General features: G+C 45.4%; 1 protein-coding gene across 2 annotated transcripts; it reads right to left on the reverse strand.

The window, feature by feature from the left end:
* Positions 1-604: 604 nt before the first annotated feature.
* On the reverse strand, positions 605-60,366 carry SEH1L (SEH1 like nucleoporin). Of its 2 annotated transcripts, none has more exons than XM_077270152.1 (9): positions 60,117-60,335; positions 51,423-51,473; positions 42,509-42,655; positions 39,974-40,185; positions 38,890-38,988; positions 22,909-23,049; positions 21,467-21,624; positions 16,401-16,545; positions 605-918 (listed from the first exon to the last, which is right to left on the reverse strand). In XM_077270152.1, the coding sequence occupies exons 1-9, from the start codon at positions 60,225-60,227 to the stop codon at positions 741-743; spliced, it is 1,242 nt and encodes a 413-aa protein (XP_077126267.1). In that variant the 5' UTR covers positions 60,228-60,335; the 3' UTR covers positions 605-740. The 2 variants fall into 2 exon arrangements, with proteins under 2 accessions (XP_077126267.1, XP_077126269.1); XM_077270154.1 differs by lacking the exon at positions 605-918 and adding an exon at positions 14,873-15,055 and having other exon boundaries at positions 60,117-60,366.
* Between the last annotated feature and the right edge of the window lie 11,723 nt (positions 60,367-72,089).

Raw genomic sequence — 72,089 nt, forward strand, 5'->3', positions numbered from 1 at the left:
TCCCCACCCGCAGAACCACTCCTTTATTGAGGGTGTCTTGATAATTGCCAATAATTTCCATCTGTTTATTCCATTTGCACAACAGCATGTGAAATTGATTGTCAAACAGTGTTGCTTCCTAAGTGGACAGTTTGATTTCACAGAAGTTTGATTTACTTGGAGTTATATTGTTTTAGTGTTCCCTTTATTGTTTTGAGCAGTGTGTATAGGTTTAATTGAAAAGATTCAATATAACTTGTAATTTATTATTTGAAATCTCTGGTGTTTGCATGAGTCCAGAGGGCAGTCCTACTAGTGGTTGACTATATTTGCACAGTCATACAGGGAAGACTGACTGTCAGTCACTGAATAGGACCGCCCACTGGACTCAGATGCAATAGATCCCTTCTGTAATAGGTTTGTTTATTTGCGCACACAAACTTTAATAATGTTGCCCTCCGTCACAAACTGTGACTGAAATGTGATTAATTTTAAACATTTTTCTCCAAATATGAAACATACAGATTTCCATATTTATTATCAGGTCCTGCCGTAGACTGTGAGTAGGTCTGGTACTAGAGTATGTCAGTCTATATACAACAACACAGGCAAGTTTGTTTGCTCACTTTATTTTTTAGCCAAAAATCTAACAAAGTGTAAAGAGATTACTTTTAAAAACTAGATACATATTGTATGTAAATTCATGTTTTATAGCCATCATCCCACTACCCAGTAGTATCTATGATCTGCATTTACAATCCTTATTGTTCAGGTAAAGGCTTGAGAGGTGGATTGTATCGCCTGCGAGGGTGAGAACGGGTAGGGCTTGATGGATCAGTCTCACATGGGTTCACTACCAGAGAAGGTGAAGGCATAAAATGAGCATAACTGGACCATCTTGAGCCAACCGTTGCATTGTCCAGATTGGGAAAGAAATGCCTGAAAAAAGGAAAGAATAAAGCACCACGAAAATAAGAAAACATGATTCAAAGAACATAGGTATACAGTAAGGTAAAATATTAAGGAGGATCAGTCATCAGATTTCACAATTTAAACTAAATACATTATTAAATAAATCTTTTTACACCTGGCAAGACTGGGGTACCTACTTGGAATTGCTAAATAATCCTGATAGTAAAAGAAACATTTTACAAGTCCAGCCATAGAGTAATAGCTCATGAGTCTCCACTCTCCCAGCGTGACTGACAGCTGCAGCTTGTACTGAGCAGTGTCAGATCAGCAGGGAGGAAGGACACTAAGGAGCTGTCAGTCAGGCTAAAAGTGTGGAAATGTAGTTTAAACTTTCAAAATGTACAGCCATTCTGGCATAGATTGTTCACTCATTGGGTTTAAAAGCTCCATTTAAAGGGGTTGTCCGGCTTTAGGGTACAAGCCTCCAGTCATTATATGTGCTCTGTGAGGATTTTCCAGTTCTGATGATGGCAAGTATGTGACTTGCGATCACGTACCATCCAGATGTACGTGGCCTTGCTCAACACAACTGTATTGAGTGAGGCTGGACAAATCTAATCGGAATGTGATGGGAAGTATATAAATGGCATACTTACAGTCATATATGATGACCCTGGTTCGACGAATCCTCACAGCGCACAGTGTGTGTATTGTGAGGATTCACAAACCTGCAGTCAGAGTGACTGCAGACTTGTACAATAAGGCGGACAACCCCTTTAATGATGTATGCAGTTTGCAACCTGGTGACTGATCTGCTTTAATTACAACAATGATCGGAAAAACAGAAATCATGACTACTACAACATGCAACAGTATACTTCTATAAAAAAAAAAAACAAACTAAATCTTTACATGTCAGAGTTTACCTTGTTGGCAAGCTAACAACCCACTGATCACTAAAAAGGAGCTCATTCACCCTTTCCATATTTCATGACCCTTCTGAAATGAGATCTCAGAAAGCAAATGGCAAGTAAAATGCAAAAGGGCTTCAGCAGCCTGTGGAGGGTCCAGATCCCTCTCCTTTGCTCCAAGAAATACACAGTCACCCCTCCAGGAAAGCTGCTGATTGACACCTGACAGTGAGATCATTGACTTGATTTCAAATGGACATCTTTATTAGAAAAAAGCACTAAAAGGTTGGAAGCACACATGCAGTTTTCATTACATTCTGTGCCAACACCAGAAGGAATAAAAAAGAATGAGAAATAGAAAGAAAGCCCTTATGCTTTTAGATGCTGCCTCCATTTCTGCATGTTTAATTCCAACCTTACATACAATTGTAACAGTATAAATATCTAAGAAGTATTGTTTCTCCTTGGGGAGATTGACATGCTAAGCATGCCGAGATGAGGAGACTTAAAGCCGCTATGCTCCTCTGGGAAATATGCTAATTATGCAAATTGTCTCTTCAGAAATGAAGAGAACTAGAACTCTAGTGCCACCTATTGGAAGGTAGCAATCCTACAAGTCAATGTCAACCCTTTAACGAGCCTTGTCACATGACTTAGAATAATAGTCAAACCAGAATCTCAATTTGCAGACACTGTTTCGGGGTGCTGCTCCTCGTCGGTGCAAAGTGGAGATCTGGCTTGGCTGTGGCTATTATTCTAAGTCATATGACAAGGCTCGTTAAAGGGTTGACATTGAGTTGTAGGATTGGTACCTTCCAATAGGTGGCACTAGAGTTCTAGTTCTCTTCATCTCTGAAGAGACAATTTGCATAATTAACAGTTTAAATAAAAGAAAAATAGGGATTTTTGTGTACTCACCGTAAAATCCTTTTCTCCAAGCCACTCATTGGGGGACACAGGACCGTGGGTGTATGCTGCTGCCACTAGGAGGCTGACACTAAGTAAATACAAAAAGGGTTAGCTCCTCCTCTGCAGTATACACCGCCCACTGGCTCCGGATAATACCAGTTCATAGCAAAGCAGTAGGAGATTAACAAGATTTAACCGTAGGAACAACATGTCAGACTAAAACACTCATCATAGGCAACAAGCCAAAACAGGGGTGGGTGCTGTGTCCCCCAATGAGTGGCTCGGAGAAACGGATTTTATGGCGAGTGCACAAAAATCCCTATTTCTCCATCCTCCTCTAGAGGCACTTTGTATGGAGGCACCACGTGAGAGACTCCCTGAAAGAACGTTCTGACCTGAGGTTTGGAAGCAATTTTTCGTTGAAAAAGGACTGACAAGGCCAAGACCTGCCCTTTAAGGGAACTCGGCAAAAGCCCCAAGTCCAGACCGGATTGGAGGAAATCCAGGACAGTAGAGATGTTGAAAACCATCAGAGGATGACCTGTGCTTCTGCACCATTCAAAGAAGATCCTCCAGGTCCGGTGCTAGATGCTCTATGACGCCGGCTTTCGGGCATTGATCAAAGTGGAAAATACCTCACGGGAAAAACCTGCTTGAGTCAGAACCCAGGATTCAATGGACAAGCCGTCACACACAGGGCCCCTGAGTTCTGGTGGTAGATCGGGCCCCGAAAAAGTAGATCTGGATGATCTGGTAGGCGCCAAGTAATGTCTGCGATGAGTTGGACCAGCTCTGCATACCACGCCCGGCGAGGCCAATCCAGGGCGATGAGAATTACCGGGACACCCTCTGCCCTGATCTTCCTGATGACTCTGGGAAGCAGGGGCAGGGAAGGAAACAGGTAAGGAAGGCAAAACTGACTCCAAGGGAGGACTAGCGCGTCTGCCCCGATTGCTCTCGGGTCCCGAGACCGGGCCACAAACTGAGGTACCTTGGCATTGAACCAGGAAGCCATCAAGTCTACGTCCGGAGCACCCCAACGAAGGCAGATTTGTTGGAATATGTCCTGATGGAGAGACCACTTTCCTGAGGCAAGACCATGCCGGCTGAGGAAATCCGCGGCCCAATTCTCCACTCCTGGAATGTGAACGGCCGATATGACCGAGCGGTTGTTTTCGACCCAGCGAAGGGGTGTGCTCTACCTCGCACATTGCAGCTCTGCTGCGGGTGCCCCCCTGATGATTTATATAAGCCACAGCCGTGGCATTGTCCGAATGGATACGGATGGGGCTGTCTGCTAAGAGATGATGGAACCGCTTTAGGGACAGCTGAATCGCACGTATCTCCAGGATATTGATTGGAAGGCGAGACTCGTAATGAGTCCAGGTTCCCTGCGCAGTGTGATGGCGAAAGACCGCTCCCCAGCCAAGGAGGCTGGCATCGGTAGTGACTACCAGCCAATAGACTGGGAGGAAGGACCTCCCTTGGAGAAGAGAGGTTCGGAACATCCACCATTGGAGTGTCTGCTTGACCCGGAGAGAGAGGACACAGTTGGTCGAGGGAAAACAGACTCCCATCCCATGCGTCCAGCAGAGCGTGCTGGAGGGGAAGGAGGTGTAGTTGCGCAAATGGAGTCGCCTCCATTGCGGCCATCATCTTCCTGAGAATCCTCATGCCGAAACGGATGGAACAGGGGGACGGCTGGAGAAGCTTCCAGACCCCCTGTTGAAGAGCCAGGACCTTGTCCCGAGGAAGAAGCACCAACCCTAGGGAGGTGTCCAGGGTCATGCCCAGAAAGGAGATCCGTTGAGCCGGAACAGGAGATGACTTTTAAATTGATCAACCAGCCCAGCCGAGAAAGAGTATCTAAGGAAATGCGGACGCACACCTCGCTCGCAGGCTTGGAAAGATGGGCCTTTGACGAGTAAGTCATCTAGGTAGGGAAACACGACTAGACCCCGAGAATGCAGAATGGCCATGACCGCCGCCATGACCTTTGTGAAAACTCTGGGGGCGGTGGCGAGGCCAAAAGGCAAGGCCGTGAACTGAAAATGTTCCTCTCCGACGGCAAAGCGAAGAAACCTTTCGTGAGGTGGAAAGACTGGGATGAGGAGGTACGCATCCCGGATGTCGATGGATGCTAAGAATTTGCCTTGTTCCATCGAGGCAATGATGGAACGAAGGGATTCCATCCTGAAATTATGGACTTTGACAAATCTGTTCAGGAGCTTTAGCTCCAGGATGGACCTAACTGTTCCATCCTTTTTGGTTTGAATAAAAACCGCGGAACCTTTCGTCCTCTGGGACAGGGACAATAATTCCGTCTTGGCGGAGCGACTCGATGGCCTGGGAAAAAGCCGAAGCACGCGTTACCGCTTTGGGAGGGCGAGAAGCGAAAAACCGGTTTGGAGGAGGGAAGGAAAAATTGACGAAAACAAAGGCATGACGAAACAAAAGAAGGCGTCCGTCTACTTTGCTTGTGTCATCCGGACGAGGTTGTGAGTCATTTAGAAGATGGTTGGGGTCTGGATCCCCTGGACCTAGACCACGTGTTGCAGCCCCTCAAGGAACGGTTGGGCCTGTAAGAAGCCTGTGGGCTTTTGTCTCTGCCGGCGCGGCACCCCGAACCAGGGGAACTGGCCGAGGAATGCTATGCGTAAGTTCCACAAAAGGGCCGAAAACGAGCCTGCGGCTATCAGAATGATTGTCTGAATCTCTGCTGGGGGAGGGGAGTACTTTTTCCCCCTGTAGCATCTGAAATCAGCTTGTCCAGCTTTTCACCAAATAGTCGGCCACTGAGATATGGCGAGACGTGAGGGACTTTTTAGATGCGGAGTCCGCTCGCCAGTTCCTCAATCATAGCGCTCTCCTAATCGCCACAGCGTTTTAAGCTGTAAGTGCACAGCAGTTCGCCGCGTCCAGGGAAGCGTTTACTAAGTAATCGCCAGCCAAGGAAATTTGATTTGCTAGCTTCGCTATGTCAGAGAGATCACTGTTCTGTAAGGCCTTATGCAGAGAGTCTGCCCAACAAGTCACAGCTTTGGCTACCCAGGTAGCAGTGAAGGAGGGAAAGAGGGCCGAGCCTGAAGCCTCAAAGGCTGAATGAGCGAGACTGTCAACTAGGCGATCTATGGGATCTTTGATAGAAGAGCCGTCCGGCACGGATAGAAGGGTTTTAGAGGACAAACGTGAAACAGGAGGATCCACAGGAGGGGATTCTGTCCATTGTTTGTGGGAGATCAGGAGAAAAAGGATATTTGGACTCCAGAGATCTCTGGCCTGTAAAGCGTTTGTCCGGACGCTCCCTATGTCGCTGGACTATGTCCTGGAACTCTGGGTGATTGGCAATCACCCTATGAGTACGTTTGGTCCTTTTGAAGGACACCGAATTATCCATACTGGAGGTCGCCGGTACCTCATCAACCTTAAGGGACTGGTTGACGGCCTCAATGAGACTATCTACAGAGCTCTGATAACCTGGCGACTCCAGATCTAGAGGCTCATCAGACTCAGGTTCAGAGTCCTGGTCCGAAGAGGTGCCTGGGGAGCGAGAGCGGGAAGCGGAGCTAACGGACGCCGAGGCACCAGAGAGCCTGGGGGACGAGCTACGGACGTGCTTCCTATATGGCTGCTTGTGCTTAGAATGAGAGCAGCCCCTGCAGGCTGATGATTCCGCAGCCGTAGGGGAAGTTTCCTGAATAGGCTATAAAAGTAAATCAAATCCTTTTTCCATTAGGGTTAGGGCTAAAGTTAGGTTTGGGGCTACAGTTCGGGTTAGGGTTGGGGCTAAAGTTAGGTTAGGTTTATGATTGGGATTAGGGGTGTGTTGGAGTTAGGGGTGTGGTTAGGGTTGGGATTAGGGGTGTGTTGGGGTTAGGGGTGTGGTTGGGATTAGGGCTAGGGGCATGTTCGGGTTAGAGGTGTGGTTAAGGTTATGGTTGGGATTAGGGGTGTGTTTGGGTTAGGGTTTCAGTTAGAATTGGGGGTTTCCACTGTTTAGGCACATCAGGGGTCTCCAAATGCGACTTGGCATCCGATCTCAATTCCAGCCAATTCTGCGTTGGAAAAGTAAAACAGTGCTCCTTCTCTTCTGAGCTCTCCCATGAGCCCAAACAGGGGTTTACCCCAGCATATGCGGTATCAGCGTACTCAGGACAAATTGGACAACTTTTGGGGTCCAATTTCTCCTGTTACCCTTGGTAAAATAAAACAAATTGGAGCTGAAGTAAATTTTTCCTGTTACCCTTGGGAAAATACCACACCGGGGGCTAAAAAATAATTTTTGTGGAAAAAAGGATTTTTTATTTTCACGGCTCTGCGTTATAAACTGTAGTGAAACACTTGGGTGTTCACAGTTCTCACAACACATCTAGATAAGTTCCTTAGGGGGACTACTTTCCAAAATGGTGTCACTTGTGGGGGGTTTCAATGTTTAGGCAGATCAGGGGCTCCCCAACGCAACATGGCATCCCATCTCAATTCCAGTCAATTTTGCATTGAAAAGTCACGGCGCTCCTTCCCTTCCGAGCTCTGCCATGCGCCCAAACAGTGGTTTACCCCCACATACTTGGGAAAATAAAAAATTGGGGGCGAAAAGTTCATGAAGTGAAGCACTTGGTGGGTCAAAGTGCTCACCACACATCTAGATAAGTTCCTTAGGGGGTCTACTTTGCAAAAATGGTGTCACTTGTGGGGGGTTTCAATGTTTAGGCACATTAGAGGCTCTCCAAACGCGACATGGCATCAATTTTGCATTGAAAAGTCAAACGGCGCTTTTTCCCTTCTGAGCTCTGCCATGCGCCCAAACAGTGGTTTACCCCCACATATGGGGTATCGGCGTACTCAGGACAAATTGTACAATAAACCTTTGGGGTCCAATTTCTCCTGTTACCCTTGGTAAAATAAAACAAATAGGAGCTGAAGTAAATTTTATGTGAAAAAATGTTAAATGTTCAATTTTTTTTTAACATTCCAAAAATTCCTGTGAAACACCTGAAGGGTTAATAAACTTCTTGAATGTGGTTTTGAGCACCTTGAGGGGTGCAGTTTTTAGAATGGTGTCACACTTGGTTATTTTCTATCATATAGACCCCTCAAAGTGACTTCAAATGTGATGTGGTCCCTAAAAAAAAAATGGTGTTGTAAAGGATTCGTTGAAGCGTTCCAGAGTTATAACCTCAGTGGTCAGAATTGTAAAAATTGGCCCGGTGATTAATGTGCAAACCACCCTTGGGGGTTAAGGGGTTAAAGTGAACCTGTCAGCAGGATACCTTGGTTGATGAAATCCGTCTTGTGGTTGTTGTTTAATCTGTATTTTCAGTTTTCAGTTAATGAGATTCTCGTGATCCGGAAAACTACAAATAAAGATTAAACAACAACCACAAGATGGATTTCATCAACCCATGTATCATTTTAATCAGTATAACTGTGCCAACCTGACAGTGTCTGTAGATTACTTAACAAAATCCTGCTGACAGGTTCGCTTTAATTCAATTTAATTTAATCTCAAAGGAGCATTGCATGTCCTATGAGCCTTCTTACCCTAGCATGTCACTCTCCACAAGGAGAAACATTACCCCTTTGACCTCAGAGGCTTCTCAAGCAGCCAAATCAGATCTCATGCCTTGCTCTGATGAGGGGCAGCACCGCAAAACATGCAAACTGAGTTTTTGGTTTGGCTTTTATCTTAAGTCCTATGGCAAGACTTCTTAAAGGGTCCATAATGACTTGTAGGATTGCTACTTTCAATAGGTGGCACTAAAGTTCATATCCTCATCCTCTATGATGAGGTAATTTATATAGTTTAGCTTAAAGTAGTGCCTGCCCCCTGAATTACAGGAAGGTAATCATGTCCACTAAAGCAGAAACGTATAACAAAGGTGAATTTGTCAGCTATATATATATATATATCATAGAGAGCTTTCAGCAACACGGATGCTAGCGGTTTGAAGGTGCTGTCTTCATGTCCCTTTCAAAGCCAGTGTCCCACATTGGAACAAATCACTGGCAATAGTGGTGATCTGCTTCAGCCAATGAATGAGGTTTTTAAAGGGGTTATCTAAAATCTACAATGTAATTTATAAAGCGCTATCTTCAAGACCTAACCTCTTGTGATTTGCTTTATTATACAATTGCCTACCATTCTCCCTATGCAGCTATTCCCTATGTCGGCATTTCCTAACCTCCTGTGATATTTTGAGAGAAGTCTCAAATAGAATGTCACGGGAGTATGGCCCTGCAGTCACTAATTCCTTCTATCACCACTCCCTGAAACAGGCCATCAAGGGGTCAGCGTTGCAGTCTCTTACCACAGCTTCTGTCACCACCATCCCCTAATGAAGTCCTGTTTTAGGGGGACGATAGAGAAGTGACCGCAGCTTCAGTGGTCACCTCCACATTTCTTCTATGCCCACGCTTGTTTGCTGCCATCCCGTTCCCAGAAATGAAATGTTGTCAGAGTGTGGTAATAAAAGCAGGGTGAGTGACCGCAGCACTGCCACAGATACTATCACCACCCTCAAAACTATCACCAAGCAGCGGTGCCTGTGTCATTCACTCTGCATTTATCTCCTTTCCCTGATGAAATCTCGTTTGAGGGCGCGGATAGATGCACCGATGCAGTCACTTATCCTGCTTTTATCATTGCCCCCTAACAACATCTCATTTCAGGAAAAGAGGCAGTAGTCAAAAGCAGGAATTGTGGCAACTGAAGCTGTGGTCAATTTTCCATCAGCCCCCCCTCCCCCAGAAACTGTACTTCATCAGGCTAAGGCGGTGACAAAGCTGTTGGAGTGATTGTAAGGCTACTTTCACACTAGCGTCGTACGACGCACGTCTCAATGCGACGTGCCGACGCATACTGTGAAAAAAACAAAAAAAAACGGGGGCAGCGGATGCAGTTTTACAACGCATCTGCTGCCTCATTGTGATGTCTGGGGAGGCGGGGGCGGAGTTCGGACACGACGCACAAAAAAACATTACATGTAACTTTTTTTGTGCCGACGGTCCACCACAACACGACGCATCCGTCGTACGACGGATGCAACGTGTGGCAATCTGTCGCTAATGCAAGTGTATGGAGAAAAACGCATCCTGCAGGCAATTTTGCAGGATGCATTTTTTCTCCAAAAAACGACGCATTACGACGCTAGTGTGAAAGTACCCTTAGCTGCTGAGAAGTGTCTGTAGGGCCAACCTCTGGGACGTCCCATTGGAGACTCCTCTCAAATGAAACGTCATAAGCAGTAAAGAAAAAAGGGAAAGCTGTATAGGGAGAATGGTTGGTAATTTTATAATAGAGCAATAATTACAATAGTGTTTAGGGCTTAAAGAGATATATTTATATAAGATATTGTAGGTAGAAACATTCAGGTGTCAGCAGGAGCAACTAGGGCTCTTAAGAGTTTTTTTTCTTTTTCTAAATATTCTGAGCTTTTAAAATAAAATAAAAAAACAGCACATTAATGCATTTTGTATTATTTTAGTTTGGCTTCTTGTCACAATTCCACCCCTCAGTGTGTCTCGGATAGTTACTGACGGCTCAGTTGGCCAATCTGGTACAGTGGTGTGCTGAAGCTGTCAGTACTTTGACAGCTTGGCCGTCCAATCAGAGAGTGGGGGTGCTTGCTGTCTTCAGGTGTTTACTGTCCCAGGTGATTACCCAGCTACTTAGCAGGGCTGTTAGTCCCAGACCTCTGCCAGACATACATTTCGGCTTTTGTGTGGTTTGTCTATCTGTGCCTTGTATGGTTTGTTAATCATTAGTTGCCTGACCTAGGATCTTGTCCATTATTTGACTATGCCTTGGTCTCTTCTTTCTGTTTATGATGCATCCTCCTGGCTTTTGACCTCTGCCTCCTTGACTATCACGACTTATCCGTGAGACGTGGCTCATTGTCACACTTCTATATTGTATCAACTAGGATAGGCTCTGTTCACTTTAGGTGTAAAAGTAGATGTATAGTACCTAAAAGTACCCTCTCCCCATTTTTGTTTCCCTATGAGTTTCTTGGAATATAAGTAGGAAGCATTTGCCATTGTGAATAGAGCCTTTGCTATAGAAGGGGGAAAATAAAAGGGCAAAAATGTAGTACATTGGGGACAATTCATTAAAAGCGAACCTGCCAGCAGGATTTTGCTAAGTAAACTACAGGCATTGTCAGGTGGCCAGTGTTAAGCTGATTAAAATGATACCTGGGGTAAAGAAATCTGTCTTGTCTAATCAACATTGGAAGTTTTCAGTTAATCATATGCCTGTACTCCAGAGCGGGGCTGTAGGCAGAGCTATCTTCCTGCTGTAAGGCCAGAGAAACCAAGAGAGACCTGCCCACAGGCCGCCCCGAAGCACATTCTCATGTTCTCAGATGGAAGTGACCACTGGGCTAAGAGTGTCATCAGCAGGTTGCAAAGATACAGATAGACTTTAAGGCCATGTGCACACGTTCAGTATTTTTCGCGTTTTTTCGCTATAAAAATGCGAAAAAAACGCTTACATATGCCTCTCATTATTTTAAGTGTATTCCGCATTTCTTGTGCAAATGTTGCATTTTTTTCCGTGAAAAAAAAAAAATCGCATCTCGGAAAAAAAAGCAACATGTTCATTAAATTTGTGGAATTGTGGGGATTCCGCACACCTACGAATGCATTGATCTGCTTACTTCCCGCACGGGGCTGTGCACACCATGCGGGAAGTAAGCAGATCATGTGCGGTTGGTACCCAGGGTGGAGGAGAGGAGACTCTCCTCCACGGACAGGGCACCATATAATTGGTAAAAAAAAACAACCAAGAATTAAAATAAAAAATAGTCATATACTCACCTTCGATGGCCCCAGGAGTCTTCCCGCCTCTCAGCGGTGCATGCTGCCGCTTCCGTTCCTATAGATGGAGATTGTGCAGGACCTGCGATGACATCGCGGTCACGTGACCGCGACGTCATCGAAGGTCCTGCACACACCATCTATAGGAACGGAAGCCGCTGAGGAGATCGGCTGTCTGCAGAGGGTGAGTATAACCATTTTATTATTTTTAACATGATATCTTTTTACTATTAATGCTGCATAAGCAGCATCTATAGTAAAAAGTTGGTCACACTTGTCAAACAGTATGTTTGACAAGTGTGACTAACCTGTCAGTCAGTTTCCCAAGCGATGCTACAGATCGCTTAGAAAACTTTAGCATTCTGCAAGCTAATTTCGCTTGCAAAATGCTAAAAAAAAAAAAAAAAAAGCGAAAAAAAACGCAAAAAAAAAATAAATGCGGATTTCTTGCAGAAAATTTCCGGTTTTCTTCAGGAAATTTCTGCAAGAAATCCTGACGTGTGCACATACCCTAAGAGTCAAAGACAGGCAGAGCAGTGGACGTCCTTTGGCCACATCCCACACTGATGACCGCATAGGCCTCTTTAACACTTCCGTTTTTACAATCTGCATGGGATCCGTTAAAATGTTGAAATGATGGATCCTGTGCAGATTCTAAAAAAATGGGTGCACTGGGCCCGTTTTTCTAACGGACCCGTCAAGGCTATGTGCACCTGTTGTGTATGCGTCTTCACATCGGGTCATTTCACAATGCATTACTGGGGACGCTAGCTGCCGGGAGCATCGGTAGCGCTGCGTGGGACGCCGGAAGGTGAGAATATTGCGATTTTATTTTTATATATTATTTTTAACATTATATCTTATTACTATTGATGCTGCATAGGCAGCATCAATAGTAAAAAGAGAGCGAGCGAGAATTTCCCCGACTGGAAATTCTTCCACGCATGCTCAGATTCAAAAGATGGAACCAGTCGCTGGTTTTGACAGTCAGCGACGGATCCTGCGTCCATAGGCTTCTATTATAGCCAACGACGGGCAGCGCAGGATCAGTCGCTGAGCGATTTTCCGACGTGCAGAAAAAACGTTCCTCTGTGCTTTGTCCCCGCCTGACGGATCCAGTGCACGACGGGAAACGACAAACATTTGCTGGATCCTGTTTTTTTCAAAAGTCGACGGATTTCGACGGGAGCTCAAAGACGGAAGTGTGAAAGAGGCCTTAATTGTGAACAACGCCCTTCCGAATCAGATGATGAATGCCACACAACTCCAGGCACTTTTAAGGGATGCGAGAGGCAACCGAGTGTCAAGTCAGAACATTCAAAAACGTTTACATCAGTGTGGTCGGCGTGCTAGGCACAGGTATCATCTTCTTGTATGGGCAAGGAAGCGTCGTCGCTGTACCTGGGACTAATGGGCCTCAGTGCTGTTCACGGATAAAAATAGAGTCATGCAGAGCAGAAATAACCAACAACTATGTAGGCGACATCAAGGAGAGCACTATGCATCAGCCACTGCTGTCACCAGATTCGCCTTTGGTGGTGGTGTTAATGTGGGCAGGTGTGTCTAGTCAATGGAAGATGAGGAAAAGGTGTGTACCCCAGCTCCTAAAATCTTGAAATTCTTTATTGATTCATATAAATATAGCGTGATTAAAATCCTTGCTCAAAGGTGGATGCAGTGATGAGGATATCACGCTATATTTATATGCACCAATAAAGAATATCAAGATTTTAGGAGCTGGAGTATACACCTTTTCCTCATCTTCCATTGCTGCACGTCTTGGTCAGGACGATATCTCCGTGCTCCTTCGGTCTGTAGGTGAGCTGGCTGTGGCTTTTAGCCTTATTTTTCTATATATATATATATATATATATATATATATATATATATATATGTGTCTAGTCAATACAGAACTGCCCTACACTTTGTGAATTGTACAGTGACAATCTCCTACTTCTTGAATATCATCATTAATCTAGTCATTGAGCCTCTGCCTGAACAACACAGGCCTAATTTCATCTTCATGGATGACAATGCACCAGTTCCTCGAGGTCGCATCATTAGGGAACAGCTGCTGGAGACTGGGGTACCTCAAATGGAATGGCCAGCACTTTGTCCTGAAGTGAATCCCATAGAAAACCTATACGCATGGGGTATCGGCGTACGCAAGAGAAAATGCACAACAAATTGTATGGTGCAATTTCTCTTGTTAGCCTTATGAAAATGCAATATTTGGAGCTAAAAACATTTTTGTGAGGAAAATGTGATTTCATTATTTTCACGGCTCAACATTATAAACTTCTGTGACGCACCTGGGTGTTCAAAGTGCTCACCATGCATCTAAATACATTCATTGGGGGGGGGGTCTAGTTTCCAAAATGGGGTCACTTGTGGGCGGTTTCCACTGTTTAGGTACATCAGTGGCTCTGCAAACATGACATGGCGCCCGCTACTTATGCCAGCAAATTCTGCATTCAGAAAGTCAAATGGCGCTCTCTCTTCACAGCCCTGCCATGCGCCCAAAGAGTGCCCCCCCCCCCCCCATGGGTTATTGGCATGTTTAGGAGAAACTGCACACAAATTTTTTTCCTGTTACCATTGTAATAATGAAAAAAATTGGGGTCTAAAGTAAACTTTTTGTGAAAAAGTTAAACGTTCATTTTTTCCTTCCACCTCCTAAAATTTCCTGTGATGCACCTGAATTATTAATAAACTTCCTGAATGTGGTTTTCAGCACTATAAAGAGTGCAGTTTTTAGAATGGTGTCACTCTTGGGTACTGTCATATAGGTCCCTCAAAGTCACTTGAAATGTGAGGTAGTACCTAAAAAAAACAGTTTTTTAAGTTTTGTCAAAAAAGAAAAAAGAAAAAAAAGAAATCACTGGTGAACTTTTAACCCTTCTAACTTCCTAACGAAGAAAAAATCATGTTTCAAAAATTGTGCTGATGTAGAGTAGACATGTGGGAAATGCTAATTATTAACTATTTTGTATGACATAGCCCTCTGGTTTAAGGGCATAAAAGTTAAAAGTATTAAAAAATGCGCCAAATTTTCATCTATAAAAAAAGGAAGTCATATCAAAGAAACTTTACCACTATCATGAAGTACAATATGTCACGAAAAACAGCCTCAGAATCAGTGGGATTTCTTGAAGCGTTCCAGAGTTACTACCTCAAAGGGACACTAGTCATTGTAAAATTTGGCCTGGTCATGAAAGCGCAAACAGCCCTGGGGGGTGAAGGGGTTAAAGACAAGAACACAAAGGGTAAGAGATCTTTTTTTTCCCTTAGTGATTTATTTGTACATATCGTCAACATGTTTTTATTAAAAAGTACAAACTTCCTTTTAGTTAGTAACAAAGATAATTTTAATAAATTTGAAACGACAAAATATCAGACAAACACTTAGGATTAAGTGGGCTTCCCGTGTGTCGTGGAGAGGAAAATCTCGGGATCCATTCCTGCGGGCATGCAACAAGCAGCAAACAGCAAAGTTACTCCGGTTAGCTCGGCATCAAATGTGCACTCTGTTAAGGACACAACACAAACAGGGAGGGAGAAAAAGGGCATCACTCAGGTAAAACGGGTTATGGTGAGGCGCTCAATATTGTAAAATGGTAAAAAATAGAACTATCACATCAATAAAGCAAACATGGGATCAAACGTGTGCTTATCTATGTACTGGCCATGTTCTAGCCTGGTCCAGAATAAAGACAGATAGTGCATACTGCAGGTCCTATTTTATACATCTCAACACATTGACCATTGTCCGTATGAAAAATAATAAAATAAATCACTAGTGCGCACTACTACACAGGTTATTACTGACTCAAAGCTCTGGATGTTGAGCACATGGACAGCAAACTGATCGCCAACGAGCAGCTAGATTCATACTGGTTTTCATGTTTGTTTGTTTCTATATGTCAGCTTCAGTTTTGTATGGCATTTCCTTAAATTTTTCAAATTGGCTTCTCTTGAAAAATGCTGGGACCAATAATTTGGTAGTGACTGTGCTTTGCACTGCAGCTGTGTCCTATTCACTTACATAGGTCCGAGTTGCACAACTGCTACAAAGACATACGGTGCTGTGCGTGGTGGACACTAAGGCTAGGGTTGCACGGAAACTATGGCCACGAGAGTCATCTCGAGACCGAAGTTTTCTTGGTACCGCTGCTACATCGTGGCGCTATACAAGGGATTAGATTGCATTGCAACTCCTACACTAGGTCAAATCCAACAGTATTTATGTGACTTTGGGGTAGAGGTAGTTTAGGGGTCACAGTGCCATGATGTAACAGCGGCACCGAGAGAATGTCAGTCGCACAACAACTGTCACAGCCTAAGTCGCCCTGTAGGCCTAGCCTAAATGGACATGATCGTTGCATAAAACTCTACATTGTGCTGTTCCTCTAGCATTTCCACTACAAATGTGAGAATAAATTGGTCAATAGGTATTCGTATTTGTCTGCCACAGTCCATGTAGTGCAGTGTCAGACAATTTACCCCCTTTTACAAAAGGGAATAGCAATGACTACATTGGATATTTATTAATATATATTCAGGAGTATCAGAGAAACAGACCGATAATCAGGATTCAGAACTATTATTTAACAGGGAATACAGCAATTTACTAAAACACAATCTTCAAGTAAGTGCACTTTTATGGCTTGTAGATATATCAGCGATGAATTCAATCAGAACTGTTGGAGGGATTCATGTAAGGACCACAGCACTATGGTAAGTGGTAAAATTCACACTCTTAATAGAAACAGGAGGAAACTACACTTTATACAGTAAATCACTGCTTTATTTCTGTAAGATCTGACTCCATGCAATTCCTAACTCTTCAAGTAATGGTCGAGCACTGCCTACCTGGATGAAGATGACCCATTAACGGAGTTTGGTAAACTTTGATTGCCGGACCCAACAGAGGACACGGAGAATCCTTGGTTGGAATTCACAGGGTTCCCATCTCCCTTTAGGACACCAGAGCATTTCCAATTGTCCATGTAGTTTGCTGAAGAGAACCCCATAGTAAAAACAAATAAGACAATGATACCATTGGCTAGAGATATAAGAACACTAGCACACTCGTGATCAGGGAGACCATCAGAGAAAACTTAGGCTATGTTTAAATTTACAGACAGAAGATGGTGAGCAGTAATGGTGCGGTTGAGAACTCTAATGCCGGGAGACAATATTGTTTTTGTTCTAGTGGTAGTTATGGCCACGCTGGGTCCTTGGAGTGAGAAATGCTCCCCTCTCCAACAGCCCAACATTACTATAGGTCAGTACCACAAGGCTAAAGAAAATCAGGGGATAGAAAAACAAACATTCCTGCTAAAAATGGGTCAAGACGGTTCAAGTGTACAGAGCCAGCAAAAAGATTTTTTAATTTAAGAACACAAGCACCTCCCCATGAGAAAGCAAAACGCGCGTTGGGGCAGCGAGGTGAATTCTATCCTCATACATCATGGGAAAGTCGTGGTCCCATTATTGATCTGTGACCAGTTGTGACTTGGGCTACATATGTGGGAACGGGTGCAGTATAACTGGTTGTAGTATCCTTAGTGACACGCTTCAAAATTTGCATAAGCTGCACTTTGTAGAATACTGACATATCTAAGGACAGTTTATCTACCTTTCTTCCATACTGTGTCCCTACATGCACTGCATATATTTTTTTAAAACTATAAAGGATCTTGAGCCAATCCACACTTGTTACTACCCAGACATATCACGGCATTATTTGGTATTTTTAGTCCCATTGAGGATACCTGTGATGGATAGAAATACCGCCTTGTACTTGTTTCTCCTTTGCTACAAGACCTCTTGTTTTTGCTATGTCATTTGAGGTTTTATATATTGTAATAAATAAACGTTTTTCTCCTGTATTCCCTGTTGTGGTTTAGGATTACTCCATTGTTTTCCCATTTGTACCCAATTCAAGGACACAGTAGCCGAGTCCCTCTCATGACATAGCAGTGCTCTTCCCAAGATTCTCCGTTTTGTACGAACTTAAGGGTCAAGACATCGGTGCAGGTATATATCCAGGGTGTTCTTGTTTCCTTTGATCAATGCCAACAGCTCTATCAAGCCCCAAGACACTTTCTTTAGGTATCTGTAACTAAGGCATGCCCTAAATACCCAGTCCCAAGACATTGGATATTCTCTCATATCCTCATACCCCTGATTGGGACTCTAAAGGAGCCAGAATCCAAGGAGTTGAATTTTTTTTTGTTTTGTTTTATACACCCGGTTACTAAGCAGGAGAAGGTCCTCACAGCCATTGTTGGTATAGGCCAAATGAAGGCCAGTAATACCCTCCCTATCAGAGGACTGGAACGAGGCCTTGACCTCTCTGCAATATGCTTCACCGGCAATTAACCCCTTCATGACCTTGGGATTTTCCGTGTTCGTTTTTCGCTCCCCTCCTTCCCAGAGCCATAACTTTTTTATTTTTCCGTCAATATGGCCATGTGAGGGCTTATTTTTTGCAGGAAGAGTTGTACTTTTGAACGACATCATTGGTTTTACCTTGACGTGTACTAGAAAATGGGAAAAAAAAATTTAAGTGCGGTGAAATTGCAAAAAAAGTGCAATCCCATGCGTGTTTTTTGTTTGGCTTTTTTGCAAGGTTCACTAAATGCTAAAACTGACCTGCCATTATGATTCTCCAGGTCATTACAAGTTCATAGACACCAAACATGTCTAGGATATTTTTTATTTAAGTGGTGAACAGAAATTCCAAACTTTGCTTAAAAAAAATAAAATAAATAAAAAATTTAAAAAAATGGTGCCATTTTCCCATACCCGTAGCGTCTCCATTTTTCGTGATCTGGGGTCGGGTGAGGGCTTATTTTTTGCGTGCCGAGCTGGCGTTTTTAATGATACCATTTTGGTGCAGATACGTTCTTTTTATCGCCCGTTACTGCATTTTAATGCAATGTCGCGGCGACCCAAAAAACGTAATTTTGGCGTTTCGAATTTCTCGCTATGCCGTTTAGCGATCAGGTTAATCCTTTTTTTTTTATTGATAGATCGGGCAATTATGAACGCGACGATACTAAATAGGTGTATATTTGATTTTATTTTTATTGCTTTATTTTGAATGGGGCGAAAGGGGGGGGGGGATTTAAATTTTTTTTTTTTCTATTTATTTCATATTTTCTTTAAACATTTTTTTTTTTTTAAACTTTTGCCGTGCTTCAATAGCCTCCATGGGAGGCTAGATGCTGGCATAGTCTGATTGGTTCTGCTACATAGCAGCGATCATCAGATCGCTCCTATGTAGCTTAATTACAGTCTTGCTATGAACGCCGACCACAGGGTGGGGCTCACAGCAAGCCAGCATAAGTAACCATAGAGGTCTCAAAGAGACCTCTGGTTACTGTGCCTACACATCGGCAATGAGCGCATTTCTGGCCGCACGGCCGGAAGCGGTAGTTAAATGCCGCTGTCAGCGTTTGACTCGTTAATAACGGCGGGTGGATCGCAATTCCACTTGCCGTTATTGTGCGCACATGTCAGCTGTTCAAAACAGCTGACATGTCGCGGCTTTGATGTGGGCTCACCACCTACATCAAAGCAGGGGATCCGACCTCAGACGTACTATCCCGTCCGAGGTCAGAAAGGAGTTAAAGGGAACCTGTCACCCCCAAAATGGAAGTTGAGCTAAGCCCACCGGCATCAGGGGCTTATCTACAGCATTCTGGAATGCTGTAGATAAGCCCCCCGATGTATCCTGAAAGATGAGGAAAAGAGGTTAGATTATACTCACCTGGGGGGTGGTCCGATCCGATGGGCGTTGCGGTCTGGGGCCTCCCATGTTCATACGATGACGTCCTCTTCTTGTCTTCCTGCCGCGGCTCCTGCACAGGCGTACTTTTATCTGCACTGTTGAGGGAAGAGCAAAGTACTGCAGTGTGCAGGCGCCGGGCCTCTCTGACCTTTCCCGACGCCTGCGCACTGCAGTACTTTGTCTGCCCTGTTGAGGGCAGAGCAAAGTACGCCTGCGCCGGAGCCTGAAGACAAGAAGAGGACGTCATCGTAAGAAGATGGGAGGCCCCAGACTGCGACCTGGGTGAGTATAATCTAACCTCTTTTTCTCATCTTTCAGGATACATTGGGGGCTTACCTACAGCATTACAGAATGTTGTAGATAAGCCCCTGATGCCGGTGGGCTTAGCTCAACTTCCATTTTGGGGGTGACAGGTTCCCTTTAATGACAAGGTAATCCAAATGTATATAGTCCATCAATGCTACCTGACACCTAGCAGGTTATATAAAATGGGTGGCTCTACCACTGCAGATTGCCGTAGACGTGAAGAAGAGGTAGCAGGTTTTATACACCTGATGTGGCATTGCCTTCCTATTGCAGACTATGGAAGGAGCTCATAGCTATCCTCATCAAGATCATAAAACCCTCTATACCAGTCTGCTCTAAGGTGTGTTTATTACGAATACTTGATGAGGAGACCTGGCCTCAACCCTCGCACTCTTCTCATGGAAACATTGTTTTTAGCTCACAGTGCTATCACCATGAGATGGATGCACAGAAGAACCCTGCGTCATTTCACACAGGGCGATGATGGTAAATACTGCAGCTTCCTATAAAAATAGACATTGTACTAAAACATTTGATAGGTTATGGAAGCCTTTGTTTGATTCCCACCTCGCTTATAATTAAGTATGTGATATTTGGTGCCTGAGATGGACGTCTTATGGTTTTGGTTAACATATTAGACCCATGGTACATTGGCATGTTAAGGACAGGTATAAAACTTTGCCAACAGTACTAATGAGCAATGAGAAATGCAGTTTGTTCTTTTGTTCTATGCTGAAACCTTGTTATACTGAAACTAGTATAACCCCTGGAAGTATTTTCGTTTTTGCGTTTTCGTTTTTTGCACCCCTTCTTCCCAGAGCCATAAAAAAAAATAATAATTTTTTGGTCAATACGGCCAATGCTTTTTTTTTTTTTGAACGACACTATTGGTTTTAACATATCGTGTACTGGAAAACGGGGAAAAAATTCCAAGTGCAGTGAAATTGCAAAAAAAAGTGCAATCCCAGTGTTTGTTTTTTACAATGTTCACTAAATGCTAAAACTGAACCTCCATTATGATTATCCGGGTCATTACAAGTTCATAGACCCCAAATATGTATCGGGTCTTTTTTTTTTTTTTAATCTAAGTGGTGAAATTTTTTTCCAAAGTTTGTTTAAAAAAAAAATAAAAAAAAATATATGATCTATATGAAATATAGATCATATATATATATATATCATATATGATACATACATCATCATTTTTCGTGATTTCGGGTTGGGCGAGGGCTTATTTTTTTTGCATGTCAAGTTGATGTTTTCAATGATACCATTTTGGTGCGGATACGTTCTTTTGATTGCCCGTTATTGCATTTTAATGCAATGTTGTGGCAACCAAAAAAGTAATTCTGGCGTTTTGATTTTTTTCTCGTTACTCCGTTTAGCGATCAATAGATGATCAGATAGCCTGTATGTAGTAGAATTGCTCATTTGCTATGAGCGCCTGCCACCAGTGACAACCATAGAGGTCTGCTGGAGGCCTCTGGTTGTCATGTCGACCCATTGGCGACCCGCAGTCATGTGACACGGGCACCGATGCACAGGATTTTTGGCGCGCTTGCCGGAAGCGCGTGTTAAATGCCGCTGTCAGAGTTTGACAGCGACATTTAACTAGTTAACAATCGCGGGTGGATAGCGATTCCACCCGCAGCTGTTAGAGGCACATGTCAGCTGTTCAAAACAGCTAACATGTGCTGGAAAAAATGTGGGCTAAGCGCTGGAGACGACATCTAAGGGAGGGAGTTTGACATCGGCGTACTATTACGTCCGGTCGGAAAGGGGTTTTAAAAAAACAAACAAAAAAAAAAAACAGCCCAAAATAACCATTCACCTTTCCACAGACGAACGCTACCATCATCGCCAGAAGATGCCAAAACCGTGCCAGTTATGTTCCAGCTTACGCGCCATACTTGTGAGTTGTGATTATCAAACTGTGCCACTGTGTGGATTTCAAACTTTGTGACTCCCCCCGACGAGGTCAACTCCTTCCTGGAAAACATATAGGAATAGTCAGAAATGAAGGCTCTGTCCGTATCTTCAGAATAACCAGATTTACCTTTTCAGATCGGTTTCAATTGACATTTTAGTATAAGGGTATGTGCACCCATTGCGGATTATGCTGCGGATCCGCAGCAGTTTTCCATGCGTTGCACAGTACACCATGTACAATTCTGAAAAACAATATCCGCAGTGCATATGGTGCTGAAAATTCTGCACGGAAACGCCGCGGTTTGTTTGCGGCAGCATGTAAATTCTTTGTGGAGATTCGGCAACGTTTTAGACCTATTCCATAATAGGAATCCGCAGGTGTAAAAACGCAGGTGAAATACGCACAAAAACTGCACTAAATCAGCTGGGAATCCGCAGGTGAAACGCAGGGAGTTTTACCTGCAGATTCTGCAGAATCCGCTCAGAACATTCCGCAATGGAATCCGCAACGTGTGCACATACCCTTAGGATATATGGACGTCAGAGCGGTGCCTTCTTCCATGTGACAGAGCTGACAACCATTTATTAACAGTAGCACCAGAGCATTCAGTTAATTATTTAGGAGGGCAGCATATAATGTTATATTTGTTGGCCATTGAAATATACATTGCTAAAAAAAAATAAAGGGAACACTTCAACACAATTTAACTCCAAGTAATTCACACTTCTGTGAAATCAATAGTCCAGTTATGAAGCAACACTGATTGTGAATCAATTTCTCCTGCTGTTGTGCAAATGGAACAGACAACAGGTAGAAATGATAGGCAATTAGCAAGACAACCACTATAAAAGGAATGGTTCTGCAGGTGGTGACCACAGACCATTTCTCTGTTCTCATCCTTTTGGTTTAGTCACTTTTGCATTTTGCAATTCCTCTCACCCCTAGAGGTTCAGTAGCATGAGGTGGTGTCTATAACCCACACAAGTTTCTCAAGAAGTGCAGCTCATCCAGGTTCGCACATCAATGCGAGCTGTGGCAAGAAGGCCATCTACATCTGTCAGCAGTGTGTCTAGACTAGAGAATGGAGCAGATACCAGGAGACAGACCAGTACACCAGGAGACGTGGAGTGGGCCATAGGAGGGCAACAACTTAGCTGAGTTTAAGAAAAGCCATACAGAGTATTTACATGTTGACTGGGTCATTGGATGTGCATGTTGATCCGATGTGAAAAAACCTCACCATCTCATCATAGTTGATGGATTTCTTAATATTATGCAATGCCGTAATTGGTAATGAAGAACAATTAATTGACTTTTTTTTTTTTATGAACAGCAAAACTCACCTTAAAGGTTTCATGGTAAAAATTCTCACATCTTTACTTGCAACAGCCAAGATGTGGTAGGATCTGCCCAAGTTTGGAGCAAAAGCAATGTCATGAACAGGATCTGTGACTGTCATAAAGGTTTCAGACTTGACGTATTTCCTGCAAACAATAAGATTCTTATATTAAACAGGAATAAAGATTCCACATATCATAATCCAGACCTAGGATTATTACATCACAACAGATATGGGTTTTCTACCATGGGTAATCTCGATCTTTTCAGTGGAATATGCATCTTTAAGGATCGATCCACTACTGTTACACTGATGCTCTCTCCTTACCCCCTTCACATGAGCCGTATATGTAGAGCGCATGTCATGTCTCTCCCTTTGATGTGGACTCTGTTGTCGAGCCCACATCTTTCCAGGCACATGTCAGCTGTTTTGAACAGTTGACATGTGCCCCTAAAAACCGCGGATGGAATCGCATTCCATCCGCGGCTGTTAACCTGTTAAATGCCGCTCTCAATCTCGGACAGTGGCATTTAAAGTGATCGTGCTAAAAGTTGGTCACTAATCCCGCCCATCAGTGCCCGTGTCTGCAGCAAACGCGGTCGGCGCTCACAGCAAGTGAACATTTCTGCTACACACAGGCGATCTGATCATTGCCTGTGTGTAGCAGAGATGATCAGATGATCGCAGCTTCTAGTCTCACGTGGAGACTATTAAAACAAGTGCAAAGTTAAAAAAAAACACACATAACTATTAAAAAAATAATAATATAAAAGATCAAATCACCCCCCTTTCACCCCATTCAAAATAAAAAAAACACCACATTTGGTATCGTCGCATTTAGAATCGCCAGATCTATCAAGATATAAAAAGAATTAATCCAAATCGGCAAACGAAGTAGCGAAAAAAAAAAAAGTCAAAACGCTAGAATTATGTTTTTTGGTGCCCGCAACATTGCATATGTTGGGCGATTAAAAGATCGTATCTACATGAAAATGGTATCATTAAAGACGTCAGCTTGGCATGCAAAAAACGAGCCCCAACCAGGCCCGGATCACGAAAAATGGAGACACTACGGGTATCGGAAAATTATGCAATTTTTTTTTTACTACTTAAATAAATAGGAACCTAGACATGTTTGGTATGTACGAACCGGCAAAAAGTTACGTTCACGTGCGGTCGGCGAGCACGTCAAAACGCCGCATACGGACGCATCTGCATACAACGCATGTGTATACAAAGGAAAAAAGGGAAGGGGAAAAAATTCAGCTCACCAGTTTGAAGCAGAAGTCCTTGTGTGCAAATTTGCTCAGGAACAAAAGTCTTGATTGACTCAGAATGAAATTCACGCAAGGAGGTTCCTGGATCAGAGGCGTTGTCCACAACAGAAAAAAAAAAAAAGGAGGAAGTAAATCTCTAGCGTGAAACTTGGATAAAAGTTCAATTTATTTACGGTAGATCAAATCCATTAAAATCCTTGTTTCATAGTGGTACAGCAAATGATGGGGTACATGATACGACCAACGCGTTTCGGCCTGTTAAGGTCTTAATCATGGTACAATACCATGATTAAGACTTTAACAGGTCGAAACGCGTTGGTCGTATCATGTTTCATAGTGGTACAGCAAATGATGGGGTACAAGGATTTTAATGGATTTGTCTAAATAAATTGAACTTTTATCCAAGTTTCACGCTGGAGATTTACTTCCTCCCTTTTTTTTTTTCTGCCTACAAACACGTCACTGCGTGCCCAATGTTGAAGATAGGTACGCAGGACGCATATGGAAGTAACCAAGTGTGAACTTAGCCTAACCTACAGACTGTCAGGTCAGCGCCGTTATACTGATTACAATGATACCTTGGGTTGATGAAGTCCGTCTTGTGGTTGTTTAATCTGTATTTTCAGTTACGAGTTAATGATATGCCCGTGCTCGGTGGCCTGTGATGTTCTGATTAGATACTCATAATACCTCACTGACTGGCCCCAATTTTACATAATGAACATATGTACATACTGCAAAAAAAAAACCCAAAAAAAAAACAAAACACCCTTCTGCAGGCAGGTGCCGGCTGTGGCACCTGCACTGCAGCTTCATCGCAAGTTTTATGTGCTCTTCATGTTATTCAGCTAAAAAAAAAGTCAATTTGAAAAATGGTGCCCGCTGCGCCTATGCAGTGGCTGCTATCTGTGTATATAGTTGTGATCTGATAGCTGCTAGTTGTAGCGGGTGTATGAACTGTAGTCCTGGCAATGATATTCTCCTGATAATAAAATAGTCATTGTAAATAAACAACTGCACATACCAATAAAGTGACACATCCCTGAGCTCTTTCAGCCTTTATCTGCTGCTGTCCTCAAATTACATAGCAAAATCCTGCTGACAGATTTCCTTCAAGTCTGACAGAGTTTCATAGTACAACATAGTTGTAACACGGACCCTGTCTGAGCAGATGGGTCGCTTTGAAGGCAAATTTGCATTGGCAAAGACGGGCCACACACCATTCTGTGACATTACACTGCACTGGGTAATATCACAGCTCAAACTCAGTCACTAAGGGGCAGCCTTACATCTGTGCATGACGTCTGAGAGGAAAGCTTTCCTTAAATTGTGACTGGTAAAGTTGGTAAAACATCTTATTCTCAAACCACCAATACTAGCAGTGGCTGTATACATTGGAGAGCTTTTGGCTGCTACATCTCCCAACCCCGTACATACACGGCTGGACATGCGTATGTGCTGTATGGGGGAGGGGAGTAAGCAACTCTGACGTCAAGGGAGAACAAAACGACAGGCCATGTTGGAATAGAACATGCCTTAACTCTTTTTTCCTCTAGAATCTGCCATTTTGGAAATACTCTGGACACTCCCGCAGACAACACATAGTGAGCTGGTCCCACCAAACCAGTCTGGACAATCATTAAGGTTAAGTTCCCACAATGATTATTTGGGGAGTTTTTGACACTGTTTATTTTCACTTCATACAAAAAATGCAGCATCTCACAGTTCTTTATAGAAATCTCATGTCCATTGAGCTTTTTTCCCTGTTTAACCTGCGACATGCAACATGACAATTTCTCAGATTTCTCTTTGCAGATTTTCCCCATAGAATGATATTAAATGTGGAAAATCCACAGGTAAAGAAAAAAAATATATGTTTTTAATGTGTTTGCCTTGTGGAAACGCACTATAACGTCCACATACGACTGCATCTAAGTCTTGTCAAAGCAAAATACCAAAATAGGGATTTTTGTGTACTCACCTTAAAATCCTTTTCTCTGAGGTAATCATTGGGGGGACACAGGACCATGGGACGTCCTAAAGCAGTCCCTGGGTGGGAAAACAATCCACTGCAATTGCTCCTTGTACCCAAAAGTTACAGATGCGGCACTGCCGCCTGCAAAATTCTTCTGCCGACGGACGCATCTGCCGAGGCCGGAGAATGGACATGGTAATGTTTCGTAAACGTATGCAGGCTGGACCAAGTCGCAGCTCTGCAGACTTGTGCTGCCGACGCCTGGTGCCGGAAGGCCCAAGAAGCACCCACTGACCGAGTATAATGAGCCTTGATCCCTGCTGGGAAGGAATGACCTCTGACTCGGTAGGACTCCTGGATAGCTGAACAAATGCACTTGGCTACCGTAGCTTTGGAAGCGGCTAGACCCTTCCTTGGCCCTTCCGGGAGCACAAACAGGGCATCTGACCTGCGGAAAGACGCCGTCCGAGACATATCTCCTAAGAGCTCTCACCAAGTCCAGTGTGTGGAGAGCCTTCTCGGTGCGATGTACTGGTGGTCAGATGGAAGTGACCGCAACCAATAAAGCAACTTTCTATGACAGAAGAGACAGGGAAACGTCCTGCAGAGGTTCAAAAGGAGCCTCCTGCAAGACTCAGAGGACCAAATTAAGGTCCCATGGTTCCAACGGCATCTTATAGGGCGACACCACATGGGAGACTCCCTGAATGAACGTCTTAACCTGTAATCTGTTGGCAATTTTTACGTTGGAACAGGACTGACAAGGCTGAAATCTGCCCTTTGAGAGAACTAAGGGCGAGACCTAAGTCCAAACCCGACTGAAGGAATTCGAGGATGGCAGGAACGGAAAATTCAAGAGGAGAGCGTCCACGGTCCTGGCACCATGAGAAGAAGGTCTTCCAAATGCGATGATATATACGCATAGAAGTAGGCTTTTTAGCACTGATCATGGTAGAAATGAGTTTGAGAGAAGCCTGCTTGTGTCAGCACCCAGGACTCAACGGCCATGCCGTCAAACACAGGGCCTCGGAGTTCTGGTGGTAAATGGGGCCCTGGGATAACAGGTCTGTGCGATTCGGTAATCGCCAGGGGACATCGGCGACTAGTTGAACTAGTTTGGCGTACCAGGCCCTGCGTGGCCAATCCGATGCAATGAGGATTACTGGTATCCCCTCTGCTCTGATCTTCTTGATGACTCTCGCAGCAAGGGAAGTGGGGGAAATATGTACGGAAGCTGGAACTGATGCCACAAGTGAACGAGTGCATCTGCCCCGATGGCTGCCGGATCATGGGACCGAGCTATGAAATTGGGAACCTTGGAATTTAGCCGTGAGGCCATCAGATCCACGTCCGGGGTTCCCCAACGACAGCAGATCTGGTGGAATATCTCCGGATGGAGAAACCACTCTCCGGAGTCGAGACCTTGGAGGCTGAGGAAATCTGCCTCCCAATTTTCCACTCCCGGGATGTGAACCGCTGATATCACAGAGCGGTTTTCCTCGGCCCAACGAAGGATGTGGCCTACCTCGGTCATGGCTGCCTTGCTGCGTGTTCCCCCCTGCCGGTTGATGTATGCCACTGCCGTGGCATTGTCGGACTGAATCCTGGTGGGACGACCCATCAGGAAGGGATGGAATTGAAGAAGAGTGAACCGGATTACCCGTATTTCCAGGATGTTGATGGGCAGGCGAGCTTCCTGAAGAGACCAGCGGCACTGCGCAGTGTGATGGTTGGAAATTTGCTCCCCAGCCCAGAAGACTGGATTGTCACAACCAGCCAATGTACTGGGTGAAAGGACTTTCCTTGATTCAGGGAAGACTTCAAGGTCCACCACCTGAGAGACTGACTCGCTGGGGAAGAAGGAAACGACGATCGAGAGATAACGGGTTCCTCTCCCACACAGCCAGGAGAGCATGTTTTAAGGGGCGGAGGTGTAGTGGAGCGAATGGGAGCGCCTCCATAGCTGCTACCATCCTGCCGAGGACTCTCATACTGAAATGTAGAGAGTGAGTATGAGGTGGGTATCCAGCACCACTGCAGACAAGACCTCAGCCCAGTGGGTCATAGCATTAGCCACCGACGTAGCAGCAAAAGATGGGAAGAGTGCGGCTGCTGAGGCTTCAAAGGCTGAACGCGCCATATTGTTGATCTGATGATCGGATATTTTGATTCCATGGGCTTCTGCCCTGTGAATCGTTTATCGGGACGGATCCTGTGAGATTCAACAATTTCCTTAAATTTAGGATGAGTAGCGAATACCTTGTGAGCTTGTTTGGTCCTCTTAAAGGACACGGCATGATCCGTTTTAGATAAAGGTTCCTCCTCAAGTTTCAAAGCCTTATTCACTGACTCAGAGTCGAGAGTCTCCTGATCGTGCTAAAATTCCTGATCTAGGGACGTGTCAGAATCGTCCTCAAACAGGTGCTTGGCTAACCCCAATGGAAAGGGAGCGAGAAACAGAGCTCTCAGAACCCGAATCCCGGTGATGGTCTGGGGATATTGGCACGAGTCCTTTTTCTGGAAGGGCGAGAGCCCCTTGGCAAGGTACGACCCCTAGAGTACGAGGGGTTTTGAGAATCAGAAGCGTCGTCCGTAAGAGTGCCTCGGAACGATTCTAACGCTTTTGCCAGGGATGCCATAGACCGGGTAAGGGAGGTAGCCCACTCAGGGGGACCAGGCTCACTAGGTTCGGTATCAGTAACAGGTGGTTCCTGAACAGTCGCCGGTTCACAAGCTGTGCACAATGCAGTATTGTGACCCCGGGGTAATGAGACCTTACAAGAGGTACATGCAGCGAATAACAGTGTGGGTTTTCCCAGACTTTTTGAGGCGCCTTGATTGAGACATAGTAACCTTGAGGAGAGTGCTTACTAGCAGGGGAAGGGTTAAGCTATATATCTGCAGCTTACCCAGGTCCTGTGTCTTGAGTCCCCAAGGGAGGTCAGCAATGTACACTGTGTTCCAAGTTATTATGCAGATATTATTTCCTCATATTTTCTCTAAATTAACTATCTGAATTGTAGTCAGTGTTATTTTCCAGTCATCTACTATTCTAGTATAATTGCAATGTAATATAATTGCAAACTGCCTATGAAAACAGTATTTTTTTTTAAATAAACACTCAAAATGCATGTTCCAAATTATTATGCACAGCAGAGTTTTCAACCTTTTTTTTTTTATTATTTTGAACAAAAAAAAATGGTCAATTGTGAAGTTATAAGCATTATCAGCTTAATACAAAATGAAAGCAAAACAGTTTTCAAGTGAAAACTTTATTCTAGGTGATGTTACATTTGCACATAGGACCCCTTGTTCGAAAGAAGCTTCTGACCACTCATCTATTGAATGTCAGTTTTTTGGATAGTTTCTGCTTCAATTGTTTTGCATGCGGACAGAATACCCTCCCAGAGCTGTTGCTTACATGTGAACTGCCTCCCGCCATCATAGACACTCCTTTTGATGATGCTCCAGAGGTTCTCAATGGGGTTGAGGTCAGGGGAAGATGGTGGCCACACCATAAGTTTGTCCTCTTTTATGCCCATAGCAGCCAGAGATGCAGGTGTGTTTTTTTGCAGCATGAGACGGTGCATTAACATGCATGAAAATGATCTTGCTGCGGAAAGCACGGTTCTTCCTCTTGAATCATGGCAGGAAGTGTTGTTTTAGAAACTCCACATAAATTATGGAGTTCATCTTTACCCCTTCAGGGATCATAAACAGGCCGACAATCTCTCTCTCCATGATTCCAGCCCAAAACATTACTCCACCTCCTCTTTGTTGGCGCCTTAGCCGTGTTTTCATGGGCTGTCCATCAACCAGCCATCCTCCACTCCATCCATCTGGACCATCGAGCGTTGCACGGCACTCAGTGAACAAAACAGTTTGGAAGTCAGTCTTCATGTATCATTTGGCCCACTGGAGCCGTTTCTGCTTGTGTGCAGTGGATAGAGGTGGTCGACAGGATGGCTTACGCACAGCTGCAAACCTCTGAAGGACCCTGCATCTTGTTGTTCTGGGGACATTGGAGGCACCAGCAGCTTCAAAAACTTGTCTGCTGCAATGACAAGGCATTTTTGCAGCTGCTCTTTTAACCTTACGCAATTGCCTATTGGAAAGAGTCCTCAAGTTTTCCTTATCAGCATGCACACGTGTGTGCTGGGAATCAGCTACATACTTCTTGATTGTGCGATGATCACGATGAAGTGTCTTGGCAATGTTGATTGTAGTCATGCCTTGACCTAAATACTCCACAATTTGTTGCTTCTCAGCAGCCGACACATCCTTTTTCTTTCCCATTTTGGCAAAAAATGTAGGCTGCTTAATAATGCGGAATAGCCTTCTTAAGTAGTCTTGCCTTTATTTGGACACACCTGCCAAACTAATTTGCACAGGTATCTGCAATTGCTTTCAGTGATATAAGGAGCCCTGACACACATCACCATCAATTAGTTTAAATGACAAACAAAATAATTCTAACCTTATCAGTCAAACTATTTGTGCATAATAATTTGGAACACAGTGTATGGTCCTGAAGGCTGTATATCGGTTGTGACCCCCGATCATGAGATTAGGAGGGCTAGAGCAGCGCTGCAGAATCAGCGCTGGGTGTACCAAGATAGCCGCCGAGATCTGTGAGAGCGCTTCTCATGGAACGAGAAGCGCTGGAAAAGATGTGCAGCAGTAATTGCCGGTGGGCGAAGCCAAGGGCTCCGGCCTGTATGAGGAGAAAAGCCGGGGACTAAATTTGAAAAGCTTGCGGTTGCGACCTGAGGCGTCGCAACCGCTATTAGTGCCATCCTGAGGAGCGCTCCTTCATCAAAAATGCTCGCTGCGGACCACCCACAGACCTGGGCTTTCTGTTAGAGGTGCGGACCTTCCATACCCCGGGAAACAGGACCCCCAGCACCTCGGCTCCCGCAGTGTACTCACGGTAGATGCGGTGGGCTGGTGCTCAATCCACCGTCGCCATAGTCAGGGAGGGGGTGGAGAGCTTCTGCCGCCTTGCGTCATCCGCTATATTAGTGGTGATGCAGTGTGGGGCTGCTCGGACGCCATACATAATATGTCCGGCTATGCACCTGGCTCCAGGAGAGGTAGATGGAGGGCTACTCCATATGGTCGCCTGCTATGGAGGGGGGAGATCGGAAGGCGAAAGAACCATCACCCGTAAGGTCAGCTCAGGGCTGGCATCCAACGTTGCAGGAAAGGATACGGGAGGAACGCTCCATGTACTTGCCTGTTGATGATTCGGGGGAGACCTAGAAAGGGTCCGTCGCCCCCATTCGCTCCGTAAAGGAAAAACCCCGGATTACTTACCGGTAAAACTCTTTTATAGAGCCACGACAGCACCCACTTGAGAGAGGGGATCCGCCCCTTAGGAACAGGAAACCCTATGGAGAGAATAAAAGGGGCGGGCTCCCACAGATGGGTTACAGAGAATGAGAGGAACCGCCCACCAGTATTATTAGGCAACCCAATATCATTGTTTATCTTTAGTTAACATAAGTATAGCTAACTACAAGAACCATTCACCCTTATCAGTGCTCTTAGGCAAAATAACTTATTAGGGAGGGAAGTGAAGGGGTGCTGTCGTGGCTCTATAAAAGAGTATTACCGGTAAGTAATCCGGTGTTTTCTCTTCGCCACGACAGCACCCACTTGAGAGACTTACAGAGATAGTCATTTGGGAGGGATCACCGTGTTAAGAACTGATCTACCGAAAGACAAGTCAGATGAGGAAGACAAGTCTAATCTATAGTGAGTATAGAAAGTAGTAGAAGACCAGGTTGTAGCCTTACATATCAGTTCTATTGGAACCTCCGTTCTCTCAGCCCAGGATGAAGACATTGCCCGGGTAGAGTGTGCCTTTACAGTCTCAGGCGGGTTCTCCCCTTTTGCTGAATAGGCGAGGCAAATTGCGTCCCGAATCCATCGAGAAAGCGTGTTCTTTGTGACACTAGAACCTTACTTATGGCCCTGGAAGGAAACAAAAAGAGCCCTGCTCTTCCTCCAGGGGCTAGTTCTGTCTAGGTAAGCTATTACGGCCCTTCTTACATCTAATGTATGGTATTTTTCCTCTTCCTGATTTGTGGGGTTACTATAGAAGGAAGGAAGGAAGATTTCTTGGGATCTGTGGAATTTGGTCCCTACTTTAGGTAAGTAAGAAGGGTCTGTTTTTAAAACAATCCTATCCTGGAATATTGACAGAAAAGGAGGATCTACCGATAATGCCTGAACATCGCCTACTCTTCTGGCTGATACTAAAGCAACAAGAAAAGCTGTTTTAAAAGAAACATTTTATGTGGGCCGAGTGTATTGGCTCGAATGGTTCCCCTGTTAGGGCCTTTAGAACTAGATTAAGATCCCATGGTGGTATGTGGGGAATCTGGAATGGTTCTGCCCTTTGGCATGCTGAGATGAACCGTGCTACCCATCTGTCTCCTGCAATATTGTGACTATACAGGGCTCCTAGAGCAGAAACCTGCACTTTTAGTGTACTGACCCGATAAGCCTAAGTCACGTCCTTTCTGGAGAAACTCTAAAATAGCAGAAATAGTTATTTCTCTTGATAGAGCTGCTGGGTAGAAAGTTAGACATTTTTTCCATATTCTTACATATATGGTTGTTGTAGACCTCTTTCTACTGAGTAGAAGGGTATCAATCAATCTCTCTGAAAACCCCCTTAGTTTTAATAGTTGCCTTTCAAACACCAGGCTGTCAACCGTAGGCCCTTCACATGAGGGTGGTTGAAGGGACCCTGAGAGAGAAGGTCCTGAGTCTCTGGAAGGATCCATGGATCCGAGACAGACATGGCTCTGAGACAGGAAAACCATGGTCTCTTGGGCCAGAATGGCGCTATTAGAATTATGTTTGCTTTGTCTTCTCTTATCTTCCTGATTACAGTCGGAAGGAGTATTAATGGAAGAAAGGCATAAGCTTGCCGGAATGTCCATGGAACTTGGAGAGCACCTAGGATATCGGGATTGTCGGACAGGAACAATGAAGAGAACTTTTTGACCTGTCTGTTGTTTCTTGTTACAAAAAGGGAGTGCCTCACTTCTTGGCTATCATCATGAAGATACGCCGACTGAGTACCCACTCTCCTTGATGGAGTGTGACGGCTGAGGAAATCTGTCTTTGAGTTGTCCACTCCTCTGACATGCAGTGCTGACACAGACAGGAGATGTATCTCGGCCATAGATAGGATCTCGTCTGTTATAGTTCCGCCTTGATGGTTTATATACGCAACAGATGTCATATTGTCTTAAAGTATCCTTGTGTGGGTTCCGTGTAACTGCGGAAGGAATTTACATATGGCATGATATACTGCTTTTAGTTCCCTTTCATTAGATGAATCGTTCGACTCACTAATAGACCATTGGCCTTGAACTATCTGGTCTTCCAGATGTGCACCCCAACCAGTAGGACTGGTAAAAATTATTCTTGAAGGTCTAATCACCCAAGGGACTCCACCGACCAGATGGTCCGGCTCTAACCACCAGTAGAGGGACTCTATTACATTTAATGGGAGGTATAAACGACTACTTAAATGGCCTTGTAATTTTCCTTCCTCCTGTAAAATTGTGTACTGTAACTGCCTAGTGTGGAATTGAGCCCGTGGAATTGAGCCCATGGAACCGCCGGAATGCATGATGTAAAGAAACCTAAAAAGGGACATACCTTCTCTAAGGGAGATTACAGGGTTATTAATCACCGACTGTACTTTCTTTTTTATTATTGACTGTTTGAATGTCAGAGATGTTTCCTTCCAGAATCCAGAGTCTAGGATAAGACCCAGGAATGTTTGACGGGTTGTTGGAGATAATCTGGATTTTTCCCAGTTCATCAACCATCCCATTTCCTGTAGGGATGAGATCGCGTTAGATAGGCGCTGTTCACATTGTGAAGGGGAGTTTCCTACCACCAGAAGGTCATCTAAATATGGAACTGTGAGGGTATCTCTTAATCTTAAAAATGACTTCACTTCCGACATTAATTTAGTAAAGACTCTGGGAGCTATTGACAGTCCGAAGGGCAATGCTGTGTATTGAAAATGACATATTTGCCCATTGATCATGATTGCTATACGCACATACTGCTGGTGTTCAATATAAATTGGTAGATGGTAGTATGCATCTTTTAGGTCAAGGACTGCCATAAAGCACCCAGGGAACAGAAGTTTTACTGTGGACCTGATCGACTCCATCTTGAAGGTTTGGTTTTCCAGAAAGATATTCAGTTTAAGATTTATTATAGTCCTATATGATCCGTCAGGCTTTGGGATCAAAAAGAAAGGGGAGTAAAACCCTTTTCCCCTCTGATGAAACGGGACTTCTACTAATACATTTTTGGATAGGAGATTAATTATTTCCTGTTCCAAAAATTGTTGTTGAGATTGCGACTTTAAAGAAGTCAATAGGAATGAGTCCGGAGGGACTTGGGAAAATTTTAATTTTAAGCCTGAAGTTATGAGGCTAGTTGCCCAAGAGTTGGATGTTACTGCACGCCATTGTGTGGCGAAAAAAGACAATCTGCCACCTACTGGCAGATCTGTACTAAAGGTACCTTCACACGAAACGACATTATAACGATATCGCTAGCAATCCGTGACGTTGCAGCGTCATCGCTAGCGATATCGTTTCGTTTGACACGCAGCAGCGATCAGGATCCTGCTGTGATGTCGCTGGTCGCTGAATAAAGTCCAGAACTTTATTTGGTCGTCCGATCGCTGTGTATCGTTGTGTTTGAAAGCAAAAGCAACGATACCAGCGATATTTTACACTGGTAACCAGGGTAAACATCGGGTTACTAAGCGCAGGGCCGCGCTTAGTTACCCGATGTTTACCCTGGTTACTAGCGTAAAATGTAAAAAAAACAAACAGCACATACTCACATTGCGTCCCCTGCAGTCTGCTTCCTCCTCTGACTCAGCGCCGCAAAGTGAAAGTGAAAGCAGCACAGCGGTGACGTCACCGCTCTGCTCTCACTGTACGGCGCTCAGTCAGTCAGGAAGTGGACGCAGGGGGACGTGAATGTAAGTATGTGCTGTTTGTTTTTTTTAGATTTTACGCTGGTAACCAGGGTAAACATCGGGTTACTAAGCGCGGCCCTGCGCTTAGTTACCCGATGTTTACCCTGGTTACCAGGGGACCTCGGCATAGTTGATCGCTGGAGAGCGGTCTGTGTGACAGCTCTCCAGCGACCAAACAGCGACGCTGCAGCGATCGACATCGTTGTCGCTATCGCTGCAGCGTCGCTTCGTGTGAAGGTACCTTAACGCGGTTTGTCTTTCATTTTAAATGGACGTTTTCTGAAAAAAGAGCCTCTTTGTTTGTTATCTTTATTGGCCCAGCGGTCTTGGTTTTTAAAATCCCTTCTCTTATTAAAGATGGGCTTCTGGAATGCTCTCCTATAGGATGGAAAATAGTTATTAGGGAATCCCTTTTTCCTTTCACCAGCCTTGGTTAGGATCTCATCTAACTTTGTACCAAAAAGGTACTCACCCTGGTATGGAAGGCCACAATTTAGTTTTTGTTTGGGAGTCTCCTTTCCAGCCCTTTAGCCACAGGGCCCAACGAGCCGCGTTAGTTAGGCCTGCTGATTTGGCGGCCAACCAGAGTCAGCTGATGAGTCTGCAAAAATGCCGTAGCGCCTCTGATTAGGGGTAAAGAAGAGATCAATTTTTCTCTGGATAGGCCCCCTTTTAGACCCTCCTCCAGGTCATTAAGCCAGACTAACATGGACCTTGCCGTACATGTAGCCGATATAGTCATTCTGAATGCCTCAGTACATGATTCCCATGCTTGTTTTAACAGTAAGTCGGCCTTATGATCTAATGGGTCTTGTAAGGAACCAGAATCTTCCACAGGAAGTAAGGATTTCTTGGACGTGGATGCCACTGCTGCGTCTACCTTCGGGGCTTTGGCCCACGCAGACATGTCCTCATCTTTAAAGGGATAACGCCTTTTTGATGAAGATGGTAACCCCTTCTGCCCCTGACTCTCCCATTCTCTTTTAACTAAATCTTTGATTGGTGTTATTACGGGAAAGGTAGGTCTTTTCTGACAATCCAGAGAACATTATATCCTGTGGTGTCTTAGGGTCTTTACTGTCTTTAATACCCATGGTGTTACAAACAGATCTGACAAGATTATCTATACTCTCTGTTGGAAAGCACGTATCTTGCTCCCCTTCCGAGGAAATATATTCTAGGGAGACATCCGTATCTTCCTTATCAGTAGAAGGATCTGACCTTGGAGAATTATACTTCCTGCTTTTAGTTTCAGGAATACTTTCTGAACTACGGAAGGCTCGTAACTCGTCCCTGATCATCTGTCTGATGTCATCAGATCTAATGGTACTGTCACACAGTGCAATTTTGATCGCTACGACGGTACGATTCGTGACGTTCTAGCGATATCGTTACGATATCGCAGTGTCTGACACGCTACTGCGATCAGACATCACGCTGAGAATCGTACGTCGTAGCAGATCGTATGGAACTTTCTTTCGTCGCTTGATCACCCGCTGACATCGCTGGATCGTTGTGTGTGACAGCGATGCAGCGATGTGTTCGCTTGTAACCAGGGTAAACATCGGGTAACTAAGCGCAGGGCCGCGCTTAGTAACCCGATGTTTACCCTGGTTACCAGCGTAAACGTTAAAAAAACAAACAGTACATACTCACATTCCGGTGTCTGTCCTCCGGCGTCTCAGCTTCTCTGCACTGTGAGCGCCGGCCAGCCAGAAAGCGAGCACAGCGGTGACGCGGTGACGTCATTGCTCTGCTTTCCGGCCGCTGTGCTTACACAGTGCAGAGAAGCTGAGACGCCGGAGGACACACACCGGAATGTAAGTATGTACTGTTTGTTTTTTTTACGTTTACGCTGGTAACCAGGGTAAACATCGGGTTACTAAGCGCGGCCCTGCGCTTAGTTACCCGATGTTTACCCTGGTTACCCGGGGACTTCGGCATCGCTCCAGCGCCGTGATTGCAACGTGTGACCGCAGTCTACGACGCTGGAGCGATAATCATACGACGCTGCGACGTCACGAATCGTGCCGTCGTAGCGACGAAAATTGCACTGTGTGACAGTACCCTTACAGAGGCTTCCTCACGTAAGGTGTTTTCTATGCAAACATAACACATTTTCTTTGCATAATTATCAGGGAGGGGCTGGGTACATAAGGCACATTGTTTGTGCTTCGTTTTTTCGTATCTCTTTGCCTATGGTGTATAGAGAAAAGAGGGGGCAATAATCAGCTTAATAGGGTGGGATACACACTCACCCCAGTGAAGCAGATGAATCAGGTACCGGCCGAAGAGGAGGAGATGAAGGCACAGGCTGGGATGAGGATCGGTCAGATCTCTTCTCCTTAGCGCTCTTTGTGGTGGATCTGCGCCCGCTGCTTGTACTGCTGCGAGGTATATGCGCTGTCTTCTATTGAAGGCACCGCTGAGTCCTGAGGTGAAGCTGCCATGCTTGGACGCCGAGGGTTCAGCGCCAGCGTCATTTAATGCTGGGGGCCGCCATCTTCTTCCTGTTGAACCCGGAAGTCATCACCACTTCCGGGTCGCGGCCATCTTGGATTACCTGCGCATTGCCCGGCATCATCTCTCCCCTTCTCTCACCCCGGAGGCTTTCACTTCACCTCCGGGGGAGTAAATTGCATGTGCACGCTCGCGCGTACCACCGAGAGTGGCGTCGCGCCCCCAGAGCGTTCTTACCCGCCGCAGGCCCGCTGATGCGTCCTCCTCTCCCGTGAGCCAGGCGACTCCCCGACCCTGGCCTCACGGTGCCTGCCAGCAGAGGGGGGGGGGGGAAGCTGATCCCAGGACCCCCGATGCTGCTTCCAGCACTGGAGCCCCTGCCGTCCTCTCAGGTAAACCGTGCAGGCGGAGTCCAGGCTAGGTATCCTCTTCTCCATGGGTTCCCTTAGGAACAGGAAACCAACTGTGGGAGCGAGGGGGACCGCCCCTTTTATTCTCTCCATAGGGTTTCCTGTTCCTAAGGGGCGGATCCCCTCTCTCAAGTGGGTGCTGTTGTGGTGAAGAGAAAAAATAGAATACAAAAATAAAAATTAAAATAAAAACGATGGGGTCTGAAACAGACCCAAGTGCCTCCTACAGACACTAAGCAAGAACTGGTTCACTGAGAGCCAGCAGGAGGGTGTATACTGCAGGGGAGGAGCTATCCTTTCTGCATTCACTTACTGTCCTCCTAGTGGCAGCAGCATAACACCCATGGTCCTGTGTCCCCCAATGAGGTGTAGGAGAAAACAGCTTTATTTAAAACATGACATACCAAAGAGAAAAACAAAAACAGCGTAAAAAATGCAATGAAAAACATGCAAGTAACCTAATTTATGTAATAGATGCAGAAAATTTCCACATAAAAAAACTCACCAAATACTCATTGTGAGAACATAACATTTAAGTGTTTTCCAGGCTTGAGGAGAATTTGTGAAGCCCCTATGTGGCTGCAGATTGCGCACACGGTCAGGATTCCCCTCAATTGTCAAATTGAGCACGCGCGCATGTGGTGACAACATTCTTATCTGCCTCTCTCATGGAACATGGATAGAAGCGGATGAGAATCTAGTCATCAAGTGATTGCCTGCTCGATCTGTTGACTGAGGGGAATACTGACAGCATGCATAATGCACACATTCAGGATCTGCCAATCTGCTGTCACACAGGGGTCTGCTCTGATGTGTTCCACGTGAGACTCACCTTGTGTTCTCGTTGTACTCGTAGATCTGCACTTTTCCCATTATATTAGGGCTACTGTCATCACTTCCCACAGCGATAGTTGGAGAATGAGCTCGGGAACTAAACACAGAGCAGAGGTTCTTAGTACATGCAATTAAGGACCAGCGATGTAACATAACGAAGGCTGCATTAAACCGGCCGACCACAGCCTCACACTGGCTACATGCCAGCCAATCAGACAGGCCGACTGCACCTCCATGTGCCCAGGTCACCATCTTCTAAGCAGCACATTGCCTGTTTACATATGACAGAGGGCTGCCGAGAATGAGAATATTAAAGCAAGATGTTGATTCATCAGCTGTTGGGGAGAATCGTTCCCCGATTATCAGCCATTGCGCCTTATCAAATAACACATCGTTTATCACTGCCGAGCCGATCATTGCTTCATAATTCAATTCATTAAAGTGCACAATTTGGAAATATTAATTTTATAATAATAAATGAGTTAACAGAAAATAAAACACACTTGCCTAAAAAATTGAAGACATAAATTGGCCGCTAAGTAGCATAATAATATAGGAAGGTGGATGGAGTGAAGCCGGGGTAATGAGAGTGTGAGGCTTAGAAGCCACATATGACTCCATGATTTACTAATGCATCCCTGACACTGTTCAGAAAGGAAACCCCTGACAGATCGCTCCGGCCCAAACACCAGAACTGATCACTGACCGGACGGCATAGGACAGTGTATCTACAGTGCTAGTGCTTAACTGCAAGTCCATGAGCTGCACAGGCATTTTACCTGATAGAGTTATGGGATTATTTTATGGTCTCTTCTATCAGGCTGCCAACATTATTAGGAGTACCGATTCAGCAGATACAAAGATGGAGAATTCTGCGCTGACACATCGGTATAGGCCCCAGGAGATGTATGGCATCCGTGCACAGTATGGTGCAGATTCTGGAGGGGTGCGTAGGGTCCAGAAATAAATCTCTAACATGTGCTGCAGTATACACCGTCACACTGACGCTCCTGGACAGTAACTAGCCACTGCTGCTCTCAGGTAGCCAGTCGCCAGGGACTGGAGCAAAGATACCAACTTACCTTGAGGGATTCCAGGAAATACAACTGCAGCTCAGTTTACAAGATATCTCGTGCTGCAGAGACCACTGACTGAGATTCATCACATCAGGGGCTTCGTATATCCTCACCACACCATCTGCAGAGCAGGTTGCCAACATCAAGCCAATATGCTTGGGAGCAAACTTGACGTCGGTTACTGACGTCCTGCTGTCCACAAGTGTAGTTCTCTTCACCTAAAACATACACAATCAAAATAAAAAAAAATATATATATTTTTTACAGAACCACTTTAGAAAAGATGAAGAGACTGTAGGAAATAAAGTTCTGGTTTTATTTACATACAAAGTCCCCCATCCTGTTGTGTACGGCTAGTCTACACCTTTGGGGAGGTTTTTTTTTTTTTAATTTACGTAAAGGGAACCCGTCAGCAGGATTGTGCACAGTAACCTACAGACAGGGTCAGGTCGGCGCCGTTCTACTAATTACAATGATATCTTGGCTTATGAAATCCATCTTGAGGTTGTTGTTTAATCTTTATTTTCAGTTAATGATATGCTCATGCTCAGGGGTGGCCTGTGGGGTCTCCATGTGGTGCTCTGCTTAGGTATTCATAATGCAGACTCCTGACAGGTCACTGATCCCTCACTGACCTGCCCATATTTTACATATGTATAATATTCATTAAAAAACCCTAAAACTCAGTATAACGGCGCCGACCTGACACTGTCTGTAGGTTACTGTGCACAACCCTGCTGGCAGGTTCCCTTTATTTGCATGCATTTGGGGCTACCATTTTTTTTTCATAAGTAGGTTTCACTACAAATTTTGCAGTTTACTCATTCTGCAGCTGGCTATAGAAGGCAAACATATTCTGTTAGTAAGCTCCTCCCTTCACAATAACACTTGCCCAAATAATGGCATGCAGGGTACTACTTCTATACATATAGTCAGAATCGGTCCATAACCGAGAAGGTCCACATGAAACACAGGACATGCAAGATTAGACCCAGTGAACAATGCCAAGATTATATATTTTGTGCAAATATGAAACATGAAAAAATGACTTCGGAAAAATCCCGATTTAAACAATAGGTCATTTTCTGATGACATATTACCTTTATCAGTCTATATGCCATCAAGTCAATACAGAAGGAGATATTGGGGGAGCTCTAGGCAAAGCAAAATGGTGTTTAACAATTGGGCCTAAAATTTGACTAAAATCAAAACTGGATCACAAGTTTGAAAAGGGCGAAAAAAAAAAAAAAATCTGATTATTTGTCATAAAGTGAGAGCAATGAACTACAGTAACCTCTCAGTGATGCACTGCAGGAGCCAGTGTCTCCTGTCAGTGTGTCACTGGAGGTCTATAGAGCAGTGACATCACCTGATGTCACTGTTCTATAGGGGAGATCGTCGTGGGACACTCGTTATTAATTGGACTTCGTCGGACAGGGAGTATACAGTTGGTTTATTATTTTTTGCAGGCGATCGAAGGCGTCACAGGAAGTAGGCGTGCTTGTAAGTATGGTGAAATTAAGAATATTAAAATACTTTTTTCTGGCTGTGTTTTTTTTTTTTCTTATAACTCTTTCACTACTATAGGATTAATAATGGATAGGCGCCCTATTGACGCCACTCCATTATTAACCAGGCTTAATGTCACCTTACAACAGCAAGGTGACATTAACCCCCTATTACCCCACATCCCACCACTACACGGGAGTGGGAAGAGAGGGGCTAAGAAGTGCCAGAATTGGCGCATCTTAGAGATGCGCCATTTCTGGGGGGCTGCGGGCTGGTATTTGTAGCAGGGGGGGGGGGGGGGGGGGGGCGCGCAATATCCATGACCTCTTCCTAGGCTATAAAATATCAGCCCGCAGCTGTCTGCATAGCCTTTCTGGCTATAAAATATAGGGGGACATCACGTCATTTTTTTTTTCTAACTGACATATTGTTCATTAAGAAACATGGATATGGATATATGTATGGATAGATCAATGGATATATCTATGGATAGATATATCTCTGTATGTATCTATCTATCCATCTATCTATCTGTGTGTGTAATGGAGTGTGGGTTGGACAAATGTAAAAGAGGAGGTTGGAAAGAAATGACATCACAGATTGAAGATAGAGGAGGGAGGGGTTTGGGTGTGTTTTGGAGTGGGTGTGCTAGGTAATGGATTCCAGGCCAGTGCAATGCATTGCATCATGGAACTTGTAGTATTAGAGCACAATAACTCAGGAGAAAGGAAGTTGTCGATTAGCCCCATGAGAGCTGAAGCCAGCACTGAGGATGATGTGCTGCTACAGCATGATAAAAGGTAATATTGCTAAAATAAACACAGTGGATGTGTTGAGTGGCACATAATAGTAAGATTTAAGAAAAAAAATTAAGTTATAGTAGTGGACAACTTCTTTAACCCTCTGCCGGTAATTACACCAACAGCTCTGGGTGGAGGGCGGTAACCCTGCCAGACACAGAATTACACACACCGCTGGGACACTGTTTGTCAAGATTCCTCTACATGCCATGCAAGCACGAGATCCACTTACCCAATGGCTTTGTCCTCTAGGTTTGTCGTTAGATTCGCCTACGATTTCTTCCCACACCGCAGCCGTTCTGTCAAATGAACATGATGCCAGCACCTGACCAAACTCTGGATGGGCCCACGTTACCCGCCATACCGACCCGCTGTGTGTCTGAGCACAGACATGAAAATTAGTATATGGCCACATGACACCTAAAAAGGGGTTGTCTGAGCAAAATAGAACTTTACCCAAGAGATTAGATGTGTAAAGCCAATCACTTATGAGAGCGGCAAGGAGGCTGGTGTAAGGGTCTCCGTGCAGAACATAAAAGCGCCCTGAGCTGAACCCAGGTGGGTGCCAGTAAATCTGGCTGAGTTTCGTAATTTCCACATAACCAGCGCCATAAGTAAAGTTTCATATTCCCCTTTAGATACAGGAAAGTTATATATCTTGGTACCGTGTTAGCTATGTTGTGCATAAATATGTGATTCTTCAGAATTTCTTTTAGTCTTTGCCTGATGAAGAGACCTGTGTAGGTTCGAAAGCTTGCAATTTGTTACCATCTTTTCAGTTAGCCATTAAAAGGTATCAACCACTGAGGACTCTCAATTCTAAACATTTTTATATTCCCCTTTAAACACAGATTTATTAATAGTGAAATGGAGAAAAAAAAAGGATTCTGAAAATGGGATGGGAACCATTTTTACCATACAATTTACTGTGGCACTCCTTAGGCTGCCGTCACACTAGCAGTATTTGGTCAGTATTTTACATCAGTATATGTAAGCCAAAACCAGAAGTGGAACAAATAGAGGAGAAGTGTTAAATATTAATTATTCTTATTCTCAATTCTGTACTGAACACATTGCCTCTCGCTGACATTACAAAAGCTATTTATGAATACCGTATTTTCCGGCGTATAAGACGACTTTTTGACCCCTAAAAATTGTCCCAAAGTCGGGGGTCGTCTTATACGCCAGGTACGGCGTGTGCAGGGAGCGATCCTGGATGTTCCCAGGGTCTGGAGAGGAAACTCTCCTTCAGGCCCTGGGATCCATATTCATGTAAAAAATAAAGAATAAAAATAAAAAATATGGATATGCTCACCCCTCCGAGAAGCCTGGCTGTCACTGCTGCAAGCGTCTGCCTCCGTTCCTAAGAATTGCAGAGCATGAAGGACCTTCGATGACGTCACGGTCAGGTGACCGGTCACGGACCAATCACAGGACTGCAATGTCATCGAGGGTCCTTCATGCTCTGCAATTCTTAGGAACGGAGGCAGTCGCTTGCAGCAGTGACAGCCAGGCTTCTCGGAGGGGTGAGTATATCCATATTTTTTATTTTTATTCTTTATTTTTAACATGAATATGGATCCCAGGGCCTGAAGGAGAGTCTCCTCTCCTTCAGACCCTGGGAACCACACGCCGTATAAGATGACTGGGCGTATAAGATGACCCCTGTCTTATACAGCGGGCATATCCCAAATTCCATATTTTATATGGAAAAGTTGGGGGTCGTCTTATACGCCCAGTCGTCTTATACACCAGAAAATACGGTATATAGCTCAGAGTATAAGTTAACACCATATAGAGAGAACACGTGGTCTGTGGGATAAATATATATTACGTCTCTTAGGAGGGAGGGGGCTGGTCACGTGGGGGTCACCTCCTGCCTTCACCATCATTCTCCATGGATGTCAGACAAGTCACAGAAGGAAGGAACAACTGGTAGCCATGATGACTTCAGACTTCACACAGACAGATGGCTTTTACCATTCAGAACTTTGGGAAAGATGTAGAACAAACGCTGAAAGGAACAAATGGACAATCTGTTCGTAACTATTTCATCTATTTTATGCTGCAATGTTGTTTTTCTGTGGACAATTCAATAAACCACTACCGTACATTATTTCATGAAAATATCATGACATTTTTTCTTTAAGAGTATCACACCTGGTAAAGTCCTGATTAAATAAAATGTGCAAGATAAGCATATTTAAGAAAAAGTATAATAGAGAATATATATATATATATATATATATATATATATATATATATATATATATATATATATATATATATTATATATATATATATATATATATCTATCTATCTCGTGATTACTCGCTAATCCAGCCCCCTGCACAGTAGCTCCGCCTCCCACCACACACAAAGCCCGCCCCCACCCCATCACCGCACACAATCCCGCCCCCCACCCCATCACCGCACACAAAAACACCCCCCACCCCATCACCACCCATAATCCCGCCCCCACACCCCATCACCACCCATAATCCCGTCCCCCACCACCCATAGTCCCGCCCCCCCACCCCATCACCACCCATAATCCCGCCCCCCACATCACACTCGCTAATCCCGCCCCTGCACAGTAGCTCCGCCCCACTCCATCACCACCCATAATCCAGCCCACCCACCACCACATAATCCGGCCCACCCACCACCACATAATCCGGCCCACCCACCACCACATTACCACATAATCCGGCCCACCCACCACATTACCACACAATCCCGCCCCCCACCGCATTACCACACATAATCCCGCCCCCCCACCACATTATGACACATAATCCCGTCCCCACACATTAAATTGTACCTTGTAGAAGACAAGGAAAGATCTTTGAAAATGACTATACATTTAATTGTGTTTACAGAGAAATTTTTACTTAATTTATGTTTCGTTATGAAATTTGTTTAGATGATGGAATAAATAAAAAACGCACATCTTACTGAATCCAGTTTGTTTTTGATTTTACACTGTGAATAAAATGTATTTTTAGTATTCAGATTTTTAATGATTATTATTGTTATTAACTTAATTTTAAGTTAAATTACCACCTGCGTAAGCGCTATTGAATGTTGTCATTATTTACTTTAGTTTAATCACCAGCAGCATTAATTAGATAGCAATGAGCGTGCCGAGCGTTAGCTGGCTGGAAACATCTAGTAGAAACATATGCACCACTTCTACATTTATTTTTTTATTTTTTTTTTATTTTTTATTTTCAAATTTTCAAATTACATTAACAACAAAATGGTACACATAAATCTGAGACATCGTGTTACATACTTCTGAATGGAACAAAACGTACCATACAACTGCATATTAATATCGAGGTGACCATAACTATAGTTATTAGCATAAAATATTGATGGCAATTTTAGGTCACGAGGTTCGGGTTGTGCAACCCAAAAGGCTAAAAACAAAAGAGTAAACAATTAACATGTGACTCAAGAACAACAAAAACTGGGGGTGAAGAGGGGGGGGGGGGGGGGGGAAATACCGGAGGGGAGATAGTGGTCAATGTAGAAATTTCTGAGTACAGGTTATTAGTTTGGGGAAGACGGATACACTACTACCTAGAACCAGTAGAAATTAGTCAGGTAGTTTCGACTATCTGTAGCAGAGTGCCATAGAGAATATTTAAGTGAAACTAAAGTAACCAGGTGAGTGAATAGTGCCCGGGTCCACCACAGTGCATTGTCAATAAACTCGATGAGTTCACAGGGGAACCATTTTGTATAGCTAAGAAGAATAGCTAGTGGAAGGCAGCGGAGAAGGATTATTTAACATTTGCCATGGTAACCATGTCCGAAAGAATTTATCGCCACTTCTACATTTATCACCCACTCCTGGTTTTGGCTTACAAACACTGATGTAAAATACTGACCAAATACTGATAGTGTGACGGCAGCCTTAAGGGTATGTGCGCATGATCAGGAACGGCTGTGGTTTTGACGATGCATATTGCATCGATGCATGTCAATTTCTCTTGCGGAGAGGAGACGCTAAGAAATTTAAGCAATAGAAAACAGTTCAGTGAACACATGTGGATTTATCTGCATGATTACAAAGCAGTATTTTGGACACAGTAAACATACGCTGCATCCAAAGTGCTGCTACTTCTCTTGATAGTTGGTCAGTCTTTGGCTACTTTCCCACAATCAAGATTTCACCATTTCCGGCTACATCTACCAACAGTGTGATATGTCAGGGTTGGACAGGTTGGATCTTTTTTCAAGGGGATGAAAAGCATTAGAATAAATGGTTGCAGATATGGCTGACCGCTGGTTGTCTACTTCTCCCAGAGAGACAACATTCACCCCCTGGGCACAGACACTGAGCGAGAATTTCTCATGAAATATTTGGGTCTGTGCACATGACATCTTTTAAACTCAGGCGAACTCACAAAGTTTTCTAAGCAGAAGATGCTTCAATAAACAGGCCTTTTTTTCCTGAAGCTTTTGTGGTCGTTTGCTGAGCATTTTTCCGATAGGTTTGCCTGTTGGCGAGTTCTCCCACGATTTTTGTGACATCTCTTTACTGTTGTATTTAAGCCATTATTTTTTACTCCACCGAATAATGAAGAGACTGCAGAACAACGGTCAGGCCTTGTTTTAATTTTTACCTCATAAATCAATAGTAAACATAAAAATAAGCAACTTTGTAATATATGTGATCAGAGAGATCTGCTGCTGTCTGACAGAATTGATCAATTATTACCAAAATTCATAATTCTGAGGTAAAATCTGTACTCAGTGAAGAATTTCCCATTACTGAAATTGCCTGAGTTCGCTCACATCTCTATATATATATATATATATATATATATATATATATATATATATATATATATATATATATATATATATATATATATATATATATATATATATATATATATATATATATATATATATATTTTATACACCGTACATACTCGAGTATAAGCCGAGATTTTTGGGATGAAAGTGCCCCTCTCAGCTTATACTCGAGAGGACTGTCGCATACTCACCTAGTCCCAGCGCTCCCCCTGCCCGTCCCACGGTCTTCGGTGCCGCAGCTCGTCCCCTGTTCAGCGGTCATGTGGGACCGCTCATTAAAGTTATGGGTATGGACTCGACTCCCATAGGGGTGGAGCCGCATATTCATTCCTCTAATCCGCGGTAACGGTGACCGCTGACAAAGGAAGAGGCTGCGGCACCCGGAGACCAGCTGTCCGGGATAAGGAGCCAGGGACGCCGGGAGCAGGTAAGTATGTCATAGTTACCTGTCCGCGTTCCACACGCCGAGCGCCGCTCTGTCTTCGCGTCCTCTTGCTCTGACTGTTCAGGTCAGAGGGCGCGATGACGCATATAGTGTGCGCGCCGCCCTCTGCCTGAACAGTCAGTTCGGAGAGACGCCGAGACGGGACGCTGAGGAGCTGCGGGCAGCAAGAGAGGTGAGTATGTCATTTTTTTTATTGCAGCAGCAGCATTATATATTGCACAGATTTATATGGAGCATCTATGGGGCCATAATGAACGGTGCAGAGCATTATATATGGCACAGCTTTATGTGGAGCATCTATGGGGCCATAATGAACGGTGCAGAGCATTATATATGGCACAGCTTTATGTGGAGCATCTATGGGACCATAATGAACGGTGCAGAGCATTATATATGGCACAGCTTTATGTGGAGCATCTATGGGACCATAATGAACGGTGCAGAGCATTATATGTGGTACAGCTTTATGTGGAGCATCTATGGGGCCATAATGAACAGTGCTGAGCATTATATGTGGCACAGCTTTATATGGAGCATCTATGGGGCCATAATGAACGGTATGGAGCATCTATTTTTATTTTTGAAATTCTGCAGCATTTTCCACCCTAGGCTTATACTCGAGTCATTAAGTTTTCCCAGTTTTTTGTGGCAAAATTAGGGGGGGTCGGCTTATACTCGGGCTGGCTTATACTCGAGTATATACGGTATATATATATCCAATGTTCATTCTGAGGAGTTGGATGACTGTCACGCAAGTATGCGATTTTTTCTCACCTAACATCCGTATGCAGTCTGTTTCTATAATCTTTTACATACTGTATTTTTCTATGTAACTTATAGCTAGTTTACAAATGTAACAAAGCAATCGTATATACAGATACAGACAGACCAGATGTGGTGGAAATCAAGTCCTGGAGTTAGTAATGGAGAGGAGTCTATCAGACACCTCCCTTACTTATGCAGTAATAAAAAAAAAAAAAGTTTATTTGAATAAACGCTCACTCCACACTTCCCCTGGTTCCCCAATTTATTAAAAAAAAAAAAAAAAAGCCATGCAGGTCCGACAGTCCACAAATGGAAACCTGAAGAACATAAAAAGAGAGAAATAAAGACAAGACGCTGTACCTCATTCACCAACGTATTAAAAAACAAAAAGTTCCCATACAGGTCCACAGAAGTCCAAGGCGTTCCCAAGACGAATCCCGATGGATGTCGGATTCGGGGTTTGCTGTGGGAACCTTATGTTTTCTAATAAAGACAAGACAGTCCCTTGTTCAGTTTATTTCTCTCTTGCTATGTTCTTCAGGTTTCCATTTGTGAACTACCTCAGATTCCCTGGAATACGCCGGACCTGGCTTTTTTTTTTTTTTTCTCTTTCTATAAATTGGTGAATCAGGGAAATTGTGGAGAAGTGTTTTTTCATATAAAGCAGTGCACCCCGATTGCCACTGCACCAGGGCAATCAGGAAGAGCAACAGAATTGGCCCATCTAATATGATGCGCCACTTCTGGAGTGGCTGAGGACTTGTATTTTTAGACTCGAGGGCCCAATAACCAGGGAGCTTCCCAGCCTGATCATATAAACCCACAGCTGTCTGCTTTACCTTTGCTGGTTATCAAATATAGGGGAAACCCACATTGGGCGTTTAACCTATTAAAGGGACTCTGTCACCCCTCCAGCCGTTATAAACTAAAAGAGCCATCTTGTGCAGCAGTAACGCTGCATTCTGACAAGGTGGCTCTTTTAGTTATTGGTGCAGTCAAAGCAGAAATAAAGCGTTTTATAATTTCGCAAAAATACCTGTCTTTAGTCCTGGAGGCAGGTCTTAACCCCCCTGCTGCACACGCCACACTGCCGTCACTCAAGGCTTCTTCGGCGCCGCCCCCTCCGCGCTGTTTTCAAATCAAATCCGGCGCCTGAGCTGTTTTGTTCTGCCTGGGGCAGGCGCAGTGAGCGCTGCCCGTCTGACCTCAGATGCAGTCTCGCAGACTACGCCTGTGCGGCCACCCAGCTTGTGAATCCCAGCCCCGCAGTGTGTTATGCATTATGCACAGTGCGGGGCTGGGATTCCTGGGCATGCGCACTGCATGTGTCAGCCACTCACCCAGGTCCCCCGCCTTACAGCGTGTGTATCTTCAGCTGATCGAGACTGCATCTGAGGTCAGACGGGCAGCGCTCACTGCGCCTGCCCCAGGCAGAACAAAACAGCTCAGGCGCCGGATTTGATTTGAAAACAGCGCGGAGGGGGCGGTGCCCGGCGCCGAAGAAGCCTTGAGTGACGGCAGTGTGGTGTGTGCAGCAGGGGGGTTAAGACCTGCCTCCAGGGCTAAAGAAAGGCATTTTTGCGAAATTATAAAACGCTTTATTTCTGCTTTGACTGCACCAATAACTAAAAGAGCCACCTTGTCAGAATGCAGCATTACTGCTGCACAAGGTGGCTCTTTTAGTTTATAACGGCTGGAGGGGGCGACAGAGTCCCTTTAAATTAATAAAAACCTTTAGTGCCACATGAAATGCACTGAAGGGTGCTAGTTTATTATATGTGGGGGACTGTCACATTATATATCTACAGAACATCTATTATCTATTCTCAGGGTTTTGGCTGTGAATTTATTGTCATTGGCTGCTGAAATTTCGTGGTTCCTTTGAGGGGTGTGTGCCAAAAAAAACGGCACACATGGTCCACGTGGCATCTGTTTTTCTTCTCGCACCTATTGATGAGCCTCAGTCAATTAACACGGCCATATAAAGCATGCTGCAATTTATTTCTCAGCCCGATTCCAGCTGAGGTGCGAGAGTAATGCAATTTTTATCACAGTGCGCTCAGTCTATTTATATGCAGATGTGAGCGAAACCTTTACCTCAGAATTGAGTATTTTGATAAAGACTGATCGATTCTGGCAGAGACAGAAGCAGATCTCTCTGATAAGATCTATTGCAAAGTTGCTTATTTTCAGGTGTACTATTCATTCATGAAATTAAATTAAAGTTAAAATGACGGCTACTCTAAGTAAACATTTTCTGATAGGTCATTTCACCATGGAATCCACCTGAAAAGATGTCACATGCACAAACCCTTACAAGTTAAAACAGTTTGTATGATATTCTCATGGTTCAGGTCTGGAGATTGGGCTGCCCATGACAGGGTTTTGATGTGGTGGTCTCTTAAAGGGAACCGGTCACCCCCCAAAATCGAAGGTGAGCTAAGCCCACTGGCATCAGGGGCTTATCTACAGCATTCTGTAATGCTGCAGATAAGCCCCCGATGTATCCTCAAAGATGAGAAAAAGAGGTTAGATTATACTCACCTGGGCGGGTGGTCCGATCCGGGGCCTCCCATCTTCATAGGATGACGTCCTCTTGTCTTCACGCTCCGGTGCAGGCGTACTTTGTCTGCCCTGTTGAGGGCAGAGCAAGGTACTGCAGTGCGCAGGCGCCGGGGCCTCTCTGACCTTTCCCGGTGCCTGCGCACTGCAACGTGAAGACAAGAAGAGGACGTCATCGTAAGAAGATGGGAGGCGCCGAACCGGCAAGCCACGCCCATCGGACTGGACCGCAGTGGGACCGCCCCTGGGTGAGTATAATCTAACCTCTTTTTCTCATCTTTCAGGATACATCGGGGGCTTATCTACAGCATTCCAGAATGCTGTAGATAAGCCCCTGATGCCGGTGGGCTTAGCTCATCTTCGATTTTGGGGGTGACAAGTTCCCTTTACGTTTTTGCCAGAGCTGTAAAATATGAGTCACTCCTTATATTGAGAGGTGGCCATGCAATACCAGCCCTGCCAATAGTTAGAAATGGCCAAACTTTGCCCTGTACACAGCTATAAAGACATGACATACATATAACAGTAGAAGACATCCTACCTTCCAACTCGCAGTGCAATGCCAGTCACCATTTTCACTTTTGTCCCACACCTGCCATAGAAATGATGAATGCGTTATTCCGAAGCCGCTTCCTCGAACATTTTCACCTAAAATGTACTTGTATGGGGCCTCACAGCACACCGGCGTGTACAGGGCTCGCAGCCCACCAGTGGGTATGGGGCCTCACAGCCCATCATGGCAGTATGCTTCAGCTGCAGTTGGTAAGGGGCATTACAATCGGAGACATTTATCACTCGCCCAGATTCCCTATAAAACTGTAAGGACGAGTTCACGTGACTGTGTAGTCCCTATAAGAACCACAATGCTCAGGCTGACCGAAGACCTGAATTTACAGTCTCAGACATACAAGAGGCTTTAAAGGGAATCCGTCACCCCTGGGAAGTAGATGACCTATTAATATGGGCATACATGTAATAGAAATGATACACTAGTTCTACCTGTATGCCTCATATTACCAATCTTGTTGTGGAGAAATGTTATATTCTGCCTTTATAATGATTTCTTCCAGGCTCCGGGGGGTACAGTGCCTGGAAGAAATCCCAGCCCTCTCTTCCTTACTTACTTACTACCCTCCTCTCATGCATGTCATTAATGGCCCCGGAATCCTGCGCCCTTCACTCCTTCAGAAATACATATCCTCCCTTCTATGGGCGCTGCATCCAAGGATCTTCTGCGCAGGAGCCGGTGAGTCACTGTGACCTCCGGTGTGCGCGCTGATAAGCTGTTCTCAACACTTCCTCCCAGCGCAGTCATTGCTAGGAACCATGTGTACACAGCGATGACTGTGCAGGGAGGAAGTGGAGAGAGCGACTTATTGGGATGCACATTGGAGCGGACGTTGCCGATGCCTGCACAGAACATCCCTGAATGCAGCGCCCATAGAAGGGAGGAGGAGGTATGTATTTCTGAGGGAGTGCAGGGCGCAGTGTTACGGGGCCATAACTGACATGCATGGGAGGGAGACAGTATTGTAATGAGGACAGGAGGCAGGGATTTAATATGCCCATATTAACAGGTCATATACCTCTCGGTCGTAACAGATTCGCTTTAGAGGGGGTGTCCGGTCTAAATTGGTAAGTCTGCAGTCACTCTGTGCAACTCTGATAACAGACTGATGAATCCCCCCCCGCGTGCACACTGAACTGGGACGATTCGGTAGTTTCTGACCCAGGAACGGCAGGTACATATGCATTACACGTACCGTACTCCCGTATAGTGGGCACGGCCTCACTTCATACACTTATAGAGTAAGTAACGAATCAGAACTATACAACTTTTCTAATTGGAGGTATTTGCTAATATTAATTATTATTATTACACCTTCTACATGTAGGATCCTGGACATGGGAATACCCCTTTAAGTCCAAGTGGGTCTTATTAGTTTTCACTGGTGGCATGTAAAGAAAAAGAGAAACACAGATGCAGACCCCAACACAAGCGATCTGCTTAAAGCACTGTGTAAGTGTGATCTGGCCCTTATTTGGAGTGTCCGTGGGGTGAGCACCGCAGCTTTACACTGCCAGCGAGTGCAGGACATTAGAAGACATGGTATGTACAAGCCACATGACAGTATACACAGTGTGCAGCTGACCGGTCACTATGCTGTAGATGGAGGGGCTTCCCTGCACTTTTGGTCACCATGATATCTGCAGCGGTAAATACCAGTGGGGTATCACTGCAAGACCACGGCTGGAGGGGAGCATAACCTAACACTGCTGGAGTCCTCACCCCATCTCTGTGCTTCAGGACATGCATGTGACCGCTGCAGCCAGTCACTGAGGGGAAAACATGGCAGTAGAATAGAGAAGGGTCAGGTGGATTGGTAAATTGTGAAGATTTTAATCAGGGCTGGAGGACCAGCCAAAGCTACCTGCACATAAGATTTTAGAAAGCATAAACAATAATAACGCGCCTAAAGGGCCACATGCCGGGGCGGCCGCGGGCACAACTGTTCTGTAATTCTCACTGTGGTCACAGCCACAAATGGCAGCTGTCAATCATGTAGCGGTGGGTGCACGTGAGCGCGAGAGCTCAATGGGACTCCACATGCACTGATCTCCATGTGCAGAGGGCCCCGCCCCCATATCTGACATGTGCAGAGGGCCCCGCCCCCATATCTGACATGTGCAGAGGGCCCCGCCTGTCATGAATCCCAATGGCTAGGGATAGCACAGGACAAGCAAAGTACAAATATATTACGGACGAGCTCTAGGGTGATGGAACCTGGGCTGACCGCTGCCCTACGCCTGACAAACGCAACTAGAGATAGCCAGGGAGCGTGCCTACGTTGGTTCTAGACGCCACGCACCAGCCTAAGAGCTAACTAGCACTGCAGAGAAAATAAAGACCTCACTTGCCTCCAGAGGAATGAACCCCAAAAGATATAGTTGCCCCCCACATGTATTGACGGTGAAATGAGAGGAAGGCACACACATAGAGATGATATATATAGTTTTAGCAAATTGAGGCCCGCTGTAAACTAGAAAGCAGAACGATACAAAAGGGGACTGAGCGGTCAGCAAAAAACCCTAATCAAAAAAACCATCCTGAGATTACAAGAACCCATGTGCCAACTCATGGCACATGGGGAGAACCTCAGTCCACTAGAGCTACCAGCTAGCATAGAGACATAATAAGCAAGCTGGACAAAAAAACAAACAACTGAAAATCAGCACTTAGCTTATCCTGAAAGATCTGGGAGCAGGTAGGCAGGAACCAAACAGAGCACATCTGAATACATTGATAGCCGGCAAGGGAATGACAGAAAGGCCAGGTAAAATAGGAAACACCCAGCCACTGATGGACAGGTGGAAACCAAAGGCCGCAACCCACCAAAGTCACCCAGTACCAGCAGTAACCACCAGAGGGAGCCCACAAACAGAATCCACAACAGTACCCCCCCCTTGAGGAGGGGTCACCGAACCCTCACGAGAACCCCCAGGGCGATCAGGGTGAGCTCTATGGAAGGCGCGGACCAAATCAGTCGCATGAACATCGGAGGCGACCACCCAGGAATTATCCTCCTGACCATAACCCTTCCACTTAACCAAATACTGGAGTTTGCGTCTGGAAACACGAGAATCCAAGATCTTCTCAACAACATACTCCAATTCTCCCTCCACCAGCACCGGAGCAGGAGGCTCAACCGAAGGAACAACGTGCACCTCATACCTCCGCAACAACGACCGATGGAACACATTATGAATAGCAAACGATGCTGGGAGATCCAAATGAAAAGATACAGGGTTAAGAATCTCCGAGATCCTATAAGGACCGATGAACCGAGGCTTGAACTTAGGAGAAGAGACCTTCATAGGGACAAAACGAGAAGACAACCACACCAAATCCCCAACAAGAAGTCGGGGACCCACGCGGCGACGGCGATTAGCAAACTGCTGAGTCTTCTCCTGAGATAACTTCAAATTGTCCACCACCTGATTCCAAATCTGATGTAGCCTGTCCACCACCACGTCCACTCCAGGACAATCCGAAGGCTCCACCTGACCAGAGGAAAAACGAGGATGAAACCCCGAATTACAAAAAAAAAAGGAGAGACCAACGTGGCAGAACTAGCCCGATTATTAAGAGCAAATTCGGCCAGTGGCAAAAAAGCAACCCAGTCATCTTGGTCAGCAGAAACAAAACACCTCAAATAAGTTTCCAAGGTCTGATTAGTTCGCTCCGTCTGGCCATTCGTCTGAGGATGGAATGCAGACGAGAAAGACAAATCAATGCCCATCTTGGCACAAAACGTCCGCCAAAATCTAGACACAAACTGGGATCCCCTGTCAGAAACGATATTCTCCGGAATCCCATGCAAACGAACCACGTTCTGAAAAAATAAAGGGACCAACTCAGAGGAGGAAGGCAACTTAGGCAAGGGCACCAAATGAACCATCTTAGAAAAGCGGTCACACACAACCCAGATAACGGACATTTTCTGTGAAACCGGGAGATCAGAAATAAAATCCATGGAAATGTGCGTCCAAGGCCTCTTCGGGATGGGCAAGGATAACAACAACCCACTGGCCCGAGAACAGCAAGGCTTAGCTCGAGCACACACTTCACAAGACTGCACAAAGGTACGCACATCCCTAGACAAGGAAGGCCACCAAAAAGACCTGGCCACCAAGTCTCTAGTACCAAATATTCCAGGATGACCAGCCAACACAGAAGAATGGACCTCGGAGATGACTCTACTGGTCCAATCATCCGGAACAAACAGTCTTTCTGGTGGACAACGATCCGGTTTATCCACCTGAAACTCCTGCAATGCACGTCGCAAGTCTGGGGATACGGCGGACAATATTACCCCATCCCTAAGGATACCAGTAGGCCCAGAGTCTCCAGGAGAGTCAGGCACAAAACTCCTGGAAAGAGCATCTGCCTTCACATTCTTTGAACCTGGCAGGTATGAAACCACGAAATTGAAACGAGAAAAAAACAACGACCAACGAGCCTGTCTAGGATTCAAACGCCTGGCAGACTCAAGGTAAATGAGATTCTTGTGATCAGTCAAGACCACCACACGATGTTTAGCACCCTCAAGCCAATGACGCCACTCCTCAAATGCCCACTTCATGGCCAAAAGCTCCCGAGTACCCACATCATAATTGCGCTCGGCGGGCGAGAATTTTCTAGAGAAGAATGCACATGGCTTCATCACCGAGCCATTAGAACTTCTCTGTGACAAAACCGCCCCCGCTCCAATCTCGGAAGCATCAACCTCAACCTGAAAAGGAAGTGAAACATCTGGTTGACACAACACAGGAGCAGAAGAAAACCGGCGCTTAAGTTCCTGAAAGGCCTCCACGGCCGCAGGAGACCAATCAGCAACATCAGCACCCTTTTTAGTCAAATCAGTCAAAGGTTTAACAATACTGGAAAAATTAGCAATGAACCGACGATAAAAATTAGCAAACCCCAAGAACTTCTGAAGGCTCTTAACAGATGTAGGTTGTGTCCAGTCACAAATCGCCTGAACCTTGACGGGATCCATCTCAATAGTAGAAGGAGAAAAAATGTACCCCAAAAAAGAAATCTTCTGGACTCCGAAGAGACACTTTGAGCCCTTCACAAACAGAGAATTGGCCCGCAGAACCTGAAACACCTTCCTGACCTGTAGAACATGAGACTCCCAGTCATCAGAAAACACCAAAATATCATCCAAATACACAATCATAAACTTATCCAGATATTCACGGAAAATATTGTGCATAAAGGACTGAAAGACTGACGGAGCATTGGAGAGTCCAAAAGGCATTACCAAATACTCAAAATGGCCCTCAGGCGTATTAAATGCGGTTTTCCACTCATCACCCTGTTTTATCCGCACCAGATTATACGCACCGCGAAGATCTATCTTAGTGAACCACCTAGCCCCCTTAATGCGAGCAAACAAATCAGTCAATAATGGCAATGGATACTGATACTTGACTGTAATCTTATTCAGAAGGCGATAATCTATACAAGGCCTCAGGGAACCATCTTTTTTTGCCACAAAAAAAAAACCTGCTGCCAGAGGGGACGAAGATGGACGAATATGTCCCTTTTCCAAGGACTCCTTAATATAATTCCGCATAGCAGTATGCTCTGGCAGTGACAGATTAAATAAAACGACCCTTAGGGAACTTACTGCCAGGAATCAATTCTATAGCACAGTCACAATCTCTATGCGGAGGGAGCGAATTGAGCTTAGGCTCCTCAAAAACATCCCTATAGTCAGACAAAAACGCAGGGATCTCAGAAGGAGTAGATGAAGCGATTGAAATCGGAGGTGCATCATCATGAACCCCCTGACATCCCCAGCTTAACACAGACATTGTTTTCCAGTCCAGGACAGGATTATGAGTTTGTAACCATGGCAGACCAAGCACTAGTACATCATGTAAATTATAAAGTACAAGGAAGCGAATCACCTCCTGATGAACGGGAGTCATGCGCATGGTCACTTGTGTCCAGTACTGCGGTTTATTCATAGCCAATGGTGTAGAGTCAATTCCCTTCAGAGGAATAGGAACTTCCAGAGGTTCCAGACTAAAACCGCAGCGTTTAGCAAATGACCAATCCATAAGACTCAGGGCAGCGCCCGAATCCACATAGGCATCGACGGAAATGGAAGACAGTGAAAAAAATCAGAGTCACAGACAAAATGAACTTAGGCTGCAGAGTACCAATGGCAAAAGATTTATCAACCCTTTTTGTGCGTTTAGAGCATGCTGATATAACATGAGCTGAATCACCACAATAGAAACACAATCCATTTTTCCGCCTATAATTTTGCCGTTCACTTCTGGACTGAATTCTATCACATTGCATAGTCTCAGGTGCCTGTTCAGAAGACACCGCCAACTGGTGCACGGGTTTGCGCTCCCGTAAACGCCGATCAATCTGAATGGCCATAGCCATCGACTCATTCAGACCTGTAGGCGTAGGGAACCCCACCATAATATCCTTAATGGCCTCAGAAAGACCATTTCTGAAGTTTGCAGCCAGGGCGCACTCATTCCACTGAGTAAGCACCGACCATTTCCGAAACTTCTGACAATATATTTCCGCTTCATCATGCCCCTGAGAGAGGGCTAATAAAGCCTTTTCAGCCTGAATCTCCAGGTTAGGTTCCTCATAGAGCAATCCCAATGCCAGAAAAAACGCATCCACACTGAGCAATGCAGGATCCCCTGGTGCCAATGCAAATGCCCAATTCTGAGGGTCGCCCCGCAGGAAAGATATTACAATCTTGACCTGTTGAGCAGGGTCTCCAGAGGAGCGAGATTTTAAAGAAAGAAACAATTTACAATTGTTCCTGAAATTCAGGAAGGTAGATCTATCTCCAGAAAAGAACTCTGGAATAGGAATTCTAGGTTCAGACATGGGAGTGTGAACAACAAAATCCTGTATGTTTTGAACTTTTGCCGCGAGATTACTCAGGCTGGAAGCCAAACTCTGGACATCCATGTTAAACAGCTAAGATCAGAGCCATTCAAGGGTTAAGAGGAGGTAAGAAGCAGCTAGACAGCAATTAAGGGCTAGGCAGCAAAACTCTGAAGGGAAAAAAAAAAAAAAAAAATTTCCCTTAAACACTTCTCTTTCTCCTGCTTCAGCCCAAACAATTAACACTTTGTGGGCCGGCTATACTGTCATGAATCCCAATGGCTAGGGATAGCACAGGACAAGCAAAGTACAAATATATTACGGACGAGCTCTAGGGTCATGGAACCTGGGCTGACCGCTGCCCTACGCCTGACAAACGCAACTAGAGATAGCCAGGGAGCGTGCCTACGTTGGTTCTAGACGCCACGCACCAGCCTAAGAGCTAACTAGCACTGCAGAGAAAATAAAGACCTCACTTGCCTCCAGAGGAATGAACCCCAAAAGATATAGTTGCCCCCCACATGTATTGACGGTGAAATGAGAGGAAGGCACACACATAGAGATGATATATATAGTTTTAGCAAATTGAGGCCCGCTGTAAACTAGAAAGCAGAACGATACAAAAGGGGACTGAGCGGTCAGCAAAAAACCCTAATCAAAAAAACCATCCTGAGATTACAAGAACCCATGTGCCAACTCATGGCACATGGGGAGAACCTCAGTCCACTAGAGCTACCAGCTAGCATAGAGACATAATAAGCAAGCTGGACAAAAAACCAAACAACTGAAAATCAGCACTTAGCTCAGGGGTGGGGAACCTCGGCTCTCCAGCTGTTATAAAACTACAACTCCCAGCATGCCCTAGCAACTTGCAGCAGTTGAGGCATGCTGGGAATTGTAGTTCTCCCACAGCTGGAGGGCCAAGGTTCCTGACCCCTGACTTAGCTTATCCTGAAAGATCTGGGAGCAGGTAGGCAGGAACCAAACAGAGCACATCTGAATACATTGATAGCCGGCAAGGGAATGACAGAAAGGCCAGGTAAAATAGGAAACACCCAGCCACTGATGGACAGGTGGAAACCAAAGGCCGCAACCCACCAAAGTCACCCAGTACCAGCAGTAACCACCAGAGGGAGCCCACAAACAGAATCCACAACACCCGCCCCCATATCTGACATGTGCAGAGGGCCCCGCCCCCATATCTGACATGTGCAGAGGGCCCCGCCCCCATATCTGACATGTGCAGAGGGCCCCGCCCCCATATCTGACATGTGCAGAGGGCCCCGCCCCCATATCTGACATGTGCAGAGGGCCCCGCCCCCATATCTGACATGTGCAGAGGGCCCCCCCCATATCTAACGTGTGCAGAGGGCCCCCCCATATCTGACGTGTGCAGAGGGCCCCCCCATATCTGACGTGTGCAGAGGGCCCCCCCATATCTGACGTGTGCAGAGGGCCCCCCATATCTGACGTGTGCAGAGGGCCCCCCCCCATATCTGACATGTGCAGAGGGCCCCCCCCCCATATCTGACATGTGCAGAGGGCCCCCCCCCATATCTGACATGTGCAGAGGGCCCCCCCCATATCTGACATGTGCAGAGGGCCCCCCCATATCTGACGTGTGCAGAGGGCCCCCCCATATCTGACATGTGCAGAGGGCCCCTCCCATATCTGACATGTGCAGAGGGCCCCTCCATATCTGACGTGTGCAGAGGCCCCCCCCCATATCTGACATGAGCCCCCGCACTACCTAGATGTGTACATGGCCAGGACGTGCCTGCTGCTGACCCCATCACTCACTTTCACGCTCTGATCACTGGAACAAGTAGCCATTCTCCGGCCATGAAAATCGAAGGAGACATCATGGATGAGATCTCTGTGATCTGCCGAGATACTCCGCGCCACGAACATGCCTACCACTACGGGTAAGTGGCGAGTGCTGCTGACGTCACGAGAAGCCCGAGCTCACGCTCTACAGGAATCAGATTAGTAACTGCGCATGCGTTAAACTTAGCCGCCCTTTACGGTTTAGCCAGCTACAAAATTAATCACGTGATGTTAAGGGTCCGTGAACGAAACTGAAAGAGCGCGCATGCGCACTGCTCCTATCTAAGCATAGCGCTTCTTACCCAAATAATAGTATTGCCATCGAAGTGCTGGTGTTGCCGCAGGTACTGTGAGACTTATTATGGTGGAGCCGGGCTCAGCCTACACCGGAGCTTAGGTTATATAGCAGTGGTAGGTTATGCAGTTTCCTCCCATACCGCTAGATGGCAGTGTGTGACCGTTCTGCAGTGTTCTGGTTACTGGTAGCGCTTTCCTGGTGACTACGTTATCCGCAGCAATTCCGCATTAATTTTGCTGCACCATGTGCACAACTTTTTTTTTTACATTGGTTTACATAGGACTGTAAAATCACTGTGCGTTTCTGCGCGGAAAAATCCGCTGCGGATCCGCAGCGTGTACACATAGCTTAGGCTATGTGCACACGTAGGGAATGGGGTGCAGAATTTTCTGCACAAAATCTGCATCTCCTGGCAGAATCCGCAGCTGTGGATTTGACACGGTTTCTATGCGGAATTGATGCGGATTTTCTGCGGTTTTTCCCACTGCGGATTTCTATAATGGAGGGGTGCAGAAACGCTGCAGATCAGCACAAAAGAAGTGACATGCACTTCTTTTAAATCCGCAGCATTTCCGCACAGATTTTTCCGCATCATCTACACACCTTTTTTCTTTACCTATTGATTTACATGGTACTGTAAATCACAGTGAGGATCTGCAGCGTTTCTGCTCGGAAAAATCAGCTGCGGATCCGCACTAAATCCTCATCGCGTGCACATAGCCTTAGGCTGCCGTCACACTAGCAGTATTTGGTCAGTATTTTACATCAGTATTGTAAGCCAAAACCAGGAGTGGGTGATAAATGCAGAAGTGGTGCATATGCATACCTCCCAACTTTTGAAGACGGGAAAGAGGGACAAAGTTTGCGGCGTGCGAAGCGCGCCGCGGCAAATTTTAGGCCACACCTCTCACCACACCCATTCATAATTAGTCACACCCATATCCACGTCCCAACCACACCCATTTAGCACTGCCGATCACACTATTTCATATACAATAATTATAAACAAAAAAATATGGCCACACAGTGCTCCATACTGTATAATGGCCACACATGATGCTCCATACTGTATAATGGCCCCACATGATGCTCCATACTGTATAATGACCGCATGCATACTGAATAATAACCGCACATGAGGCTGCATACTGTATAATGACTGCACATGATGCTCCATACTGTATAATGACCGCACATGATGCTCCATACTGTATAATGGCCGCACATGATGCTCCATACTGTATAATGACCGCACATGATGCTCCATACTGTATAATGGCCCCACATGATGCTCCATACTGTATGACCGCACATGATGCTCCATACTGTATAATGACCACACATGAGGCTGCATACTGTATAATGACTGCACATGATGCTCCATACTGTATAATGACTGCACATGATGCTCCATACTGTATAATGGCCGCACATGATGCTCCATACTGTATAATGGCCGCACATGATGCTCCATACTGTATAATGACTGCACATGATGCTCCATACTGTATAATGGCCGCACATGATGCTCCATACTGTATAATGACCACACATGATGCTCCATACTGTATAATGACCGCACATGATGCTCCATACTGTATACTGGCTGCACATGATGCTCCATACTGTATACTGGCTGCACATGATGCTCCATACTGTATAATGGCCATAGTTCTCCATACTGTATAATGACATACAGGCACGCAGCTCACACACACGCACACAGCTCACACACACGGCTCACACGCACGCAGCTCACACACATGCAGCATCACACACACACGCAGTATCAAACATACACACGCAGCATCACAAACGCAGCTCACAAACACATGCAGCTTTGACACAAATGCATCACACACGCAGCCATCACACACACACACGCAGCCATCACACACACACACGCAGCCATCACACACACACGCAGCCATCACACACACACGCAGCCATCACACACACGCAGCCATCACATACACACCAGATACCTCATACACACATGACACACACACACACACACATGCAGCATCACACACACACACACATGCAGCAGCAGACACACACACACACACACATGCAGCATCTCACACACACACATGCAGCATCTCACACACACACACGCAGCATCACACACACACACACACACACACACACACACAATCTCCTCTGTGTTGCAGGGGCGGCTGATCTGTCCATGTGCACTGCAGCTCTTCAGTTTCTCCGGCTGCTCACAGCTCTGCACTGTCCCGGCACCTCCCCTGTCTCTCCTTCTCTGCCGGGATAGCAGATAAGAGCAGGAGAAGCCGGAGCTCCGTGCACACACAGGAGGTAGTGAGTCGCTGACCTTTCATCTTGATCGCTGCTGGCTCTCTCCCTCAGCGTGTCAGCGCTGCACAGGGGGCGGGAGGGGGGGGTACGGGGTCGGTCGGGAGGAGACCCAGCTTTTATTTAAAAAAAACAAACAGCCACAAACCTAAGTTACTCAGGTGCCGCCCCCTGCATTGTCCCCGCCCAAGGCACGTAGTGCGGGACAACTAATGTCCCTCCCGGGATCCCGGGGCTGACTGTCAAAATCAGGACAGTCCCGCGGGATCCGGGACGGTTGGGAGGTATGCATATGTTTCTGTTATACTTTTCCTCTATTTGTTCCACTCCTGGTTTTGGCTTACAAATACTGAGGTAAAATACTGACCAAATACTGCTAGTGTGACGGCAGCCTGTGGGTGTAGGACGTGTGGCCCTGTGTAATAACATCCGATTACTTGTGAATACTCTGGGCCTCAACTCATTATCTCTCACTTTTTTTTTTAAGTTATTTTTTGTCTTTTATTCATTTACTAGTTACCAAAATTTCTTCCCAGTGACGCACATGGTTCATGAGTTTTCCATGAAATAATAAAAATTGCCTTTTTCTTTAACCAGTTAACCTGTTTTAAACACAAAACAGGCACAGATACAGTCCCAGCTGGGACCGCAGTACATGTGCACAAATATGGAGCACTGTTTCAAAAGTCCCAATTAATGAATCAGCTAAGAATATCTAGAAATGCCAAACCGCACACAATGGCAACTAAAAACACAGAACGCATAATACAGACACAAAATAAAAAAAAGCATAAAGGTGCAAATGAAAAGCTTACAGTATATAATGAAATCTACAATCTCATATTCATAGGCAGTGGCGTATCCAGGGGGGGGGCAGCCAGGGCATGTGACCCGGGCGCAGCTGACAGGGGGGCGCCAGCGGGCCGCCTGATGATGCAGTGGTCCAAGGAGGCTCCTAGTCCTGTACCGAGCGGTCACATGGTACTGCTCATTACAGTAATGAATATGTGGCTTCACCTCCCATAGGGGTGGAACTGCATATTCATTACTGTAATGAGCGGTAACGGTGACCGTTCAGTACAGGAAGAAGCAGGGACTGCACAGCGCCAGGAACAGGTGAGTATAACGGGGAGGGGAGCGCTGTGCGATATTCACCTGCTCCCCATTTCGGCACCGCTCCGTCTTCAGCAGTGACGCTGAGGTCAGAGGGCGCGGTGACGTAGTTAGTGCGCGCCCTCTGCCTGAACGTCAGTGCTGAAGATGGAGCGGCGCCGGAACGAGGAGCAGATGAATATTGAAAGTGCCGGGGGCCTGAGCGACGGAGAGGTGAGTATGTGCTTTTTTTTTTTTTTTTATCGCAGCAACAGCAAATGGGGCAAGTGTCTGTATGGGGCATCTTATGGGGCCATAACATTTGTGCAGCACTATATGGGGCAAGTGTCTGTATAGAGCATCTTATGGGGCCATAACGTTTGTGCAGCACTATATGGCACAAGTGTCTGTATGGGGCATCTTATGGGGCCATAACGTTTGTGCAGCACTATATGGCACAAGTGTCTGTATAGAGCATCTTATGGGGCCATAACATTTGTGCAGTACTGTATGGGGCAAGTGTCTGTATAGAGCATCTTATGGGGCCATAACGTTCCTTATGCTCCGGGTGCAGGAGAGGCTAGATACACCTCTGTTCATAAGAGTACAAAGCTAGTGATGATGAGGGCCGTGTGAAGGCCCAGCTACCATGGCAATCCATCTGCTCCTCGCTATTATATCAGGGGCAGGCCAATGGTGCCTAAAGAGGCATGGCACTGTCAGAGATTGACAACAGCATTTAAGGGGTTAATCAGCAGCGATCAGGGCTAGCTGTACTCACCACTGTACTGGTACGTGTCCACGTTCAGGATGGCCGGCGGTTTGGACGGAGCGGCAAACCCGCTCCGCCCCCTTCTGTAGACACAATGATGCCGGATGTGTTCATTGCACACATCCGGCATCATCGCACACCACAGATAGGGCCCTGTGTTTTACCTTGCGGACATGCTGCGATCTTAAAAGACGCGCCGCATGTCCGGAATCGCAGGGCCACCGGATGCGTGTTACCACGCATAGTGGAGACGGGATTTCATAAAATCCCCTCCACTATGCTGTAACATCTGGACGCTGCGGCTCTGTGCTGCGTCAAACACGCAGCGTTTCCTGTACATGGAAACATACCCTAAGAGGCAGATGCTGGCTGTATAATACAGTCAGCACATACCATGTGGTGCAGGCTCAGATCCTGAGAACGCTCCATACACATGCACCCGTCATGAACCATACATGTATGGCGGATGATAGGCACTCCATAGCATTTTGGTACCATAGTCATACAGATGTAAATGTACACAATAAAAAGTTTCCCCTCTACCTTAACTTGCCAGATACAAATCAGTAGAATACATGGTCTGTCCTAGTTCTCATATCCATTTAAATATACACGGTGTAGTGACCAGGGCAGACCCGAACCATAAATGGACAACTGTATATATATATATATATATATATATATATATATATATATATACATATACACATACACTCACTGGCCACTTTATTAGGTACACCTGTTCAACTTCTTGTTAACACTTAATTTCTAATCAGCCAATCACATGGCGGCAACTCAGTGCATTTAGGCATGTAGACATGGTCAAGACAATCTCCTGCAGTTCAAACCGAGCATCAGTATGGGGAAGAAAGGTGATTTGAGTGCCTTTGAACGTGGCATGGTTGTTGGTGCCAGAAGGGCTGGTCTGAGTATTTCAGAAACTGCTGATCTACTGGGATTTTCACGCACAACCATCTCTAGGGTTTACAGAGAATGGTCCGAAAAAGAAAAAAAATCCAGTGAGCGGCAGTTCTGTGGGCGGAAATGCCTTGTTGATGCCAGAGGTCAGAGGAGAATGGGCAGACTGGTTCGAGCTGATAGAAAGGCAACAGTGACTCAAATCGCCACCCGTTACAACCAAGGTAGGCCTAAGAGCATCTCTGAACGCACAGTGCGTCGAACTTTGAGGCAGATGGGCTACAGCAGCAGAAGACCACACCGGGTACCACTCCTTTCAGCTAAGAACAGGAAACTGAGGCTACAATTTGTACAAGCTCATCGAAATTGGACAGTAGAAGATTGGAAAAACGTTGCTTGGTCTGATGAGTCTCGATTTCTGCTGCGACATTCGGATGGTAGGGTCAGAATTTGGCGTAAACAACATGAAAGCATGGATCCATCCTGCCTTGTATGGAGCATCTTTGGGATGTGCAGCTGACAAATCTGCGGCAACTGTGTGATGCCATCATGTCAATATGGACCAAAATCTCTGAGGAATGCTTCCAGCACCTTGTTGAATCTATGCCACGAAGAATTGAGGCAGTTCTGAAGGCAAAAGGGGGTCCAACCCGTTACTAGCATGGTGTACCTAATAAAGTGGCCGGTGAGTGTGTGTATATATATATATATATATATATATATATATATACACACACCACAAGAAAAAAGCACCAAAAACGCAGTCAACACCGTCCAATTATTACAAATATAGAAAACACCTTTATTACGGGTAAAAACACAGGTATACAGCATGGCAGGAAAACATCCCCCGTACAAACCCGCACACACATGTCACAAAAGGGCCGGATTAAAGGGAACCTGTCACCACGTTTTTGGAAGATGGGATAAAAATAGCGTTAAATAGGGGCAGAGGTGGGCGTTACATTAGTGTGTTTGTTATGCGTTTATTACCCACCTAAGTTGCCGAAATACCTTTGCAAAGTCTCCGTTTTCGCCTGTCAATCAGGCTGGTCTGGTCAAAAGGGTGTGTTGTCTTCCCCCAGATTTTGCGTAGTTTTCCGTTGGTGGCGTAGTGGTGTGCGCATGCCCAAGGTCCCGAATCCTCTGCCAGGGGATTTAAAAGAGCGCGCTGTTCGTTATTTCATTGGTGATCGGTGGGCGCGGCCATCTTTCCTTTCAGGAAAATGGCCGCCGCGATATCCATCTGCGCACGCGCGGCATCCCGCGGCCATTTTCCTGTAGCCGCGGCCAGCAGAGCGCCCACCGCCCACAGGCGAAAACGGAGACTTTGCAAAGGTATTTCGGCAACTTAGGTGGGTAATAAACGCATAACAAACACACTAATGTAACGCCCACCTCTGCCCCTATTTAACGCTATTTTTATCCCATCTTCCAAAAACGTGGTGACAGGTTCCCTTTAAAGTGCAATATAAGCCACAGAAGTAGCAAAAATCCTAGTGGAAGATCTTAATCATATTAAATATATAAATACATCTATCTGTGGACCTGTGACCATATAAATTGGGATCAAACGATCAATTACATACCACAGTGGTAAGTCACAGTACCCACGCACAGCAATCGCAGCCTCCCCGACGCGCGTTTCGGCGATTTGCCTTCCTTAACTTGCCAGAGTATAAGGACCGGCATAAAAGGAAGACTTATTAGCAAACCAAAACACCAGCACAGCCATCATTTATATTATCAATCAACTGAGCCTCCTGAAGAAGCTAATGGATGGGGAAACGCGTCGAGGCAGTTTCTACAACTAATGATAAGTCTATATATATGTATTATGCCAGAAATATTTATGGATTAGAATAGGCTGTTACCTATTCTCTGTCTTTAGCTCACTTACCAGGGCGTAAGGGCAAGAGTATGGGAGAGCCACTGAGGAGCAAGTGTTGTGAAATTGGATTTTGGGCTCCCCCGGTGGCCACTGGTGGAATTGAACTTGTGTGCATCATCCCCTCTGTTCACCTGTTCCCATCAGGATGTGGGAGTCGCTATTTAACCTTGCTCCTCTGTCACTTCCATGCCGGTCAACATTGTAATCAGAAGCCTTTCTGTGCATGTTCCTGCTACCAGACAACTTCCAGCTAAGTCGGACTTTTGTCCTTGTTTGTTTTTTGCATTTTGTTCCAGTTCACAGCTGCAGTTTCGTTTCTGTGTCTGGAAAGCTCTTGTGATCTGAAATTGCCACTCTGATGTTATGAGTTAATACTAGAGTCTTAAAGTAATTTCAGGATGGTGTATTGATAGGGTTTTCAGCTGACCATGAAAGTACCCTTTCTGTCTTCCTGCTATCTAGTAAGCGGACCTCGATTTTGCTAAACCTATTTTCATACTACGTTTGTCATTTTCATCTTAAATCACCGCCAATATATGTGGGGGCCTCTGTCTGCCTTTCGGGGAAATTTCTCTAGAGGTGAGCCAGGACTATATTTTCCTCTGCCAGGATTAGTTAGTCCTCCGGCCGGCGCTGGGCGTCTAGGGATAAAACGCAGGCTACGCTACCCGGCTACTGTTAGTTGTGCGGCAGGTTTAGTTCATGGTCAGTTTAAGTTTCCATCCTTCCAAGAGCTAGTTCCTATGTATGCTGGGCTATGTTCTCTTGCCATTGAGAACCATAACAGTTTGACCGGCCTTAAAGGGTTAAATTAATTGGCAGAGAAAGGAGAGAAAAAAGAAGTCTGCTGAAAATTTTTTTTTTTTTTTTTTTCCTTCAGTTCTGAGTGTGCTTTCAATTGAATCACTTGCAAGTCTGCCTATATTGCAGCCTTCCTCTCTCTCTCTCCTTCTAATCCTGGAATGGCTCTGTGTTCACCTGTTTAAAATGGATATTCAGAGTTTAGCTGCAGGTTTGAATAATCTCACCACGAAAGTTCAAAATTTACAAGATTTTGTTGTTCATGTTCCTATATCTGAACCTAGAATTCCTTTGCCTGAATTTTTCTCGGGGAATAGATCTTGCTTTCAAAATTTCAAAAATAATTGCAAGTTGTTTTTGTCCCTGAAATCTCGCTCTGCTGGAGATCCTGCTCAGCAGGTCAGGATTGTGATTTCCTTGCTCCGGGGCGACCCTCAAGATTGGGCTTTTGCATTGGCTCCAGGGGATCCTGCGTTGCTCAATGTGGATGCGTTTTTTCTGGCCTTGGGGTTGCTTTATGAGGAACCTCATTTAGAGCTTCAGGCGGAAAAAGCCTTGATGTCCCTATCTCAGGGGCAAGATGAAGTTGAAATATACTGCCAAAAATTCCGTAAATGGTCTGTGCTTACTCAGTGGAATGAGTGCGCCCTGGCGGCGAATTTCAGACAGGGTCTCTCTGATGCCGTTAAGGATGTTATGGTGGGGTTCCCTGTGCCTGCGGGTCTGAATGAGTCCATGACAATGGCTATCCAGATCGATAGACGTCTGCGGGAGCGCAAACCTGTGCACCATTTGGCGGTGTCTACTGAGAAGACGCCAGAGAATATGCAATGTGATAGAATTCTGTCCAGAAGCGAACGGCAGAATTTTAGACGAAAAAATGGGTTGTGCTTTTATTGTGGTGATTCAACTCATGTTATATCAGCATGCTCTAAGCGTACTAAGAAGCTTGATAAGTCAGTTTCAATTGGCACTTTTCAGTCTAAGTTTATTCTATCTGTGACCCTGATTTGTTCTTTATCATCTATTACCGCGGATGCCTATGTCGACTCTGGCGCCGCTTTGAGTCTTATGGATTGGTCCTTTGCCAAACGCTGTGGGTATGATTTAGAGCCTCTTGAAACTCCTATACCTCTGAAGGGGATTGACTCCACCCCATTGGCTAGTAATAAACCACAATACTGGACACAAGTAACTATGCGAATTAATCCGGATCATCAGGAGATTATTCGCTTTCTTGTGCTGTATAATCTACATGATGTGTTGGTGCTTGGATTGCCATGGCTGCAATCTCATAACCCAGTCCTCGACTGGAACGCTATGTCTGTGTTAAGCTGGGGATGTAAGGGGATGCATGGGGACGTACCTTTGGTTTCCATTTCGTCATCTATTCCCTCTGAGATTCCTGAATTCTTGTCTGACTATCGTGACGTTTTTGAAGAACCTAAGCTTGGTTCATTACCTCCGCACCGGGAGTGCGATTGTGCCATAGATTTGATTCCGGGTAGTAAATACCCTAAGGGTCGTTTATTTAATCTGTCTGTGCCTGAACATGCTGCTATGCGAGAATATATAAAGGAGTCCTTGGAAAAGGGACATATTCGTCCTTCGTCATCTCCCTTAGGAGCCGGTTTTTTCTTTGTGTCTAAGAAAGATGGCTCTTTGAGGCCGTGTATTGATTATCGGCTTTTGAATAAAATCACGGTTAAATATCAATATCCGTTGCCACTGCTGACTGATTTGTTTGCTCGCATAAAGGGGGCCAAGTGGTTCTCTAAGATAGATCTCCGTGGGGCGTATAATTTGGTGCGAATTAAGCAGGGGGATGAGTGGAAAACCGCATTTAATACGCCCGAGGGCCACTTTGAGTATTTGGTGATGCCTTTTGGCCTTTCAAATGCCCCTTCAGTCTTTCAGTCCTTTATGCATGACATTTTCCGTGATTATTTGGATAAATTTATGATCGTGTATCTGGATGATATTCTGATTTTTTCGGATGACTGGGACTCTCATGTCCAGCAGGTCAGGAGGGTTTTTCAGGTTTTGCGGTCTAATTCCTTGTGTGTGAAGGGTTCTAAGTGCGTTTTTGGGGTTCAAAAGATTTCCTTCTTGGGATACATTTTTTCCCCCTCTTCCATCGAGATGGATCCTGTCAAGGTTCAGGCTATTTGTGATTGGACGCAACCCTCTTCTCTTAAGAGTCTTCAGAAATTTTTGGGCTTTGCTAACTTTTATCGTCGATTTATTGCTGGTTTTTCTGATGTTGTTAAACCATTGACTGATTTGACTAAGAAGGGTGCTGATGTTGCTGATTGGTCCCCTGCTGCTGTGGAGGCCTTTCGGGAGCTTAAGCGCCGCTTTTCTTCCGCCCCTGTGTTGCGTCAGCCTGATGTTGCTCTTCCTTTTCAGGTTGAGGTCGACGCTTCTGAAATCGGAGCTGGGGCGGTTTTGTCGCAAAGAAGTTCCGACTGCTCCGTGATGAAACCTTGTGCTTTTTTTTCTCGTAAATTTTCGCCCGCCGAGCGGAATTATGATATTGGGAATCGGGAGCTTTTGGCCATGAAGTGGGCTTTTGAGGAGTGGCGTCATTGGCTTGAGGGGGCTAGACATCAGGTGGTGGTATTGACCGACCACAAAAATTTAATTTATCTTGAGTCCGCCAGACGCCTGAATCCTAGACAGGCGCGCTGGTCGTTGTTTTTCTCTCGGTTTAATTTTGTGGTGTCATACCTGCCGGGTTCTAAGAATGTTAAGGCGGATGCCCTTTCTAGGAGTTTTGAGCCTGACTCCCCTGGTAATTCTGAACCTACAGGTATCCTTAAGGATGGAGTGATATTGTCTGCCGTTTCTCCAGACCTGCGGCGGGCCTTGCAGGATTTTCAGGCGGATAGACCTGATCGTTGCCCACCTGGTAGACTGTTTGTTCCTGATGATTGGACCAGTAAAGTCATTTCTGAGGTTCATTCTTCTGCGTTGGCAGGTCATCCTGGAATCTTTGGTACCAGGGATTTGGTGGCAAGGTCCTTCTGGTGGCCTTCCCTGTCACGAGATGTACGAGGCTTTGTGCAGTCTTGTGACGTTTGTGCTCGGGCCAAGCCTTGTTGTTCTCGGGCTAGTGGATTGTTGTTGCCCTTGCCTATCCCGAAGAGGCCTTGGACGCACATCTCGATGGATTTTATTTCGGATCTTCCTGTTTCTCAGAAGATGTCTGTCATCTGGGTGGTGTGTGACCGTTTCTCTAAGATGGTCCATTTGGTTCCCCTGCCTAAGTTGCCTTCTTCTTCCGAGTTGGTTCCTCTGTTTTTTCAAAATGTGGTTCGTTTGCATGGTATTCCGGAGAATATCGTTTCTGACAGAGGAACCCAATTCGTGTCTAGATTTTGGCGGGCATTCTGTGCTAGGATGGGCATAGATTTGTCTTTCTCGTCTGCTTTCCATCCTCAGACTAATGGCCAGACCGAGCGGACAAATCAGACTTTGGAGACATATTTGAGGTGTTTTGTGTCTGCAGATCAGGATGATTGGGTTGCTTTTTTGCCTTTAGCGGAGTTTGCCCTCAATAATCGGGCCAGCTCTGCCACCTTGGTGTCTCCTTTTTTCTGTAATTCGGGGTTTCATCCTCGATTTTCCTCCGGTCAGGTGGAATCTTCGGATTGTCCTGGAGTGGATGCTGTGGTGGAGAGGTTGCATCAGATTTGGGGGCAGGTGGTGGACAATTTGAAGTTGTCCCAGGAGAAGACTCAGCTTTTTGCCAACCGCCGGCGTCGGGTTGGTCCTCGGCTTTGTGTCGGGGACTTGGTGTGGTTGTCTTCTCGTTTTGTCCCTATGAGGGTTTCTTCTCCTAAGTTTAAG

Source organism: Ranitomeya variabilis, chromosome 6 (genome assembly GCF_051348905.1).
Source record: "Ranitomeya variabilis isolate aRanVar5 chromosome 6, aRanVar5.hap1, whole genome shotgun sequence".
Taxonomy (NCBI): Eukaryota; Metazoa; Chordata; class Amphibia; order Anura; family Dendrobatidae; genus Ranitomeya; species Ranitomeya variabilis.

Coding starts and splice junctions, on each gene's coding strand:
- SEH1L (XM_077270152.1), bottom strand. CDS start 60,227: ATGTTCGTGGCGCGGAGTATCTCGGCAGATCACAGAGATCTCATCCAT. Junction 51,474..60,116: donor CCAGTGATCAGAGCGTGAAA/GTGAGTGATGGG, acceptor TTTCTATGGCAG/GTGTGGGACAAAAGTGAAAA. Junction 919..16,400: donor AATGGGTCATCTTCATCCAG/GTAGGCAGTGCT, acceptor TCCTTTTTTCAG/GCATTTCTTTCCCAATCTGG.